Source organism: Rhinoraja longicauda, chromosome 19, assembly GCF_053455715.1.
Source record: "Rhinoraja longicauda isolate Sanriku21f chromosome 19, sRhiLon1.1, whole genome shotgun sequence".
NCBI lineage: Eukaryota > Metazoa > Chordata > Chondrichthyes > Rajiformes > Arhynchobatidae > Rhinoraja > Rhinoraja longicauda.
The window spans coordinates 2601498-2669397 of NC_135971.1; the positions used below are offsets into that span (position 1 = coordinate 2601498).

At 48.4% G+C, this 67900-nt stretch overlaps 2 pseudogenes; both read left to right on the top strand.

Moving 5' to 3' along the window:
* The first annotated feature begins 27117 nt into the window (after nucleotides 1-27117).
* Nucleotides 27118-39788, top strand: LOC144603006 (butyrophilin subfamily 1 member A1-like; annotated as a pseudogene).
* An 8253-nt stretch (nucleotides 39789-48041) lies between these two features.
* LOC144603007 (butyrophilin subfamily 1 member A1-like) lies at nucleotides 48042-60719 on the top strand (annotated as a pseudogene).
* Nucleotides 60720-67900: the final 7181 nt, after the last annotated feature.

The window sequence follows — 67900 nt, forward strand, 5'->3', positions numbered from 1 at the left end:
AATACTTTTGTTTGTCCCACATTCCTGGGCTGTGTGTGGGCAGCAGAAACACGAAACTTTACTCCGACTGTTGCAGCCATGACAGCGGCTGCCTCCTCATTAACCCACTCCCTCCCGTCCTACTTTACCCCACTCCCCCAAACCCGGCGCGATTTCTCTGTGGAACCCCGGCCCAAGAGTCGGGGAATCGAGGACCAGAGGACATAGGTTCAAGGTGAAGGGGGGAAAGATTTAATCGGAATCTGAGGGGTAACTTCAAGTTTTCCAGCACCTCACTGGTGTCTAATTTTGACATTTATCTCAGCCATGGCGTCTGCATGTCCTTGTTCATCAATCACTGAACGTAACCATGCGGGTACAGCAGAAAGTGAAAAAAGCTAATTGCACGTTGGCCTTTATGACAAGAGGATTTAAGTATAGGAGCAAAGAGGTCCCTCTGCGGGTGTACAGGGCCCTGGTAAGACGCACCTGGAGTACTGTGTGCAGTTTTTGTCTCCAAATTTGAGGGCATGTAGCGTAGGGTTACTAGGTTAATTCCCGGAATGGCGGGACTGACGTACGTTGAAAGACTGGAGCGACTGGGCTTGTATTCACTGGAATTTAGAAGGATGAGAGGGGATCTTATTGAAACATATAAGATTATTAAGTGATTGGACATGTTAAAGGCAGGAAACATGTTCCCGATGTTGGGGGAGTCCAGAACAAGGGGCCACAGTTTCAGAATAAGGGGTAGGCCATTTAGAACGGAGATGAGGAAAACCTTCTTCCGTCAGAAAGTTGCAAATCTGTGGAACTCTCTGCCTCAGAGGGCAGTGGAGGCCAATTCTCTGAATGCATTCAAGAGAGAGCTAGGTATAGCTCTTAAGGATAGCGGAGTCAGGGCATATCGGGAGAAGGCAGGAACGGGGTACTGATTGTGAATGAACAGCCATGATCACATTGAATTGCGGTGCCGGCTCGAGGGGCCGAATGGCCTCTTCCTGCACCTATTGTCTATTTTCCTCCTCTCGCTTCCCACACTGGCCTCGGATATAACCGACCAGTGCCAGAGTCGCCTCGACTGTGCGTTACAGAGACATAAAACATTAAAAAGCCTTTGAGATGGTAAATGTTGTAGTTGGTGCCCTATGAACAGAATAGTCAGACAACCGAATTCGTATAACCTCTTTATTCTACTCACCCAGGTGGGAGAGAGTCTAGAAACCGGAGCGTTTAGAAACACTCAGGAAGCTAGTGTAGTCTCTCTCCCCGAATGCTAACAATTACACATATTTATACCCAAAATACATTTCCTGTTGCTACCATATATGGCAAGTTTTACAATGTCCTATAAATCTTTATGTCCCCTTTAGGACCCCCCACGTCCTCCGTGTCCTGTGTGACCTACATGTCCTCGGTATTTCCAGGACCAAAGAACAGTCGATATGACCCAATGTTCCCCTTAACCATCAAAGGATGGTCAACCATCAAAGCCTTAAAGCCAGTTGCCCATATCAAAGGATGCACTTAGCCATAAACCGTGCCTCTGTGCTGTCAACAGGATGTCCTGGCAACATAATCGAGCTGGAGCTTTTACACCTTTTTTACACCCCTGCAATGAAACCCATATGGCAAAATGTCGAATGTTTAACCCCTTACATTCCCCTCTTTGATTATACTATAATCACCGTTTGTGTTGTTTTCTTTTTCTTTTTAAATTGACGGATTAACAAGTAGTTGGCGTATACATGGACCGAAACAATAACAAATTAACAGAATCACTACAATTAACAGAAAGATACTGCCATAATGGAAAATCGGCCCCCACAAATATCCTAAACCAAACCAATCCCATCTGGAAGCATTATTTTGATTTTGGGCTAAATCTGCCCCTATTTTCCTAGTCGAGCCAAGTCAATTTTATTTGTATAGCACATTTAAGAACAACCCACATTGTCCAAAGCGCTGTACATCAGTTCAGGTACTAAGAACATACATACAATGGCACACAAACATAACAGCATATACATAAACAGTTCACAGCGCCCCCTCAGAGGGCTCAAACACTAAATGCTCTTTCTATAACCTCCTTCACATGCCCTGCGATATTGGTGATATTAGAGGATACATCTGGTACAAATGTACAACATTCTTGCCCGATCATAGCACAAGTATCCCCTTTCTCGGCTAGCAGGAAATCTAGAGCCATATGATTCTGGAGAGCGACAAGACACAGGACCATCATTTCAGTTGTTAACTGGCCTATTTGTTCCTGAGTCTCGTACAGTCCATCAGCAGTATAATTTGCTAATTGTTCCAGGGCACTAGCTAAGTTTCTAATTTCAGTTCCCGCTCGGGCGGTTCCCCATCTTGGGAAAACTATCCACCAAAACCTCTCAAACTCTGATACAGCTCGTTTGGAGCGCCACTCTGGATGCTGTAGGGGATGATTTATAATTCGTAAATGTGGGATTACAAAAGCTAGATAACAGCATCCTGTCCAGGTCTCATAAGATCCTTGATCATACTGTGGCGAAAGTCCTGGTAACCAGACATATGCTCAGCTCCCACATATTAAGTAAGTCCCATTGAGAGGTCTTGGGGGAACTGTAGTACTGATATGGGTGCATGTGCTGAATCCCATTCTACAGAAACAGGTTGTATTTATTGGTGTTTCTGGAGAGTCATGAGGAGAATTAACTTGCATCCGGGGCCAATTCTCCTGTGTTTGATTAAGATAGGATCTCAAGAACCACCCATTAAAACATTGACATCCACAGTCATCTGATTGGTTGTCGTAATCCGTACACCAATTATTGGGGCCAGGGCTCTGTGAGTGATTAAAAAAGAACCGGGCAGACCTGACTTCACTCGGAGTGAAGGGGACCGGGTAAAGAGGCATCATGCTTTTTCCATGTGTTGAAACCTGGGGCGCACACCCAACAGGCAGACCGTTCCACCTGTGAAGCATATGTCTGACATAAACGATTGGTTCGCTTGGTTGGTTGGTCAAACGATTGGTTGAAGAAACGATTGGTTTGCCGGAGATCCGAGGTTCGTCCTTCTATCTGACTACCGAGGGTCAATATAATCCACAATCCCATCTCAGCCTCATGTTGTCCCGTGGTTTCTGGGCGTCTCGGACCTGAGAATGCTAGGCGATAAAGATTGGGTTAATAATTTCATTTATTCAATTAAACGCTCATCCAGGTGGTACAGTTCATGGAGGTTGATGCACCCCTCTCCCTCCATCCCCCAAGGGGTTCGGAGTGGTTTCCCGTATAATACCTCAGCTGGGGCTAATCCTGTAGTAGAGTGGGGTTATACGCATAGAGGTTTTCTAAATGTGGTCCTCAGGCATTGAATAAATGAAAAGCAAAATACTTCCTTTAAATATCTTATGTACCCACTGACCCAAGTAAATAGGCTTCAAAGGCTAATTTATCAACTAAGCTAGTACAAAAATGGGAAGGGTCCACAATTCCAGCACAATTGTAATCTTCAATTCATTCTCAAATATTCAATTCATCCAGTTAAAAAAACAAATGTTGAAATGTGAAGCCAAATATACAGATCCCTGTTCGTTTAGACCATCTACACTAGTCCAGCAGTCTTGTGCTCAAATTTCCTTCTTTGTTATATCCCTGTATGAAGGGGTACCCCAATGAGAAATGCTGAATTATTGCATGCACATCCTGAACACGTGGAACAGCCAGAATACTGGACGTGTGTAGAACAGCTGCTATCAACCGTTTTTGTTCCTGCAAAAACTGGCATTCATAATCCTTGGGTGACAACATCGGCTCTGTCACATGCTGACCTGGTGTTCTGAAACACCAGCTCACCCTCCGAGCAAATGGTTATCGCTCTCAATACTATTCAATAAATAAGTCAATAGTAAAGCGTGCACGGAATAGCAGTAAGGAAAGGTGTTATCCATAAAATAGTTCACCATGAAGTTGCTATGCCTGATTAAAAGCTTTGTCAACTTGTAACATGAATTTAAAAATACCTGGACTGAAAGACAAAAACTAAATTCATCTGTCAGGCATTGGAAATTAAACTGGCACAAAGCATGTCCACAGGGTACAACCCAATAGGCTTGGTCTCTCAATTGTTTAGCTCTGGTCTTATTAAATCATCCTGAGCAGGGTCCTATTCTTTCTGCCTTCCAGGGTATTGTGCCATTGCCTCCTCTGCATATCATCTGAATGTCTTTACATAAATGTCATGGAGTAAATACAGATTAACCACAATACCATTTAATTCTTGAGTGCACTTCCCCTAATAGCAGGAGTAACAATAGCAAAATAGCAACATCACTAGCAAAATCACTCAGTCAGCTAAACACATCAACAATAACTAAGCAATACTTATAACTATGTACACGTGGCAATTCAATAAAATCAATTTGTAAACCCCAATGTATTTTGGGGTGATACCATGTAGCATTTATTACATCCAACATTCCCCTCTTACCAGCATAGGTAAGAGAGTGCACATAATGCAACAAAACAGGTAAAAGCGCGTTAGGGACACAAACTTTGCCAGAGGCAGTAACCCAAAGCCTGGCTCCACTGGTGTCTCTCAGCCTCGGGGGCGTCCCCCTGAAGCTGGCAGAGTTCCGAAACACTGGGCATAGCGGTAGTTGCAGAAAACTGCTGTTGTTCACCTAAAGGAACTAAAATAGTAGGGGTCAGGGCCTCTGTGCGTGCCAATGTGTCAGCCAATGTATTCCCGAAAGAAATGGGATCCCTGACAGATGTATGCGAATTACATTTAATGACAGCCAAGGTTTTTCGGGAGTGTTAAAATCGCTAGTAGATTTCGGAAAAACAGGACATTTTTAATAGGAGTGCCTGCTGCAGCCAAAAAGCCCCTGTGCTGCCACAGGTTATCAAAATCATGTGCAACCCCAAAGGCATATCGTGAGTCGGTGTGAATATTAGCACGTTGGCCAGCGCAAAGGTGGCAGGCCTGCGTGAGGGCAAATAATTCAGCCTGCTGGGCAGCATGAGGTGTACTGAAAAAAGGCGAGGGTAGGCAGCATCCTCAATCTCTAGCGCCGATCGTGCAGATTCTTGCTCGTGGCACAACTTAACCCTTTGTCTGGGACCTATCCATATTCCCTGATGCTGTCTCATGATCGGGGGGTAGTCCCCAATATTCTGGCGGGGAGGGTAGAACCGGGACTGGCACCACCGCAGCCGGTGGCTCTGCCTGTGGGGCTGTGGGGATCGGACGTGTCCAGGGTTCCTCGTCACCCTCGGACTCCTGATTACCTAATAAAGCCGCTAAAGACTCCAGTGGTTCGGATTCTGACTTTTGTTGTTATTGGGCGAGATATATCCCTTTGGTACCGGTTTTAAATTCACCTCGAGCTCGGGTATCACGGTCAAATTTTAAATCATACACCTTACATTCCGCTTGCAGAATATCCCATGTTTTCGGTATTCCCCTCTTATCACACACTGATATCCCTCTACTACTTGCATTTTCCCTCCAACTTCGCTCCCTTGACTCCTGATAGTGCTTCTCCCTCTTTCCATTTTTTAAAATCCTCTTTTTCCATTTCTTCACTGCTTCTCGCTCCCACATTAATTGTTACCAAACGATCAATTTACCCAGACCAAGACAATGTCAACAAGAGTGACCGCCCTTTACGTTATAATAGCGGGGCACCGCCATCACCTTATCCAAAGTCCGTCTCACATGTCTGACATCCAATTACCAAACGATCAATTTCTCTTATATCCATAGCCTGTCCCATTCCTGGCCTGACAACCAATCACTATATCACGTTATGAAATTATTCTTAAATTTACCCAGACCACAGACTCATGCGATAAAGACTCTTACCTCAATATCATCCTTATCCTTGCCCTTTTCCTTATCGGTTCGTCTGTGAATCTCAGTTGAACACAAAATCAACCCCAAACGAGGGACTTCAGTGTCTGAAAAACGTCAACGTCTGGGGTCTCGAACAACGGTCGAGAAGTGCACTCTGTCCCCTTCGGACGTGTTTCAGTCACCGCTGCCTCTTAGTCGTTCGTGGTTGACAGTGCCAAAGAGATCCTGCCGACTACGCCAAATGTTGTAGTTCGTGCCCTATGAACAGAATAGTCAGACAACCGAATTCGTATAACCTCTTTATTCTACTCACCCAGGTGGGAGAGAGTCTAGAAACCGGAGCGTTTAGAAACACTCAGGAAGCTAGTGTAGTCTCTCTCCCCGAATGCTAACAATTACACATATTTATACCCAAAATACATTTCCTGTTGCTACCATATATGGCAAGTTTTACAATGTCCTATAAATCTTTATGTCCCCTTTAGGACCCCCCATGTCCTCCGTGTCCTGTGTGACCTACATGTCCTCGGTATTCCCAGGACCAAAGAACAGTCGATATGACCAAATGTTCCCCTTAACCATCAAAGGATGGTCAACCATCAAAGCCTTAAAGCCAGTTGCCCATATCAAAGGATGCACTTAGCCATAAACCGTGCCTCTGTGCTGTCAACAGGATGTCCTGGCAACATAATCGAGCTGGAGCTTTTACACCTTTTTTACACCCCTGCAATGAAACCCATATGGCAAAATGTCGAATGTTTAACCCCTTACAGTGAAGCAGGTAAAATATTCTGAGAGAGAAAGCAGACCAATGCAGTCTGGGGAATGACTACACAGGCAGTCTGCTTCCAATCAGCAAATGGTTGAAGGTGCTGGATATCCACCTCCTCTTTCAATACATCCAATGATCCACTGTCCAGGGACAGAGAGAATTCCACAAGCGTGGCTGCAGGCGGCGCCGACCTGGGAATAACAGATGTCCCAGTCAGTGACACCCAACTCCGTAAATGAATCGCAAATCTCATCTCACCCCCAATTATTTTTATAGTTCCGACATCTTTTGACTTCAGAATCAATTTCTGTCCTTTGACAGGTATGATGGCCGGGGTGACTGAAGAAATTCCCGGGAGAAGGATCGTCCCGGACCGGACCCCCGTGACAGGAGACTCAAGGAGCAGATTCTAAAGGGAGCCGGGGTCTCGGTGCGGGGACTGGAGTCCTTTGGCCACCGGTTGTCCTTGGCCACCCGGCTCAAGGTGTGACCTTTCAGCCCCCGGTCAGCAGTGAGTGGGGGTGGTGGACACCGGCGGCGGGGACGGAGGGGGAGCGGAGGGGGAGATCACAGCTTCCCGTCCATCACGGGTCTAACACTTCTCCCTCTCTCTCCCCCTCTCCCTCAGGCACTGACCCCTCTACTGGGATGGGAGTGTTTCACTGCGCTGTGTTGCTACTGCACGGGATCCTCACCTCAGTCCACGGTAATAACCACAACATCTTGTCTGATTGATATTTATTTATCTCATGGAGGGGGCTTCATGGAGTCAGAAGATTCATGTTTTAAAATCGCCCATTTTAATGCAGTTGTCCACATCACTTAATACGATCAGGTGCAAGGTCCTTGCTCCCTCTGTGGGCGACGATGGGGACTGCAGGAGCAGGAGGCAACCTCATTATCATGGATAATCAAGTCAAGTCAAGTCAACTTTATTTGTCACATACATGTAGTAGATGTGCAGTGAAATGAAAGTGGCAACGCCTGCGGATTGTGCTAAAACTACAAAACAGAATAGATTTTTTTTTTATCACAAAAAATTAATTACTATCGTAAATTAAATTAGTCCCTGGTGATATGAGAGTTAACAGTCCTGATGGCCTGTGGGAAGAAACTCCGACTCATCCTCTCTGATTTCACAGCGTGACACCGGAGACGTTTGCCTGACCGTAGCAGCTGGAACAGTCCGTTGCTGGGGTGGTAGGGGTCCCCTATAATGTTACTGGCTCTGGATCTGCACCTCCTGATGTATAGGCCATGTATAAGTCAGCAGGAAGCAGAGATTGTGGACAAATGTATTTTGTCTCCCTGGGTGGGAAGATGTAAGTAGTGGTGCCCCACGCGGATTGGTGTTGAGACGCCAACCAAGAATATCCTTCCTCAAATTCGGAGACCAAAACTGCACACAGTACTTCAGGTGCGGTCTCACTAGGGCCCTGTACATCTGCAGAAGTGCCTCTTTGCTCCTATACACAACTCCTCTTGTTATGAAGGCCAACAATCAATTGGCTTTCTTCACTGCCTAACATACAGTTAACAATTAAGAATAAATTATGATGCAGATTTAAAAGGCAGTAAAGCAGCAGGATCGGCGCATACAGTAAACATTCTTTAAAAATCAGTGATAATTTCCCCACAGAAGTGAGATGTGGCTGAACCGTCAGTGAGAAACACATGAATACCTCAGTGAACATTCTGGGCAGTCGGGGTTTCAATGGGATGAACAAACAGAAACGTTTACAAACCTGATATCTTAACAATTGCCTCATGTTGTATGTTTAACCGTCTATAATGAACAACACACTTGAACTTGTTGGTTGACTGCCTCATTACTGTCACCTGGCTTTCCACATTTATAAGACCTTCCGTCTCTTCATGGTATCTTGTTTCAGCTTGTGGTAAAACCTGTCCATCCTCGCCGATCCACACCATCCCTGGTCCAGGATACCATCCACCGGATTTACACACGAGCTGGATTCCATCTCCCTGGTATCCCAGCAACTGAATCCGGGGCTTACTCCCCAAACCTGCATCAGTGACAGATGTAGAAATAACAATAGTCAGGGATAATAGCAACTTGGACCAGACAGCATTTTGTTCAAGGTGCCAAACCCTCTTGCAACAATACTTATACAATTTACAATTATTTCTTGTTCCAATGCAAAGTCTTTGAGCTGAAACATCAACTCTGCTTCTCTCTCCCCAGTCGCTGCCTGACCTGCTGAGTGTTTTCAGCATTTTGGTAAATAAATCCAGGTGGGGGTTACATGGTAAATGGCTGGGCACTGGAGAGTGTGGTGGAAAGGAGATCCTGACTACGGGTGCTGTCTGTTCGGAGTTTGCACGTTCTCCCCGTGACCTGCGTGGGTTTTCTCCGAGTTGTTCGGTTTCCTCCTACACTCCAAAGACGTACAGGGTTGTAGATTATTTGGCTTGGTGTATGTGTAAATTGTCGATAGTGTGTATAGGATAGTGTTAATGTGCCAGCATCGCTGGTCGGTGTGGTGGGCCGAAGGGCCTGTTTCCGCGCTGTATCTCTAAACTAAACATTCCTTTAAAGTTAATAATATCAACGCATTTACTTACTCACCTTGAACTCGCAGTTGGGCTGGAGATGCTTCATACCCAGTTCTGTCTGTAACTGAACATGTATATTCCCCTTCATCAAGCCTCCTTACGTTCATTATTCTGAGGGAAATGTTCCCTTTGGCCAGTTAAGGGCTTGGACACGTTAGAGGCAGGAAACATGTTCCCAATGTTGGGGGAGTCCAGAACAAGGGGCCACAGTTTAAGAATAAGGGGTAAGCCATTAAGAACTGAGATGAGGAAACAATTTCAGTCAGAGAGTTGTAAATCTGTGGAATTCTCTGCCTCAGAAGGCAGTGGAGGACAATTCTCTGAATGCATTCAAGAGAGAGCTAGATAGAGCTCTTAAGGATAGCGGAGTCAGGGGGTATGAGGAGAAGGCAGGAACGGGGTACTGATTGAGAATGATCAGCCATGATCAAATTGAATGGCGGTGCTGGCTCGAAGGGCCGAATGGCCTCCTCCTGCACCTATTGTCTATTGTCTAATGTCTATTGTTTGTGTTGTCATTTGTGAGCGGACACCAAGGCACATTCCTTGTATGTGCACATACTTGGCCAATAAACGTATTCCTTCATTCATCTGCATGAAAGGCCAACTGAGTCCACAACTTGTCCAAACAAGTTGGACATCAACACAAACTCTTTTAAATCCATGACGCTCTCCTGATAGGTCTTAAATGGACAAACCATGAGGACTGCCAGAACATTGTCACGCACGGTCCTGTCACATTGACCACATGGGAACCATTGACACCGCTAGGGCTGGGATGAAGGTTCTACTGTTGGAGCCGTCAATGGTCTGATTACAAAGCAGAACCGTGAAGGGGACGGTTTCTGGATGACTATCCGACACATGTGGAAATTAGCACCGGGCGAATGGGGTCATGCAGTTACCACATGGGTCCACAATCATTGTGGGGGAAATGGGCTCCAAGTCGTCAGGCAGTGGTCCCAGTGCGGGGGAAAGAGGGATCAGTTCCATTGGGTTGGGTTCACTTGAATCACCCTGACACCAGTGTCTGAGTGAATCACAAGACTGTGAATGTAGATGAAGCTTTGATCTGAATAGTTGTGGGGACGCGGTATCAACAGAAGCGTCACCTCCAACGTTGTCTTTTCATGACTAGCCCGAATTGAAGGCTCTCTGTCCCAGTCTACAAGGGTAACCCATGAGTATCTAATTGCCCGTCACTGTAAACCTCCATCCAGTCGCTGCTCTGCCCACTGGGAGAGCAAGGTTCCACGTGTGCGTGTCGGGATGCACCACATTGCAAACCGCTGCTGCCACCCCATGGAAGGGAGGACCAACAATCTGTGGCATTGGCCGGCATGGACCATGTTGGGGCATCATCTAGACCAAGTAGTTGGCTCCTCCCACCCGTCCCAAAATTCATCCTTGGGAATTACATCAAAACTTAAATTTGTAGCCCAAGTGAGGATATATATTGTTACAGATATATACAGTATATATGCTGATACATAAACTGGTATATATATGTATATATGTGTATGTGTATATATGTATATGTAAAGGTATATGTATGTGTATTTGTATGTATATGTGCATGTGTGTATATGTGTGTGTATGTGTATATGTGTGTGTGTGTGTGTATGTGTGTATGAGTGTATGTGTGCATGTGTGTATGTTTGTGTGTGTGTGTATGTGTGTGTGTGTGTGTGTGTATCTGTGTGTGTGTGTATATCTGTGTGCGTGTTTCTGTGTGCGTGCATGTGTGTGTGCAGGTGTGTGTGCAGGTGTGTGTGTGTGTGCAGGTGTGTGTGTGTGTGTGTATGTGTGCGTGCGTGCAGGTGTGTGTGTGTGTGTGCGTGCGTGTGTGTGCGCGTGCGTGTGTGTGTGTGCGTGTGCGTGTGTGAGACACTGTCACTGTCTGATTCACTGTCTTCACTCTGCAGATGAAATGTTCCCTGGCGTTCCTGACTGGGTCCTGCCGCTAGTCCTCACCATTTGTCTTCTCATTGCCGCCAACGGTGCTGTGTTTTATTGGAACGTGAAACAAAACAGACGCATTAAAGGTACGTTAAACAACAGCGTGAGATGCGGGTCAGGAAATCCCTGATTCCCAGTGTAACTTCAGTGGGAAACCAGAGCACTCTCCGCAGGCTCTGACCATCCAGTGGTAATTGTTGCCCCTGGCCCTGGAGAGAGTATCAGTGGCCCGGGAGGTGGGGGAATGGGGTAAACGGGTAGATGTGACATCTGTGTGTGCACGTGGAACTTCCCTCATTGTGCTGCACTTATTTCCAGCCTTGTTTGGATTGCCTCCTGACTCTGATGTTCATTGTCTCTGATGCTCGTTGTTCCAATGTAACAGTGGTTTCTCCTTCCAGAGCTGGAACGGCGCAAATCCATCGTAGAACTTGGTAAGAATTTAGTATAGAAATATTCACAAAAGAGAAGGAATGGCGACACAGTCCGCTGCTGGTTGAATTGATATCTCACAGCGCCAGAGACATGGGTTCGATCCTGACCCCGGGTGCTGTCTGTGTGGAGTTTGCATGTTCTCCCTGTGACCGGTGTCCTCCGGGTGCTCCGGTTTCCTTCCACATCCCGAAGACGTGCGGGTTTGTGCGTTAGTTTCAGTAATGCCGATGGAGTACAGGCCCCAATCAGCATCACTGGTGCCGAAGTGCAAGTGGTTGTGAGCCTCATGTATCTCGGTGTTAATATTCCCACTGATCTGTTGTGGACCAGGGAGAGTGAAGCAACAACCAAGATGCCACTCAATGTCTACTTGCTTAGGAGACTGAGGAAATTCAGCATGTCCAGCCGAGATCACAAGAAATTGCTGAGAGATGTAGATGTAGCCCAGTAATTCACACACACCACACTCCCCACCATTGTAGATGTAGCCCAGTCCATCACACACACCACACTCCCCAACATTGTAGATGTAGCCCAGTCCATCACACAGATTAAACTCCCCACAATTGGCTCCATCTGCACATCACGCTGCCTCGGAAAAGCAGCCAACATAATCAAAGACTTGTCCCTGTCCCACTCCCAGTCGTTCATTCTTTTTCCTGCACCCGTCTGACAGAAGGTACAGAAGCTAGAAAGCGCGCACCACCAGACTCAGGTACAGCTTCTTGCGCCCTGTTATCAGCCTTCTGAACGGCCCTTCCATAAGCTGGGGCACAGTCCGATTCACCACGACCCCATTGCGGACATTGGACATTGTCTGTGGAACTGATGCGCTACAATGCTGGGAACTACATTCTGCACTCTGTATCTCCCTCTTTGCTCTACCTATTGGACTTGAACAATGCTGGGAACTACATTCTCCACTCTGTATATCCCCCATTGCTCTACCTATTGGACTTGAGTTGGACTTGAAAGTATTTATGCATCGTATTATCTGATCTGATTGGATGGCATGCGAAACAAAGCTGTTCACTGTACCTCATCACACGTGACAATAATACACCGAAATCCCTAAAGCTAATCCTGCCGTTGGTTTATTATTAGGAAAGAAGGGTCTCCAGTTACTCCAGCTTTCTGTGTCTATCGTTGGTTTATTATTAGGAAGAAGGGTCTCGACACGAAACTTTCTTCTCTCCAGAGATGCTGTCTGTCCCGCTGAGTTACTCCAGCTTTCTGTGTCTATCGTTGGTTTATTATTGCTCCTTGTACTCAGACAGAGTGAGAATATTTTGGCCGTGTTTTATCCCATTAAATCATCATATTATACATGAATGAGATCAAGCCTTATATGTCCAACAGGTAGAGCAATGGGAATAATACCAGATTACAGCCGTGGGACAAGCATACTTACAACCTCCTCCCCATTGACTTCCCTACTCGGCCATAGCTGTGTTAGTAGGTGTATTGGGGACCAGAGACACCCACGTGGTGGAGCAAGGTCATGGCGTGGCGTGTACCTACACTGTGACACAGCAGGGCAACACAGGCAGGGATTCACGCAGTGGGAGGTTAAACCCAGGCTAGTGCCTTTAATCTGTTGCCCCAATCCTTAACATAGAAACATAGAAAATAGGTGCAGGAGTAGGCCATTCGGCCCTTCGAGCCTGCACCGCCATTCAATATGATCATGGCTGATCATCCAACTCAGTACCCTGTACCTGCCTTCTCTCCATACCCCTTGACCACAAGGGCCGCATCTAACTCCCTCTTAAATATAGCCAATGAACTGGCCTCAACTACCTTCTGTGGCAGAGAATTCCACAGACTCACCACTCTGTGTGAAGAAATGTTTTCTCATCTCGGTCCTAAAAGACTTCCCCCTTATCCTTAAGCTGTGACCCCTGGTTCTGGGCTTCCCAAACATCGGGAACAATCTTCCTGCATCTAGCCTCTCCAACTCCTTAAGAATTTTATATGTTTCTATAAGATCCCCCCTCAGTCTTCTAAATTCCAGCGAGTATAAGCCCAGTCTATCCAGTCTTTCTTCATATGAAAGTCCTGCCATCCCAGGAATCAATCTGGTGAACCTTCTCTGTACGCCCTCTATGGCAAGAATGTCTTTCCTCAGATTAGAAGAACAAAACTGTACACAATACTCCAGGTGTGGTCTCACCAAGGCCCTGTACAACTGCAGCAGAACCACCCTGCTCCTATACTCAAATCCCCTCGCTATGAATGTGTCCTTAAAACAAACCTGGGCCTTTGTCCACTGATGCGTGTTCTGAAGGACTTTATTCATGCCTTACCTTTCCTGTTTCTTTTTAGGACAATGGACACCCCTTGTTCAGTCAGGTATGTTCCTCACCCCTCCCCACCAAACACACGCACACACACACGCGCACACACACTCACGCACACACACGCATTCACACGCACACGCATTCACACGCACACACATTCACACACACATTCACACACACACATTCACACATACACAGTCACACACACACACATTCACACACACAATCATACTCGCACACACACACGCTCACACACACTCACAAACACACTCACACAAACACACACACACAAACACACACACACGCACACACGCACACACGCACACACTCACACACACACAAACGCACTCACACACACACATTGCTGCATTGTAGTCTGGGTATCTCACAGGTTTTTCAGCGAAGCAAGTTAGGTGACCGGATTATTCTCCATCCTGATCCTGGGATGACCATAGAACTGTGTGCACACAAGTGCATGAGGTTGCACGTGTCTGCGCGCGTGTGCATCGGTGTGCTGTACATGTTTGCCATGTTTTTGCCTCTTTCTCTCTCTCTCCCCCCCCTTCTCTATCTCACGCCGCTACCCCTCCTCACCCTCCCCGTCCCCCTCCCCCTCCCCCTCCTGCCCCCACGCGTCTCGGGCAGATGAGGCTGGTCAGCCTGGGAAGGCAGTCCATGTAGGAGAGGGAAGACTCTGGTCTAAAACCTCCACTGCCTTGTGGTTGTATCCAGTCACGGAAAAGGCTCCAGGAGTAAACCTCAAGAAAATCCGGAGTCCCGAAGGCAGTTCGTCGTTGTCTACAACCTCGTGCTGGCAGCTCCTGCCACGGCACTGGTGCCAAACTGTAATGGCCCTGCTGTTCCTTTGGATCGATCAGCAACGTGGAGAGGGGGGACGTGCTGCATGGGCAAAAGCCTGTCCTTCATGTGACATCGCCCAGGCTTGCATCCGACCACACATCTCTCACCCATGGTCAGCCATGACCGAGGGGGGCTCAGAATTTCCGGACCAAACCTGTCAATTTGTTTCCATCAGCTGGTGCAACCTGGGGAATTCCTTAAAATCCGGTCAGCTGAACTCTGGCAAAAACAGCTTTTGCCATCAGCGGGTCTCAGTGTCCATATATCTGAGCTTTAGCTGTGGGATGGACTGGTGAGGAAATGTGGGCACGATATCCTACTAAACCGCAGAGATAGATATGGTGGAGAGTGACTGTAGGTAACAATGTGAAGCAAAATGATCACCATGGTCAGCTTGTAGTGAAACCGCAGGGGGTCCACGGGAAGCTTCTCTACACATTTAAAGCTCTTTGCTATGAAATTAATAGTAGATTAGATTCCAGCGAGTTTTCTTCAGTCTTGTTTGTTGTTTCTGTTTTCAGAGTGGAAGAGGATACGTGGTCACATAGGTAAGATCTTGGTTTACGTGAGTGTGGTGTGCGTGTCTGTGTGTGACTGTGTGTGTGTGAGTGTAGAGTGTGAGTGTGAGTGTGTGCCTGTGTGTGACTGTGTGTGTGTGAGTGCGCGTGAGAGTGTCTGTGTGACTGTGTGCCTGTGTGTGTGTGTGTGTGAGTGTGTAGTGTGTGAGTGCGTGTGTGTGGGACTGTGTGTGTGTACGTGAGTGAGTGTGCGTGTGTGTGAGTGTGTGTGTGTGTTGTAGTATGTGAGTGCTTGTCTGTGTCTGTGTGACTGTGCGTGTCTGTGTGTGTGTGTGTGTGTGTGTGTGTGTGTGCGCGCGCTTGTGAGTGTGTGGATGTGTAATGTGTGAGTGCTTGTGTGTGGGACTGTGAGCGTGTGTGTATGAGTGAGTGTGTGTGTACGTGTGTGTGTGTGTATGTGTGTGAGTGTGTAGTGTGTGAGTGTAGGTGTGCATGTGTGGGACTGTGTGTGTGTGAGAGTGAGTGTGTGTGTGAGTGTGTATCGTGTGTGTGTGTGAGTGCGTGTCTGTGTGAGTGTGTAGTGTGTGTGTGTGTATGTGTGTGTGTGTGTGTGTGTGTGTGTGAGTGTGTAGTGTGTGCGTGTGTGCGTGTGTGTGTGAGTGTGTAGTGTGTGCGTGTGTGCGTATGTGTATGTGCGTGTGCGGTGATGATATTGAGATTACCAGTCTGAGACCATAAACTAAAGTCGTCTTTCAGTCTTATCTGCTATAAGCACCTACAAGTGCTCTCGCTATAAGGGGGTTACACTGCATCAACCTATATCTCAAAGACTGACTTATTTCACTGCTGTGCCCACTGCTGAAGGGGTTAGGTGCCAATAATCACTATTCACAGCCGTGGGTCGTCCCTCCCAAACAAGACGAGGTTACTTCCAGCTAACGACGCAGAATAAACACAGTTATAGTTTTAAATGAAGCACGTTTAAATCTGAGGAGTAATTTTAACAGAGGTCATAGTTTACAAAGGATTTCCAAAACACAAGTATAATTCAAACAATTGAGGATAACATACCAATGAGCAGCCGAGGAACAAGCAGTTCATCAGTTGTCATGGGTGACTTTAATCTACATATATTTTGGGCCAACTAAATTGGTAACAACACAGAGGAGGAGGATTTCATAGAATGTATACGGGATGGTTTTCTAAGCCAATTGTAGAGGAACCAACTGGAGGGCAGGCCGTCATAGACTGGGTATTGTCATGAGGAAGGATTCCTAATTTGAGGAAGGACATTCTTGCTATTGACGGAGGGCAGCGTAGGTTCACCAGGTTATTTCCGGGATGGCGGGACTGACATATGATGGAAGAATGGGTCGACTAGGCTTGTATTCACTGGAATTTAAAAGGATAAGATGGGGATCTTATAGAAACATATACAATTCTCAAGGGATTGGACAGGCTAGATGCAGAAAAAATGTTTCGCATGTTGGGGAGTCCAGAACCAGGGGTTACATTGTAAGAATAAGGGGGTCGGCCATTTGGAACTGAGATAAGCAAAAACATTTTCACCCAGAGAGTTGTGAATCTATGGAATTCTCTGCCACAGAAGGCAGTGGAGGCCAATTCACTGGATGTTTTCAAGAGAGAGTTAGATAGAGCTCTGAGGGCTAACGGAATCAAGGGACATGGGGAGAAAGCAGGAACGGGGTACAGATTCTGGATGGTCAGCCATGATCATATTGAATGGCGGTGCTGGCTCGAAGGGCTGAATGAAATTTTCTGTTTCCATGATTAGATTCCTAACTCACTGAACAACAAACATCTTGAACCCCGGGCAGTTACTGTGCTAAAAATCTGAGTTGAGCAAAAAGCATTTGGACCTAAGGAGTGAACAAGCCTTTGGCTTGGAAAGTGAATATCCATCAGTGTGAGTGTGTATGTGTGCGTGTCTGTGCATATGTGTGTCTATGCATCTGTGTGTGTGTGTGTGCATAAGTGTGTGTGTGTATGTGTGCATACGTGTGTGAGTGTATGTATGTGTGTCTGTATGTGTGTTTGTGTGTATGTCTATGTATGTGTGTGTGTGTTTGTGTATGTGTGTATGTGTGTGTGTGAATGTGTTTATTTCACAAAATGCTGGAGTAACTCAGCAGGTCAGCCTGAAGAAGGGTCTCGACCCGAAACGTCACCCATTCCTTCTCTCCCGAAATGCTGCCTGACCTGCTGAGTTACTCCAGCATTTTGTGAAATAAATACCTTCGATTTGTACCAGCATCTGCAGTTATTTTCTTACACTACTGTGTGAATGTGTTTATGAGTGTGCGTGTGTGTATATGTTTGTATATGTGTGTGTGTGTCTATATGTGCGTGTTTGTGTGTGTGTTTGTGTGTGTGTCTATGTACGTGTGTGTGTGTCTATGTACGTGTGTGTGTCTGTGTGTGTGTGTGTGTGAGTCTATGAATGAGTGTGCGTGTGTATATGTTTGTGTCTGTGTATGTAGGTGTGTGAATGTGTTTATGATTGTGCGCGTGTGTATATGTTTGTGTATGTGTGACTGTGTGTGTGCATATGTACAAACGCACGCACGCACGCACACACACACACACACACACACACACACACACACACACACACACACACACACACACACACACACACACACACACACACACACACACACACACACGCACGCGCGCGCACATACATGTATGTTACGAGTATTGTCCTCTTTGTACCGGGGGAGCAGAGGGGAGCATGAGAATGAAGCAGCGTCCCGACCTGAACGTGTTCTGTCATTTCCTTACACATGTGCTGCCTGACCCGCGGACTTCCTCCAGCAGTTTGTTTTTATTTCTCACCGTTCACCCAGTTCCCCTCCACTTCCACCCCGATTCGGAAACGCCGGGAAACATGTTTTTGTCCGTGGGATGTTGGCGGGCGGGAAATCCCCGGGATATCGTCCAGTTGTCCGCCCGCCTGTGCCCGAGGCCGAGAGGCCTCTCCCCCGGTCCCGGGGCCGCGCTGCCCGAGTCTCCCCCCGACCCCCGGGGATTCTCTGATTCTCTGCTTCTCCCCCCAGTCTCCGTCACCCTGGATGTGGAAACAGCGCATCCGGAGCTCGAGGTGTCTGAGGATCGGAAGAGGGTGAGACAGACCGGGATAGAGAGGAGTCGCCCTGACACCGGGAAGTGGTTTACAGTCAGTACATGTGTGCTGGGATCGGAGGGATTCACATCGGGGAGACATTACTGGGAGGTGGAGGTGGTGGGGAGTGAGGTCTGGAGTCTGGGAGTCGCCACAGAGTCTGTGGAGAGGGAGGGAGAGGTCGCACTGACCCCGGAGACTGGAGTCTGGAGCATCCAGCGGTGGTATGACAAGTTTGATGCACTCACCTCCCCTCCATCCCCTCTCCCCGCCCGTCCCATCCCCGGGAGGGTGGGAGTTTATCTCAGTTACGAGTCCGGGGCAGTTTCATTTTACGACGCGGACACCAAGTCCCATCTCCACACCTTCACTGGGAACAAATTCACAGAGAAACTTTATCCTTTCTTCTGGACTCTGCGTGGAAAGTGGCTGAGAATCTGTTCGGGATCCGCTCCAGGTGTGTAAAAGTGTCGGGTCTCGGGACCGTCGTCAGGAGCGGTGCTCAGGGGCTGTGGGGCAGAAACCCGGTGGACAACAGGTCGGCGCTGAACGGCTCCCATTTTAATCCCCAAATTCCAATAGACAACAGGTGCAGGAGGAGGCCATTCGGCCCTTCCAGCCAGCACCGCCATTCACTGTGATGATGGCTGATCATCCACAATCAGTACCACTTTCCTGCCTTCTCCCCATACCCCCTGACTCAGCTATCATTAAGAGCTCTATCTAACGCTCTCTTGAAAGCATCCAGAGAATTGGCCTCCACTGCCTTCTGAGGCAGAGAATTCCACAGATTTACAACTCTTTGTGTGAAAACCGTTTTTCCGTTCTAAATAGTCTACCCCTTATTCTTAAACTGTGGCCCTTGGTTCTGGACTCGCCCAACATTGGGAACATGTTTCCTGCCTCTGGCGTGTCCAATCCTTAATAATCTTATATGTTTCAATAAGATCCCCTCTCATCCTTCTGGATTCAAGTGTATACAAGCACAATCGCTCGTCTTTCAACATACGACCGTCCCGCCATCCCGAGAATTAACCTGGTGAACCTACGCTGCACTCCCTCAATGGCAAGAATGTCCTTCCTCAAATTTGGAGACCAAAATTGCACACTGTACTCCAGGTGTGGTCTCACTAGGGCCATGAACAACTGCAGAAGGACCTCTTTGCTCCTATAGTCAAATCCTCTTGTTATGGAGTTATAACTGGCATCGTCCCGCCATCCCTCAAAATTGCTGCTGTCACCCCCATTCTGAAAAAACCTGGTCTCAACCCTGACACCCCAAACAACTTCAGACCAATCTCCAACCTACCCTTTCTGTCCAAAGTTTTGGAACGTGCTGTAGCTTCCCAACTCAAATACCACCTCTCTGCCAATAACCTGTAAGAAACTTTCCAATCCGGATTCCGCTCCAACCACAGTACTGAAACTGCGCTCCTCAAAATCACAAACGACCTTTTCCTCTCCTCCGACGCTGGCAACCTCAACATCCTCATCCTACTTGACCTCAGCGCCGCCTTTGACACCATAAATCACCCCATTCTCCTCACCCGACTTGAAACCTCCTTTAACAATCACCGGCACAGCCCTATCCTGGTTCAAATCTTACCTCTCTGACAGGCACCAGTTCATCTCCATTAACAACTGTAAATCCCCCACCGCTCCCCTCCCCCCCCCAAGGTGTCCCCCAAGGCTTAGTCCTTGGCCCCCTCCTCTTCATCCTCTACCTGTTCCCCCTTGGTCAATTAATCCGCCGTCATGGTCTCAACTTCCACTGCTTCGCCGATGATATCCAGCTCCTCATCTCCACCAAGTCAATCTCCACCACCACACACTCTACACTGACAAACTGCATCACTGAAATAAAATCTTGGCTTCAATCAAATTTCCTCAAACTCAACTGCAACAAATCTGAAATCATCATCATTGGTCCAAAAACGCTCACCAAATCCACCCAAAACTTCATCCTCAATATTGATGGTCTCCCAGTATCCACCTCCCCTCACATCCGGAATCTTGGAATCATCTTTGATCAAAGCCTCTCCTTCGACAAACACATCAAACACATCACAAAGACAGCCTTCTTCCACCTCAAAAACATTGCCCGTCTCCGTCCATCCCTCTCCTCCACAGCTGCAGAAACCCTCATCCACGCCTTCATCACCTCCCGTCTGGACTACTGCAACAGCCTCCTCTATGGCTCACCCTCAAAAATCATCAGTAAACTTCAATACATTCAAAACTCCGCTCCCCGATCCGTGACCATATCACCCCCGTCATTTACAAACTCCACTGGCTACCCATCCCCCAGAGAATCCAGTACAAAATTCTCCTCATGACCTACAAAGCCCTCCGTAACCTGGCCCCATCCTACCTGACTGACCTCTTCCACGGGCACACTCCCACCTGCACCCTCCGCTCTGCTGCTGCCAATCTCCTGTCCCCCCCCCCCCCCCATCCGGACCAAACTCAGATCCTGGGGGGACAGGGACTCCTCCTCACTCACCACATTCAAAACATCACTGAAGTCTCACCTGTTCAGCACTGCCTTCAACCACTGAAGTTCACCTCACCTTCTGTCTCCTTTCTCTGTTCGTTTACTTATTTATCTATTTATTCACTTCTCTATGTTCTAGAAATCCCTGTAAAGCGTCTTTGAGTGTTTGAAAAGCGCTATATAAATGAAATGCATTATTATTATTATTATTATTATTTCCGCATCGTTAAACCGCGGTGAGAGTGGAAATAAAACCAGGTGGGTGTAATTGTGGTCTTGCAGAGGCAGCACGAAGCGTAAATGTGTACAAAATCACGAGAGGAATAGATCAGGTCGATGCACAGAGTCTGTTGCCCAGAGTAGGGGAATTGAGGACCAGAGGACATAGGTTCAAGGTGAAGGGGGAAAGGTTTAACAGGAACGTGAGGGGTAAATTTTTCACACAAAGGGTGGTGGATGTATGGAATAAGCTGCCAGAGGAGGTAGTTGAGGCTGGGACTAACCCATCGTTTATGAAACAGTTAGACAGGTACATGATCTAGACCCGAAACGTCACGCATTCCTTCTCTCCGGAGATGCTGCCTGACCCACTGAGTTACTCCAGCATTTTGGGTCTACCTTCGATTTAAACTAGCATCTGCATTTCTTGTCTACACAGGTACATGGATAGGACAGGTTTGGATGGATATGGAACAAGCGCAGGCAGGTGGGACTCGTGTAGCTGGGGCATGTTGGGCGGTGTGGGTAAGTTGGGCCGAAGGGCCTGTCTCCATATTGTATCACTCTATGACTCCTTGAGTCAATGGAAGGGGAGGTTGGTTTGCGTGATGGTTTGGGCTGCGTCCACAACTCTCTGCAATTTCACGCTGTGGTCCATCCAGAATTTGAAGAAGGGTCTCGTCCCGAAACATCACCCATTCCTAATCTCCAGAGATGCTTCCTGTCCCGCTCAGTTACTCCAGCATTTTGGACGTAAACCCAACGTATCTTCGGTGTAAACCAGCATCTGCAGTTCCTTCCCACCGATTGAATGCTTTCTGCGGCGCATCTGTAGATTAGTAGACAATAGACAATAGACAATAGGTGCAGGAGTAGGACATTCGGCCCTTCGAGCCAGCACCACCATTCACTGTGATCATGGCTGATCATTCTCAATCAGTACCCCGTTCCTGCCCTCTCTTCCCATACCCCCTGACTCCGCTATCCTTAACAGCTCTATCCAGCTCTATCTTTAATGCATTTAGAGAACTGGCTTCCACTGCCTTCTGAGGCAGAGAATTCCACAGATTTAACACTCTCTGACTGAAAAAGTTTTTCCTCGTCTCCGTTCTAAATGGCCTACCCCTTAATCTTAAACTGTGGCCCCTCGTTCTGGACACCGCCAACATTGGGAACATGTTTCCTGCCTCTAACGTGTCCAACCCCTTAATAATCTTATATGTTTCGATAAGATCCCCCCTCATCCTTCTAAATTCCAGTGTATACAAGCCTAGTCGCTCCAGTCTTTCAACAAATGACAGTCCCGTCATCCCGGGAATTAACCTCGTGAACCTACGCTGCACGCCCTGAATAGCAAGAATATCCTTCCTCAAATTTGGAGACCAGGTGCGGTCTCACTAGGGCCCTGTACATCTGCAGAATGACCTCTTTGCTCCTATACTCAACTCCTCTTGTTATGAAGGCCAACATTCCATTGGCTTTCTTCGCTGCCTGCTGTACCTGCATGCTTCCTTTCAGTGACTGATGCACTAGGACACCCAGATCTCGTTGTACGTCCCCTTTTCCTAACTTGACACCATTCAGATAATACTCTGCCTTCCTATTCTTACCACCAAAGTGGGTAACCTCACACTTATCCATATTAAACTGCATCTGCCAATCATCCGCCCACTCACACAACCTGTCCAAGTCACCCTGTAACCTCATAGCATCTTCCTCACAGTTCACACTACCACCCAGCTTTGTATCATCTGAAAATTTGCTAATGGTAATTTTAATCCCTTCATCCAAACAGACTTAATGGGCCGAATTATCTCATTCTGTTCCTGTCTAATGACCTGAGATGGGTCTTTCAGGTCTCAGTCCGGGAGAGTTGTAATGCCGCTTGCAACAAGACGATGGCGATGGCGAGCTGTCCAGAGCGCGGTGCAGTTTGACGGCGCAGCACCCCCACCTGCTGCTGAGAGCCGGTACTGCGGGGTGAGCAGCGACACAAAACTCACCTGGTCGGACAGGGCAGGCAGCAGGGGAAATATAACAATATTTAAAAACATTTAGACAGGTGCATGGATAGGAAAGGTTCAGAGGGCTATGGGGCACATGCGGGCAGGTGGGACTAGTGTAGATGGGGCATCGTGGTCGGTATGGACGAGGTGGGCCGAAGGGCCTGTTTCCCTGCTGAGAGTGTGTGTATTGGGCACCTGGTACTGTGTCGCCCCGTTTCGAGAGACGATCCCAATGAAATCAGACTGCTGGAGTAACTCAGCGGGTCAGGCAGCATCTGTGGAGAACATGGATAGGTGACGTTTCACAGAGTGCTGGAGTAACTCAGCGGGTCAGGCAGCATCTGTGGAGAACATGGATAGGTGACGTTTCACAGAGTGCTGGAGTAACTCAGCGGGTCAGGCAGCATCTGTGGAGAACATGGATTGGTGACGTTTCACAGATTGCTGGAGTAACTCAGCGGGTCAGGCAGCATCTGTGGAGAACATGGATAGGTAACGTTTCACAGAGTGCTGGAGTAACTCAGCGGGTCAGGCATCATCTGTGGAGAACATGGATAGGTGTTATTTACACGTTCCAGTAAAACGTTTGGAGGAAGGGATTATTAGGTGGAGCGAATATATTTACAGGACTGTTGGAACGATGCCACCACATAACATCGACAAATGAACCGAATAACAAGGATTACATGATTTTTGGGGGTAATTTTCACCAATGAATCTCTGTGCTAACAATAAACGGGGCTATACAGAACTGAACACTGAGCCACTCGGTCAGAGTTGTGCAAGATTCCGGCCGGAACTGAATGATCGCAGGTTTTCCTGATTTCACAAATTCATCACCTAATTTAATTTAATTTTTAATTAACTTAATTTAATTAATTTTTAATTTTTTTGTTGTCATATGTAGGTTGGCACAGGGTCAACGGTAGAATGAAATGTATTTGACAAGACAACGGGTCACCTCAGCAGTAATATTCCAAGGATAAATAAGATAAAAAAGACATTAGTAAGATAAAAAGACAATAATAAAATAATCAACATATATGATGTGAAATGTGTTTCTGAGTTCAGAAGCCTGATGTCCTGATGGTAGAAGCTGTTCTTAACCTTGTTCCCCATTCCCCTCCCCGCCCATTTATCGCGTCCATTTCATGACAACTTGAGCCGATTTCTCTCCCCCGGCGGCCACCGTTTCCCTGTGTGATTCCACGCTGAGGAAAGCGGTCTCTCTGACGCCGGTTGCTCCGCGCTGTTGCTGGGCGCCGGTTACAGACTCGGCCCCCGGGGAGCGGGGACAGGGAGCGGGCACGGAGGATGGTCCCGGCCGGGGAGGGGAAGCGGAGGGTCCCGGCCGGGGATTGATCAGGTGAGCGGGGCTCCGGGACAACTGAGGGCGCCGGAGCCGCTGGGACACAGCGGTCACTCCCCTGTTTGCCAGCGGGATTGGGTGATAGTGAAACCCCGCTGCCCCGGCCCGGCCCATTGCCCCCGGGGCGCTGCTCAGGCCGAGACCTCGGTTGGTTGTCGGGGCCGGAGCGGCGAGTCTGGCCGGTCGGGAGAGCGGAGAGAGCGGGAGCCGGTGCGGTGCGGGTCAGGGAGGGAGGCGGCAATCGGTGAGTCCTCGCTCGGGAGAGCTGTTCGGTCACCGGGATTTGTTTATTTCCAGCGGCCACGTTCAGTCTGTGACGGGCGCGAAGTGGCCGCGATGGGCAAGAAGGGAACTCCTTGCTACACTCTCTGAAACTCTGTGGCGCCGGTGGCGTCCCGAGCAGCGAGCGCGGGAACAAACTGCGCTGAGACGGAGGTTAATGTGTTACTGCTGGGAACATATTAATTGAACTGAACCTGGAGTTCAGTGGCTCAGATAGTAGAGTCACTGCCGCACAGTTGCAGTGATCCAGCTTGGAGCCTAACCTCCACTGCTCCCTATGTGGAGTTTGCACGTTCTCCCCAGAACCGCATTGATTTGCCCGGGTGCTCCGGGTTCTTTCGCGTCCAAAAGACGAGCTGATGTCTCGGCAGATTGGCCGCTGTACATCGCCCTTGTATGAATCTGGGGGATGGGATCTGTGGGCAGTTGATGGCAACGTGGGAGCATTAATGAGTGCGGTCGGATTCGTGAACATACCCAGTGGGCCGAAGGGCGTGTTTCCATGGAGCTTCTCTCCGTGAAAGTAACAGGTTTTTTTATACACACAAGAGAAATATTTCAACACAGGAGAGCGAGTTACTAAATACTTTTGTTTGTCCCACATTCCTGCGCTGTGTGTGGGCAGCTAAAACACGAACCTTTACTCCGACTGTTGCAGACATTACAGCTGCTGCATCCTCACTAACCCCCTCCCTCCCGTCCTACTTTACCCCCACTTCCCGAAACCCGGCGCGGTTTCCCTGTGGAACCCCGGTCCCAGAGTCGGGGAATCGAGGACCAGAGGGCACAGGTTCAAGGTGAAGGGGAAAAGATTTAATCGGAATCTGAGGGGTAACCTAGTATTCCAGCACCTCACTCGTGTCTAATGTTGACATTTATCTCAGCCATGGCGTCTGCATGTCTTTGTTCATCAATCACTGAAAGTAACCATGCGGGTACAGCAGGAATGGCATGTTGGCCTTTATGACAAGAGGAGTTAAGTATCGGAGCAAATAGGTCCCTCTGCAGTTGTAGTGAGCCCTGGTGAGACCACGCCTGGAGTACTGTGCAGTTTTGGTCTCCAAATTTGAGGAAGGACATTCTTGCTATTGAGAGCATGCAGCGTAGGTTCACTAGGTTAATTTCCGGAATGGCGGGACTATCGTATGTTGAAAGACTGGAGCGACTGGGCTAGAATACACTGGAATTTAGAAGGATCAGGGGGGATCTTATTGAAACATCTAAGATTATTAAGTGATTGGACATGTTAAAGGCAGGAAACATGTTCCCGATGTTGGGGGAGTCCAGAACCAGGGGCCACAGTTTAAGAATAAGGGGTAGGCCATTTAGAACGGAGATGAGGAAACACTTCTTCCGTCAGAGAGTTGCAAATCTGTGGAATTCTCTATCTCAGAAGGCAGTGGAGGCCAATTCTCTGGATGCTTTCAAGAGAGAGCTAGATATAGCTCTTAAAGATAGCGCAGTCTGGGGGTATCGGGAGAAGGCAGGAACGGGGTACTGATTGAGAATGATCAGCCATGGTCACATGGAACGGCGGTGCTGGCTTGAGGGGCTGAATGGCCTCTTCCTGCACCTATTGTTTATTTTCCTTCTTTCGCTTCCCACACAGGCCTCGGATATAACTGTTCAGTTGCAGAGTTCACCTCGACTGTGCGTTACAGAGACAAAAAGCATTAAAAAGCCTTTGAGATGGTGAAGCAGGTAAAGTATTCTGAGAGAGAAAGCAGAACAATGCAGTCTGGGGAATGACTACACAGGCAGTCTGCTTCCAATCAGCAAATGGTTGAAGGTGCTTTATATCCACCTCCTCTTTCAATACATCCAATGATCCGCTGTCCACGGACAGAGAGAATTCCACAAGCGTGGCTGCAGGCGGCGCCGACCTGGGAATAACAGATGTCCCAGTCAGTGACACCCAACTCCGTAAATGAATCGCAAATCTCATCTCACCCCCGATTATTTTTATTGTTCCGACATCTTTTGACTTCAGAATCAATTTCTGTCCTTTGACAGGTTTGATGGCCGGGGTGACTGAAGAAATTCCAGGGAGAAGGATCGTCCCGGACACGACCCTCGTGACAGGAGACTCAAGGAGCAGATTCTAAAGGGAGCCGGGGTATCGGTGCGGGGACTGGAGTCCTTTAGCCACCGGTTGTCCTTGGCCACCCGGCACAAGGGGTGACCTTTCAGCCCCCGGTCAGCAGTGAGTGGGGGTGGTAGACACCGGCGGCGGGGACGGAGGGGGAGGGGAGGGGGGGGGGGGTGGGAGATCGCAGCTTCCCGCCCATCACGGGTCTAACACTTCTCCCTCTCTCTCCCCCTCTCCCTCAGGCACTGACCCCTCTACTGGGATGGGACTGTTTCACTGCGCTGTGTTGCTACTGCACGGGATCCTCACCTTAGTCCATGGTAATAACCACAACATCTTGTCTGATTGATATTTCTTTAATCTCATGGAGGGGTCTTCATGGAGTCAGAAGATTCATATTTTAAATCGCCCATTTTAATGCAGTTGTCCACTTCACTTAATACGATCAGGTGCAAGGTCCTTGCTCCCTCTGTGGGCGACGATGGGGACTGCAGGAGCAGGAGGCAACCTCATACTCATGGATAATCAAGTCAAGTCAAGTCAACTTTATTTGTCACATACATATAGCAGATGTGCAGTGAAATGAAAGCGGCAACGCCTGCGGATTGTGCTAAAACTACAAAACAGAATAGATTTTTTTTTAACACAAAATTACAGTAAATTAAATTAGTCCCTGGTGATATGAGAGTTAACAGTCCTGATGGCCTGTGGGACGAAACTCCGACTTATCCTCTATGATTTCACAGCGTGACACCGGAGACGTTTGCCTGACCGTAGCAGCTGGAACAGTCCGTTGCTGGGGTGGTAGGGGTCCCCCATAATGTTGCTGGCTCTGGATCTGCACCTCCTGATGTATGGGCCATGTATGGGCCAGGAAGCAGAGAGTGGGGACTAATGTATTTTTTCTCCCTGGGTGGGAAGATGTAAATAGTGGTGCCCCACGGGGATTGGTGTTGAGACGCCAACCTTAGATATAAAATAAATCGTGAACAGCCAGTGAAAATGATAATATCCTGGCTTCAGAAGGTCATCCAGTCATAAGTGATAGGAGCAGATTAGGGTCATTCCGCCCATCAAGTCTACTCTGCCATTCACTGAGCCCCCCCCCCCTTGATATTGAGGCAGTGCAGCGCAGGTTCATGCGGTTAATCCGTGGGATGACGAGACTGTCATATGAGGAAAGATTGGAAAGACTAGGTTTGTATTCACTAGTTTAGAAGGATGAGAGGGGATCTTATAAAGACGTATAGAATTATAAAAGGACTGGACAAGCTAGATGCAGGAAAATTTTTCCCAATGTTGGGGGAGCACGGAACCAGGGGTCACAATCTAATAATAAAGCGGAGGCCATTTAAAACTCTGGTGAGAGGGAACGTTTTCCCCCATAGGGTTTTGAATTTGTGGAATTCTCTGCCACAGAGGCCAGTGGAGGCCAAATCACTGGATGAATTTAAAAGAGAGTTAGATAGAGCTCTGGGGGCTAGTGGGATCAAAGGATATGGGGAGAAGGCAGGCACGGGTTACTGATTGTGGATGATCAGCCATGATCACAATGAATGGCGGCGCTGGCTCAAAGGGCCGAATGGCCTCCTCCTGCACCTATTTTCTATGTTTCTATGTTTTTACGTTTTCTTTCTAAACTTGTGCCGTCAAACGCTTGTTTCCTGGGATCATTCTGAGATACCACTTCTGGACTCTCTCCAGAGCCAGCTCGTCCTTCCGCTGTTCTGGTGCCCAAAATTGCTCACAATTCTCCAAATGCGACCTTACCAGTGCCCTCGAGAGCCTCAGCATTACATCCCTGTTTTTGTATTCAAGCCCTCATGAAATAAATGCTGTTGGTCTTTGTGCGCACAGAACGATGCAACTTTCCTGATGTTAATTTTGTTTTCTATTTTTACATTATTGATTCCTTAAATAATTGTGTTTTCAATTATTTGCATTGATCCCCAGGTGAATTTGCCGTAATTGTACCGGGTGATGGTGGTTTTGCAGCCACTGTAGGTGGAGATGTGCTGTTCGAGTGTCAGCTTGTGCCAGATATATTGACCAGCGACATGGAGGTGCAGTGGAGGAAGTCAGGTCTGGCCTCGCCAGTCCTCGTGTACAGACATGGAGAAAGTGACGCCCACGCTCAACACCAGGATTACAGAGCAAGGGCCCAACTGTTTAAAGATGAACTGGCCAAAGGGAACATTTCCCTCAGAATAATGAACGTAAGGAGGCTTGATGAAGGGGAATATACATGTTCAGTTACAGACAGAACTGAGAATGAAGCATCTCCAGCTCAACTGCGAGTTCAAGGTGAGTAAGTAAATGCATTGATATTATTAACTTTAAAGGAATGTTTACTTTAGAGATACAGCGCGGAAACAGGCCCTTCGGCCCACCACACCGACCAGCGATGCTGGCACATTAACACTATCCTACACACACTATCGATAATTTACACATACACCAAGCCAATTAATCTACAGACCCGTACGTCATTGGAGTGTGGGAGGAAACCGAAGAACTCGGAGGAAACCCACGCAGGTCACGGGGAGAACGTACCAACTCCGAACAGACAACACCCGTAGTTGGGATCTCCTTCCCACCACACTCTCCAGGGCCCAGTCATTTACCATGTAACCCCACCTTGGATTTATTTACTGAAATGCTGAAAACACTCAGCAGGACAGGCAGCGTCTGGGGAGAGAGAAGCAGAGTTGATGTTTCAGCTCAAAGACTTTTCATTGGAACAAGAAATCATTGTAAATTGTATAAGTATTGTTGCAAGAGGGTTTGGCACCTTGAACAAAATGCTGTCTGGTCGAAGTTGCTATTCTTCCTGACTATTGTTATTTCTACATCTGTCACTGATGCAGTTTTGGGGAGTAAGCCCCGGATTCAGTTGCTGGGATACCAGGGAGATGGAATCCAGCTCGTGTGTAAATCCGGTGGATGGTATCCTGGACCAGAGATGGTGTGGAACGGCGAGGATGGACAGGTTTTACCACAAGCTGAAACAAGATACCATGAAGATACAGAAGGTCTTAAAAATGTGGAGAGCCAGGTGACAGTAACGAGGCAGTCAACGAACAAGTTCAAGTGTGTTGTTGAGAACAAACGATTTAACTTAAAAAATGAGGCAATCGTTAAGATATCAGGTTGGTAAACATTTCTGTTTGATCATTGAAGTATGAAGAGATTTATATTCCATTGAAACCTCGACTGCCCAGAATGTTCACTGAGGTATTCACATGTTTCTCACTGACGGTTCAGCCACATCTCACTTCTGTCGGGAAATTATCACTGATTTTTTAAGAAAGTTTAATGTATGCGCCGATCCTGCTGCTTTACAGCCTTTTAAATCTGCATCATAATTAATTCTTAATTGTTAACTGCATGTTAGGCAGTGAAGAAACCAATTGAATGTTGGCCTTCATAACAAGAGGAGTTGAGTATAGGAGCAAAGAGGTACTTCTGCAGATGTACAGGGCCCTAGTGAGACCGCACCAGGAGGACTGTGTGCAGTTTTGGTCTCCAAATTTGAGGAAGGATATTCTTGCTATTGAGGGCGTGCAGCGTAGGTTTACTAGGTTAATTCCCGGAATGGCGGGACTGTCGTAAGTTGAAAGACTGGATCGACTAGGCTTGTATACACTGGAATTTAGAAGGATGAGAGGAGATCTTATCGAAATGTATAAGATTATTAAGGGTTTGGACACGTTAGAGGCAGGAAACATGTTCCCAATGTTGGGGGAGTCAAGAACAAGGGGCCACAGTTTAAGAATAAGGGGTAAGCCATTTAGAACTGAGATGAGGAAAAACTTTTTCAGTCAGAGAGTTGTAAATCTGTGGAATTCACAGAAGGCAGTGGAGGCCAATTCTCTGAATGCATTCAAGAGAGAGCTAGATAGAGCTCTTAAGGATAGCGGAGTCAGTGGGTATGGGGAGAAGGCAGGAACGGGGTACTGATTGAGAATGATCAGCCATGATCAAATTGATTGGCGGTACTGGCTCGAAGGGCCGAATGACCTCCTCCTGCACCTATTGTCTATTGTCTAATGTCTATTGTTTGTGTTGTCATTTGTGAGCGGAGCACCAAGGCACATTCCTTGTATGTGCACATACTTGGCCAATAAACGTATTCCTTCATTCATCTGCATGAAAGGCCAACTGAGTGCACAACTTGTCCAAACAGGTTTGACATCGACACAAACTCTTTTAAATCCATGACGCTCTCCTGAAAGGTCTTAAATGGACAAACCATGAGGACTGACAGAACATTGTCACGCACGGTCCTGTCACATTGACCACATGGGAACCATTGACGCCGCTAGGACTGGGATGAACGTTCTCCTGATGGAGCCGTCATGGTCCGATTACAAAGCAGAACCGTGAAGGGAACGGTGTCTGGATGACTACCCGAGACATGTGGAAATTGGCACCGGGCGAATGGGGTCATGCAGTTGCCATAGGGGTCCATAATCATTGTGGGGGAAATGGGCTCCAAGTCGTCAGGCAGTGGCCCCAGTGCGGGGGAAAGAGGAATCAGTTCCATTGGGTTGGGTTCACTTGAATCACCCTGACACCAGTGTCTGAGTGAATCACAAGACTGTGAATGTAGATGAAGCTTTGATCTGAATAGTTGTGGGGACGCGGTATAAACAGAAGCGTCACCTCCAACGTTGTATTTTCATGACTACCCCGAATTGAAGGCTCTCTGTCCAAGTCTACAAGGGTAATAATAATAATAATAATAATAATAATAATAATACATTACATTTATATAGCGCTTTTCATATACTCAAAGACGCTTTACAGGGATTTAGACAGAAGGTGGGGTGACCTTCAGTGGTTGAAGGCAGTACTGAACAGGTGAGACTTCAGTGATGTTTTGAATGTGGTGAGTGTGGTGAGTGTGTAACCCATGAGTATCTAATTGCCCGCCACTGTAAACTTCCATCCAGTCGCTGCTCTGCCCGCTGGGAGAGCGAGGTTCCACGTGTGCCTGTCGGGATGCACCACATTGCAAACCGCTGCTGCCACCCCATGGAAGGGAGGACCAACAATCTGTGGCGTTGTCCGGCATGGACCATGTTGGGGCATCATCTAGACCAAGTGGCTGGCTCCTCCCACACGCACCAAAATTCATCCTGGGAATTACATTAAAAGCCCAAGTGAAGATATATATTGTTACAGATATATACAGTATATATGCTCGTACATAAACTGGTATATATATGTATATATGTGTATATATGTATATGTAATGTATATGTATGTGTATTTGTATGTATATGTGCATGTGTGTATATGTGTGTGTGTGTATGTGTATATGTGTGTGTGTGTGTCTATGTGTGTGTGTGTATGTGTGTGTGCTTATGTGTGTATGAGTGTATGTGTGCATGTGTGTATGTTTGTGTGTGTGCGTGTATGTGTGTGTGTATGTGTGTATCTGTGTGTGTGTGTATGTGTGTGTGTATCTGTGTGCGTGTATCTGTGTGCGTGTTCGTGCGTGTGTGTGTGTGTGCAGGTGTGTGTGTGTGCAGGTGTGTGTGTGTGTGCAGGTGTGTGTGCGTGTGCAGGTGTGTGTGTATGTGTGCGTGCGTGCGTGCGTGTGTATGTGTGCAGGTGTGTGTGTGTGCAGGTGTGTGTGTGCGTGTGTGTGTGTGTGCGTGTGTGTGTGTGCAAATGTGTGTGCGTGCGTGTGCGTGCGTGCGTGTGCGTGCGTGCGTGTGCGTGTGTGTGAGACACTGTCACTGTCTGATTCACTGTCTTCACTCTGCAGATGAAATGTTCCCTGGCGTTCCTGACTGGGGTCCTGCCGCTCGTCCTCACCATTTGTCTTCTCATTGCCGCCAACGGTGCTGTGTTTTATTGGAACGTGAAACAAAACAGACGCATTAAAGGTGCGTTAAACAACAGCGTGAGATGCGGGTCAGGAAATCCCTGATTCCCAGTGTAACTTCAGTGGGAAACCAGAGCACTCTCCGCGGGAAACCAGAGCACTCTCCGCGGGCTCTGACCTTCCAGTGGTAATTGTTGCCCCTGGGCCTGGAGAGAGTATCAGTGGTCCGGGAGGCGGGGGAATGGGGTAAACGGGCAGATGTGACATCTGTGTGCGCACGTGGAACTTCCCTCATTGTGCTGCACTTATTTCCAGTGCCTCCTGACTCTGATGTTCATTGTCCCTGATGCTCGTTGTTTCAATGTAACACTGGTTTCCCCTTCCAGAGCTGGAACGGCGCAAATCCATCGTAGAACTTGGTAAGAATTTAGTATAGAAATATTCACAAAAGAGAAGGAATAGCGACACGGTGGCGCTGCTGGTAGAATTGATATCTCACAGCGCCAGAGAAATAGGTTCGATCCTGACCTCGGGTGCTGTCTGTGTGGAGTTTGCATGTTCTCCCTGTGACCGGTGTCCTCCGGGTGCTCCCACATCCCGAAGACGTGCGGGTTTGTGCGTTAATTTCAGTAATGCCGATGGAGTACAGGCCCCAATCAGCATCACTGGTGCCGAAGTGCAAGTGGTTGTGAGCCTCATGTATCTCGGTGTTAATATTCCCACTGATCTGTTGTGGACCAGGCAGAGTGAAGCAACAACCAAGATGCCACCCAATGTCCACTTGCTTATGAGACTGAGGAAATTCAGCATGTCCAGCCGGGATCACAAGAAATTGCTGATAGATGTGGATGCAGCCCAGTCCTTCACACACACCACACTCCCCACCATTGTAGATGTAGCCCAGTCCCGCACACACACCCCGCTCCCCACCATTGTATATGTAGCCCAGTCCATCACACACACCACACTCCCCACCATTGTAGATGTAGCGCAGTCCATCACACAGATTAAACTCCCCACAATTGGCTCCATCTACACTTCACGCTGCCTCGGAAACGCAGCCAACATTATCAAAGACTTGTCCCTGTCCCACCCCCAGTCGTTCATTCTTTTTCTTGCACCCGTCCGACAGGAGGTACAGAAGCTAGAAAGCGCGCACCACCAGACTCAGGTACAGCTTATTCCGCCCTGTTATCAGGCATCTAAATGGCCCTTCCATAAGCTGGGGCACAGTCCGATTCACCTCGACCCCATTGCGGACATTGGACATTGTCTGTGGAACTGATGCGCTACAATGCTGAGAACTACATTCTGCACTATGTATCTCCCCCTTTGCTCTACCTATTGGACTTGAGTTGGACTTGAAAGTATTTATGCATCGTATTATCTGATCCGATTGGATGGCATGCGAAACAAAGCTGTTCACTGTACCTCATCACACGTGACAATAATACACCGAAAACCCTAAACCGAATCCTGCCGTTGGTTTATTATTAGGAAGAAGGGTCTCGACACGAAACTTTCTTCTCTCCAGAGATGCTGTCTGTCCCGCTGAGTTACTCCAGCTTTCTGTGTCTATCGTTGGTTTATTATTGCTCCTTGTACTCAGACACAGTGAGAATATTTTGGCTATGTTTTATCCCATTAAATCATCATATTATACATGAATGAGATCAAGCCATATACGTCCAACAGGTAGAGCAATGGGAATGATACCAGAGTACAGCCGTGGGACAAGCATACTTACATCCTGCTCCCCAGTGACTTCCCTACTCGGCCATAGCTGTGTTAGTAGGTGTATTGGGGACCAGAGACACCCACGTGGTGGAGCAAGGTCATGGCGTGGCGTGTACCTACACCGTGACACAGCAGGGCAACACAGGCAGGGATTCACGCAGTGGGAGGTTAAACCCAGGCTAGCACCTTTAATCTGTTGCTCGAATCCTTAACATAGAAACATAGAAAATAGGTGCAGGAGTAGGCCATTCGGCCCTTCGAGCCTGCACCGCCATTCAATATGATCATGGCTGATCATCCAACTCAGTATCCTGTACCTGCCTTCTCTCCATACCCCTTGACCACAAGGGCCGCATCTAACTCCCTCTTAAATATAGCCAATGAACTGGCCTCAACTACCTTCTGTGGCAGAGAATTCCACAGACTCACCACTCTCTGTGTGAAGAAATGTTTTCTCATCTCGGTCCTAAAAGACTGCCCCCTTATCCTTAAGCTGTGACCCCTGGTTCTGGGCTTCCCAAACATCGGGAACAATCTTCCTGCATCTAGCCTCTCCAACCCCTTAAGAATTTTATATGTTTCTATAAGATCCCAATAGACAATAGACAATAGACAATAGACAATAGACAATAGGTGCAGGAGTAGGCCATTCAGCCCTTCGAGCCAGCACCGCCATTCAATGCGATCATGGCTGATCACTCTCAATCAGTACCTCAGTCTTCTAAATTCCAGCGAGTATAAGCCTAGTCTATCCAGTCTTTCTTCATATGAAAGTCCTGCCATCCCTGGAATCAATCTGGTGAACCTTCTCTGTACTCCCTCTATGGCAAGAATGTCTTTCCTCAAATTAGAAGACCAAAACTGTACACAATACTCCAGGTGTGGTCTCACCAAGGCCCTGTACAACTGCAGCAGAACCACCCTGCTCCTATACTCAAATCCCCTCGCTATGAATGTGTCCTTAAAACAAACCTGGGCCTTTGTCCACTGATGCGTGTTCTGATGGACTTTATTCATGCCTTACCTTTCCTCTTTCTTTTTAGGACAATGGACACCCCTTGTTCAGTCAGGTATGTTCCTCACCCCTCCCCACCAAACACACGCACACACACACGCGCACACACACTCACGCACACACACGCATTCACACGCACACGCATTCACACGCACACACATTCACATACACATTCACACACACACATTCACACACACACACAGTCACACACACACACACATTCACACACACAATCATACTCGCACACACACACGCTCACACACACTCACAAACACACTCACACAAACACACACACACAAACACACACACACGCACACACGCACACACTCACACACACACAAACGCACTCACACACACACACTGCTGCATTGTAGTCTGGGTATCTCACAGGTTTTTCAACGAAACAAGTTAGGTGACCGGATTATTCTCCATCCTGATCCTGGGATGACCATAGAACTGTATGCACACAAGTGCATGAGGTTGCACGAGTCTGCGCGCGTGTGCATCGGTGTGCTGTACATGTTTGCCATGTTTTTGCCTCTTTCTCTCTTTCTCCCCCTCCCTTCTATATCTCATCCCGAAGGCAGTTCGTCGTTGTCTACAACCTCGTCCTGGCAGCTCCTGCCACGGCGCTGGTGCCAAACTGTAATGGCCCTGCTGTTCCTTTGGATCGATCAGCAACGTGGAGAGGGGGGACGTGCTGCATGGGCAACAGCCTGTCCTTCATGTGACATCGCCCAGGCTTGCATCCGACCACACATCTCTCACCCATGGTCAGCCATGACCGAGGGGGGCTCAGAATTTCCGGACCAAACCTGTCAATTTGTTTCCATCAGCTGGTGCAACCTGGGGAATCCCTTAAAATCCGGTCAGCTGAACTCTGGCAAAAACAGCATTTGCCATCAGCGGGTCTCAGTGTCCACATATCTGAGCTTTAGCTGTGGGATGGACTGGTGAGGAAATGTGGGCACGATATCCTACTAAACCGCAGAGATATATATGGTGGAGAGTGACTGTAGGTAACAATGTGAAGCAAAATGATCACCATGGTCAGCTTGTAGTGAAACCGCAGGGGGTCCACGGGAAGCATCTCTACACATTTAAAGCTCTTTGCTATGAAATTAATAGTAGATGAGATTCCAGCGAGTTTTCTTCAGTCTTGTTTGTTGTTTCTGTTTTCAGAGTGGAAGAGGATACTTGGCCACCAAGGTAAGATCTTGGTTTACGTGAGTGTGGTGTGCGTGTCTGTGTGTGACCGTGTGTGTGTGAGTGTAGAGTGTGTGTGTGTGACTGTGTGCATGTGTGTGCCTGTGTGTGTGTGAGTGCGCGTGAGAGTGTCTGTGTGTGTGTGTGACTGTGTGCCTGTGTGCCTGTGTGTGTGTGTGTGTGTGTGTGTGTGTGTGTGTGTGTGTGTGTGTGTGAGTGTGTAGTGTGTGAGTGCGTGTGTGTGGGACTGTGTGTGTGTGTACGTGATTGAGTGTGGGTGTGTGTGAGTGAGTGTGTGTGTGTTGTAGTATGTGAATGCTTGTCTGTGTCTGTGTGACTGCGTGTCAGTGTTATCTGCCAAAAGCACCTACAAGTGCTCTCGCTATAAGGGGGTTACACTGCATCAACTTATATCTCAAAGACTGACTTATTTCACTGCTGTGCTCACTGCTGAAGGGGTTAGGTGTCAATAATCACTATTCACAGCCGTGGGTCCTCCCTCCCACCCAAGACGCGGTCACTTCCAGCTAACGACGCAGAATAAACACAGTTATAGTTTTAAATGAAGCACGTTTAATTCTGAGGAGTAATTTTAACGGAGGTCATAGTTTACAAAGGATTTCCAAAACACAAGTATAATTCTAACAATTGAGGATAACATACCAATGAGTTGCGGAGGAACAAGCAGTTCATCAGTTATCATGGGTGACTTTAATCTACATATATTTTGGGCCTACTAAATTGGTAACAACACAGAGGAGGAGGATTTCATAGAATGTATACGGGATGGTTTTCTAAGCCAATATGCAGAGGAACCAACTGGAGGGCAGACGTCATAGACTGGGTATTGTCATGAGGAAGGATTCCTAATTTGAGGAAGGACATTCTTGCTATTGAGCGAGTGCAGCGTAGGTTCACCAGGTTATTTCCGGGATGGCGGGACTGACATATGATGGAAGAATGGGTCGACTAGGCTTGTATTCACTGGAATTTAAAAGGATAAGATGGGGATCTTGTAGAAACATATACAATTCTCAAGGGATTGGACAGGCTAGATGCAGAAAAAATGTTCCGCATGTTGGGGAAGTCCAGAACCAGGGGTTACATTTTAAGAATAAGGGGGTCGGCCATTTAGAACTGAGATAAGCAAAAACATTTTCACCCAGAGAGTTGTGAATCTGTGGAATTCTCTGCCACAGAAGGCAGTGGAGGCCAATTCACTGGATGTTTTCAAGAGAGAGTTAGATAGAGCTCTGAGGGCTAACGGAATCAAGGGACATGGGGAGAAAGCAGGAACGGGGTACAGATTCTGGATGATCAGCCATGATCATATTGAATGGCGGTGCTGGCTCGAAGGTCTGAATGAAATTTTCTGTTTCCATGATTAGATTCCTAACTCACTGAACAACAAACATCTTGAACCCCGGGCAGTTACTGTGCTAAAAATCTGAGTTGAGCAAAAAGCATTTGGACCTAAGGAGTGAACAAGCCTTTGGCTTGGAAAGTGAATATCCATCAGTGTGAGTGTGTATGTGTGCGTGTCTGTGCATATGTGTGTCTATGCATCTGTGTGTGTGTGTGCATAAGTGTGTGTGTGTATGTGTGCATACGTGTGTGAGTGTATGTATGTGTGTCTGTATGTGTGTTTGTGTGTATGTCTATGTATGTGTGTGTGTGTTTGTGTATGTGTGTGTGTGAATGTGTTTATTTCACAAAATGCTGGAGTAACTCAGCAGGTCAGCCTGAAGAAGGGTCTCGACCCGAAACGTCACCCATTCCTTCTCTCCCGAAATGCTGCCTGACCTGCTGAGTTACTCCAGCATTTTGTGAAATAAATACCTTCGATTTGTACCAACATCTGCAGTTATTTTCTTACACTACTGTGTGAATGTGTTTATGAGTGTGCGTGTGTGTATATGTTTGTATATGTGTGTGTGTGTCTATGTACGTGTGTGTGTCTGTGTGTGTGTGTGTGTGTGAGTCTATGAATGAGTGTGCGTGTGTATATGTTTGTGTCTGTGTATGTAGGTGTGTGAATGTGTTTATGATTGTGCGCGTGTGTATATGTTTGTGTATGTGTGACTGTGTGTGTGCATATGTACAAACGCACGCACGCACGCACACACACACACACACACACACACACACACACACACACACACACACACACACACACACACACACACACACACACACACACACACACACACACACACGCACGCGCGCGCACATACATGTATGTTACGAGTATTGTCCTCTTTGTACCGGGGGAGCAGAGGGGAGCATGAGAATGAAGCAGCGTCCCGACCTGAACGTGTTCTGTCATTTCCTTACACATGTGCTGCCTGACCCGCGGACTTCCTCCAGCAGTTTGTTTTTATTTCTCACCGTTCACCCAGTTCCCCTCCACTTCCACCCCGATTCGGAAACGCCGGGAAACATGTTTTTGTCCGTGGGATGTTGGCGGGCGGGAAATCCCCGGGATATCGTCCAGTTGTCCGCCCGCCTGTGCCCGAGGCCGAGAGGCCTCTCCCCCGGTCCCGGGGCCGCGCTGCCCGAGTCTCCCCCCGACCCCCGGGGATTCTCTGATTCTCTGCTTCTCCCCCCAGTCTCCGTCACCCTGGATGTGGAAACAGCGCATCCGGAGCTCGAGGTGTCTGAGGATCGGAAGAGGGTGAGACAGACCGGGATAGAGAGGAGTCTCCCTGACACCGGGAAGTGGTTTACAGTCAGTACATGTGTGCTGGGATCGTAGGGATTCACATCGGGGAGACATTACTGGGAGGTGGAGGTGGTGGGGAGTGAGGTCTGGAGTCTGGGAGTCGCCACAGAGTCTGTGGAGAGGGAGGGAGAGGTCGCACTGACCCCGGAGACTGGAGTCTGGAGCATCCAGCGGTGGTATGACAAGTTTGATGCACTCACCTCCCCTCCATCCCCTCTCCCCGCCCGTCCCATCCCCGGGAGGGTGGGAGTTTATCTCAGTTACGAGTCCGGGGCAGTTTCATTTTACGACGCGGACACCAAGTCCCATCTCCACACCTTCACTGGGAACAAATTCACAGAGAAACTTTATCCTTTCTTCTGGACTCTGCGTGGAAAGTGGCTGAGAATCTGTTCGGGATCCGCTCCAGGTGTGTAAAAGTGTCGGGTCTCGGGACCGTCGTCAGGGGCGGTGCTCAGGGGCTGTGGGGCAGAAACCCGGTGGACAACAGGTCGGCGCTGAACGGCTCCCATTTTAATCCCCAAATTCCAATAGACAACAGGTGCAGGAGGAGGCCATTCGGCCCTTCCAGCCAGCACCGCCATTCACTGTGATGATGGCTGATCATCCACAATCAGTACCACTTTCCTGCCTTCTCCCCATACCCCCTGACTCAGCTATCATTAAGAGCTCTATCTAACGCTCTCTTGAAAGCATCCAGAGAATTGGCCTCCACTGCCTTCTGAGGCAGAGAATTCCACAGATTTACAACTCTTTGTGTGAAAACCGTTTTTCCGTTCTAAATAGTCTACCCCTTATTCTTAAACTGTGGCCCTTGGTTCTGGACTCGCCCAACATTGGGAACATGTTTCCTGCCTCTGGCGTGTCCAATCCTTAATAATCTTATATGTTTCAATAAGATCCCCTCTCATCCTTCTGGATTCAAGTGTATACAAGCACAATCGCTCGTCTTTCAACATACGACCGTCCCGCCATCCCGAGAATTAACCTGGTGAACCTACGCTGCACTCCCTCAATGGCAAGAATGTCCTTCCTCAAATTTGGAGACCAAAATTGCACACTGTACTCCAGGTGTGGTCTCACTAGGGCCATGAACAACTGCAGAAGGACCTCTTTGCTCCTATAGTCAAATCCTCTTGTTATGGAGTTATAACTGGCATCGTCCCGCCATCCCTCAAAATTGCTGCTGTCACCCCCATTCTGAAAAAACCTGGTCTCAACCCTGACACCCCAAACAACTTCAGACCAATCTCCAACCTACCCTTTCTGTCCAAAGTTTTGGAACGTGCTGTAGCTTCCCAACTCAAATACCACCTCTCTGCCAATAACCTGTAAGAAACTTTCCAATCCGGATTCCGCTCCAACCACAGTACTGAAACTGCGCTCCTCAAAATCACAAACGACCTTTTCCTCTCCTCCGACGCTGGCAACCTCAACATCCTCATCCTACTTGACCTCAGCGCCGCCTTTGACACCATAAATCACCCCATTCTCCTCACCCGACTTGAAACCTCCTTTAACAATCACCGGCACAGCCCTATCCTGGTTCAAATCTTACCTCTCTGACAGGCACCAGTTCATCTCCATTAACAACTGTAAATCCCCCACCGCTCCCCTCCCCCCCCCCAAGGTGTCCCCCAAGGCTTAGTCCTTGGCCCCCTCCTCTTCATCCTCTACCTGTTCCCCCTTGGTCAATTAATCCGCCGTCATGGTCTCAACTTCCACTGCTTCGCCGATGATATCCAGCTCCTCATCTCCACCAAGTCAATCTCCACCACCACACACTCTACACTGACAAACTGCATCACTGAAATAAAATCTTGGCTTCAATCAAATTTCCTCAAACTCAACTGCAACAAATCTGAAATCATCATCATTGGTCCAAAAACGCTCACCAAATCCACCCAAAACTTCATCCTCAATATTGATGGTCTCCCAGTATCCACCTCCCCTCACATCCGGAATCTTGGAATCATCTTTGATCAAAGCCTCTCCTTCGACAAACACATCAAACACATCACAAAGACAGCCTTCTTCCACCTCAAAAACATTGCCCGTCTCCGTCCATCCCTCTCCTCCACAGCTGCAGAAACCCTCATCCACGCCTTCATCACCTCCCGTCTGGACTACTGCAACAGCCTCCTCTATGGCTCACCCTCAAAAATCATCAGTAAACTTCAATACATTCAAAACTCCGCTCCCCGATCCGTGACCATATCACCCCCGTCATTTACAAACTCCACTGGCTACCCATCCCCCAGAGAATCCAGTACAAAATTCTCCTCATGACCTACAAAGCCCTCCGTAACCTGGCCCCATCCTACCTGACTGACCTCTTCCACGGGCACACTCCCACCTGCACCCTCCGCTCTGCTGCTGCCAATCTCCTGTCCCCCCCCCCCATCCGGACCAAACTCAGATCCTGGGGGGACAGGGACTCCTCCTCACTCACCACATTCAAAACATCACTGAAGTCTCACCTGTTCAGCACTGCCTTCAACCACTGAAGTTCACCTCACCTTCTGTCTCCTTTCTCTGTTCGTTTACTTATTTATCTATTTATTCACTTCTCTATGTTCTAGAAATCCCTGTAAAGCGTCTTTGAGTGTTTGAAAAGCGCTATATAAATGAAATGCATTATTATTATTATTATTATTATTTCCGCATCGTTAAACCGCGGTGAGAGTGGAAATAAAACCAGGTGGGTGTAATTGTGGTCTTGCAGAGGCAGCACGAAGCGTAAATGTGTACAAAATCACGAGAGGAATAGATCAGGTCGATGCACAGAGTCTGTTGCCCAGAGTAGGGGAATTGAGGACCAGAGGACATAGGTTCAAGGTGAAGGGGGAAAGGTTTAACAGGAACGTGAGGGGTAAATTTTTCACACAAAGGGTGGTGGATGTATGGAATAAGCTGCCAGAGGAGGTAGTTGAGGCTGGGACTAACCCATCGTTTATGAAACAGTTAGACAGGTACATGATCTAGACCCGAAACGTCACGCATTCCTTCTCTCCGGAGATGCTGCCTGACCCACTGAGTTACTCCAGCATTTTGGGTCTACCTTCGATTTAAACTAGCATCTGCATTTCTTGTCTACACAGGTACATGGATAGGACAGGTTTGGATGGATATGGAACAAGCGCAGGCAGGTGGGACTCGTGTAGCTGGGGCATGTTGGGCGGTGTGGGTAAGTTGGGCCGAAGGGCCTGTCTCCATATTGTATCACTCTATGACTCCTTGAGTCAATGGAAGGGGAGGTTGGTTTGCGTGATGGTTTGGGCTGCGTCCACAACTCTCTGCAATTTCACGCTGTGGTCCATCCAGAATTTGAAGAAGGGTCTCGTCCCGAAACATCACCCATTCCTAATCTCCAGAGATGCTTCCTGTCCCGCTCAGTTACTCCAGCATTTTGGACGTAAACCCAACGTATCTTCGGTGTAAACCAGCATCTGCAGTTCCTTCCCACCGATTGAATGCTTTCTGCGGCGCATCTGTAGATTAGTAGACAATAGACAATAGACAATAGGTGCAGGAGTAGGACATTCGGCCCTTCGAGCCAGCACCACCATTCACTGTGATCATGGCTGATCATTCTCAATCAGTACCCCGTTCCTGCCCTCTCTTCCCATACCCCCTGACTCCGCTATCCTTAACAGCTCTATCCAGCTCTATCTTTAATGCATTTAGAGAACTGGCTTCCACTGCCTTCTGAGGCAGAGAATTCCACAGATTTAACACTCTCTGACTGAAAAAGTTTTTCCTCGTCTCCGTTCTAAATGGCCTACCCCTTAATCTTAAACTGTGGCCCCTCGTTCTGGACACCGCCAACATTGGGAACATGTTTCCTGCCTCTAACGTGTCCAACCCCTTAATAATCTTATATGTTTCGATAAGATCCCCCCTCATCCTTCTAAATTCCAGTGTATACAAGCCTAGTCGCTCCAGTCTTTCAACAAATGACAGTCCCGTCATCCCGGGAATTAACCTCGTGAACCTACGCTGCACGCCCTGAATAGCAAGAATATCCTTCCTCAAATTTGGAGACCAGATGCGGTCTCACTAGGGCCCTGTACATCTGCAGAATGACCTCTTTGCTCCTATACTCAACTCCTCTTGTTATGAAGGCCAACATTCCATTGGCTTTCTTCGCTGCCTGCTGTACCTGCATGCTTCCTTTCAGTGACTGATGCACTAGGACACCCAGATCTCGTTGTACGTCCCCTTTTCCTAACTTGACACCATTCAGATAATACTCTGCCTTCCTATTCTTACCACCAAAGTGGGTAACCTCACACTTATCCATATTAAACTGCATCTGCCAATCATCCGCCCACTCACACAACCTGTCCAAGTCACCCTGTAACCTCATAGCATCTTCCTCACAGTTCACACTACCACCCAGCTTTGTATCATCTGAAAATTTGCTAATGGTAATTTTAATCCCTTCATCCAAACAGACTTAATGGGCCGAATTATCTCATTCTGTTCCTGTCTAATGACCTGAGATGGGTCTTTCAGGTCTCAGTCCGGGAGAGTTGTAATGCCGCTTGCAACAAGACGATGGCGATGGCGAGCTGTCCAGAGCGCGGTGCAGTTTGACGGCGCAGCACCCCCACCTGCTGCTGAGAGCCGGTACTGCGGGGTGAGCAGCGACACAAAACTCACCTGGTCGGACAGGGCAGGCAGCAGGGGAAATATAACAATATTTAAAAACATTTAGACAGGTGCATGGATAGGAAAGGTTCAGAGGGCTATGGGGCACATGCGGGCAGGTGGGACTAGTGTAGATGGGGCATCGTGGTCGGTATGGACGAGGTGGGCCGAAGGGCCTGTTTCCCTGCTGAGAGTGTGTGTATTGGGCACCTGGTACTGTGTCGCCCCGTTTCGAGAGACGATCCCAATGAAATCAGACTGCTGGAGTAACTCAGCGGGTCAGGCAGCATCTGTGGAGAACATGGATAGGTGACGTTTCACAGAGTGCTGGAGTAACTCAGCGGGTCAGGCAGCATCTGTGGAGAACATGGATAGGTGACGTTTCACAGAGTGCTGGAGTAACTCAGCGGGTCAGGCAGCATCTGTGGAGAACATGGATTGGTGACGTTTCACAGATTGCTGGAGTAACTCAGCGGGTCAGGCAGCATCTGTGGAGAACATGGATAGGTGACGTTTCACAGAGTGCTGGAGTAACTCAGCGGGTCAGGCATCATCTGTGGAGAACATGGATAGGTGTTATTTACACGTTCCAGTAAAACGTTTGGAGGAAGGGATTATTAGGTGGAGCGAATATATTTACAGGACTGTTGGAACGATGCCACCACATAACATCGACAAATGAACCGAATAACAAGGATTACATGATTTTTTGGGGTAATTTTCACCAATGAATCTCTGTGCTAACAATAAACGGGGCTATACAGATCATGTGCCTTACGCTTGGCTTTATAAACACACAGACACTTGTGGTTAGACGAGTTTGCGCATGAAATGTGCTGGTCACAAATTCATCACCTAATTTAATTTAATTTTTAATTAACTTAATTTAATTAATTTTTAATTTTGTTGTTGTCATATGTAGGTTGGCACAGGGTCAACGGTAGAATGAAATGTATTTGACAAGACAACGGGTCACCTCAGCAGTAATATTCCAAGGATAAATAAGATAAAAAAGACATTAGTAAGATAAAAAGACAATAATAAAATAATCAACATATATGATGTGAAATGTGTTTCTGAGTTCAGAAGCCTGATGTCCTGATGGTAGAAGCTGTTCTTAACCTTGTTCCCCATTCCCCTCCCCGCCCATTTATCGCGTCCATTTCATGACAACTTGAGCCGATTTCTCTCCCCCGGCGGCCACCGTTTCCCTGTGTGATTCCACGCTGAGGAAAGCGGTCTCTCTGACGCCGGTTGCTCCGCGCTGTTGCTGGGCGCCGGTTACAGACTCGGCCCCCGGGGAGCGGGGACAGGGAGCGGGCACGGAGGATGGTCCCGGCCGGGGAGGGGAAGCGGAGGGTCCCGGCCGGGGATTGATCAGGTGAGCGGGGCTCCGGGACAACTGAGGGCGCCGGAGCCGCTGGGACACAGCGGTCACTCCCCTGTTTGCCAGCGGGATTGGGTGATAGTGAAACCCCGCTGCCCCGGCCCGGCCCATTGCCCCCGGGGCGCTGCTCAGGCCGAGACCTCGGTTGGTTGTCGGGGCCGGAGCGGCGAGTCTGGCCGGTCGGGAGAGCGGAGAGAGCGGGAGCCGGTGCGGTGCGGGTCAGGGAGGGAGGCGGCAATCGGTGAGTCCTCGCTCGGGAGAGCTGTTCGGTCACCGGGATTTGTTTATTTCCAGCGGCCACGTTCAGTCTGTGACGGGCGCGAAGTGGCCGCGATGGGCAAGAAGGGAACTCCTTGCTACACTCTCTGAAACTCTGTGGCGCCGGTGGCGTCCCGAGCAGCGAGCGCGGGAACAAACTGCGCTGAGACGGAGGTTAATGTGTTACTGCTGGGAACATATTAATTGAACTGAACCTGGAGTTCAGTGGCTCAGATAGTAGAGTCACTGCCGCACAGTTGCAGTGATCCAGCTTGGAGCCTAACCTCCACTGCTCCCTATGTGGAGTTTGCACGTTCTCCCCAGAACCGCATGGATTTGCCCGGGTGCTCCGGGTTCTTTCGCGTCCAAAAGACGAGCTGATGTCTCGGCAGATTGGCCGCTGTACATCGCCCTTGTATGAATCTGGGGGATGGGATCTGTGGGCAGTTGATGGCAACGTGGGAGCATTAATGAGTGCGGTCGGATTCGTGAACATACCCAGTGGGCCGAAGGGCGTGTTTCCATGGAGCTTCTCTCCGTGAAAGTAACAGGTTTTTTTATACACACAAGAGAAATATTTCAACACAGGAGAGCGAGTTAATAAATACTTTTGTTTGTCCCACATTCCTGCGCTGTGTGTGGGCAGCTAAAACACGAACCTTTACTCCGACTGTTGCAGACATTACAGCTGCTGCATCCTCACTAACCCCCTCCCTCCCGTCCTACTTTACCCCCACTTCCCGAAACCCGGCGCGGTTTCCCTGTGGAACCCCGGTCCCAGAGTCGGGGAATCGAGGACCAGAGGGCACAGGTTCAAGGTGAAGGGGAAAAGATTTAATCGGAATCTGAGGGGTAACCTAGTATTCCAGCACCTCACTCGTGTCTAATGTTGACATTTATCTCAGCCATGGCGTCTGCATGTCTTTGTTCATCAATCACTGAAAGTAACCATGCGGGTACAGCAGGAATGGCATGTTGGCCTTTATGACAAGAGGAGTTAAGTATCGGAGCAAATAGGTCCCTCTGCAGTTGTAGTGAGCCCTGGTGAGACCACGCCTGGAGTACTGTGCAGTTTTGGTCTCCAAATTTGAGGAAGGACATTCTTGCTATTGAGAGCATGCAGCGTAGGTTCACTAGGTTAATTTCCGGAATGGCGGGACTATCGTATGTTGAAAGACTGGAGCGACTGGGCTAGAATACACTGGAATTTAGAAGGATCAGGGGGGATCTTATTGAAACATCTAAGATTATTAAGTGATTGGACATGTTAAAGGCAGGAAACATGTTCCCGATGTTGGGGGAGTCCAGAACCAGGGGCCACAGTTTAAGAATAAGGGGTAGGCCATTTAGAACGGAGATGAGGAAACACTTCTTCCGTCAGAGAGTTGCAAATCTGTGGAATTCTCTATCTCAGAAGGCAGTGGAGGCCAATTCTCTGGATGCTTTCAAGAGAGAGCTAGATATAGCTCTTAAAGATAGCGCAGTCTGGGGGTATCGGGAGAAGGCAGGAACGGGGTACTGATTGAGAATGATCAGCCATGGTCACATGGAACGGCGGTGCTGGCTTGAGGGGCTGAATGGCCTCTTCCTGCACCTATTGTTTATTTTCCTTCTTTCGCTTCCCACACAGGCCTCGGATATAACTGTTCAGTTGCAGAGTTCACCTCGACTGTGCGTTACAGAGACAAAAAGCATTAAAAAGCCTTTGAGATGGTGAAGCAGGTAAAGTATTCTGAGAGAGAAAGCAGAACAATGCAGTCTGGGGAATGACTACACAGGCAGTCTGCTTCCAATCAGCAAATGGTTGAAGGTGCTTTATATCCACCTCCTCTTTCAATACATCCAATGATCCGCTGTCCACGGACAGAGAGAATTCCACAAGCGTGGCTGCAGGCGGCGCCGACCTGGGAATAACAGATGTCCCAGTCAGTGACACCCAACTCCGTAAATGAATCGCAAATCTCATCTCACCCCCGATTATTTTTATTGTTCCGACATCTTTTGACTTCAGAATCAATTTCTGTCCTTTGACAGGTTTGATGGCCGGGGTGACTGAAGAAATTCCAGGGAGAAGGATCGTCCCGGACACGACCCTCGTGACAGGAGACTCAAGGAGCAGATTCTAAAGGGAGCCGGGGTATCGGTGCGGGGACTGGAGTCCTTTAGCCACCGGTTGTCCTTGGCCACCCGGCACAAGGGGTGACCTTTCAGCCCCCGGTCAGCAGTGAGTGGGGGTGGTAGACACCGGCGGCGGGGACGGAGGGGGAGGGGAGGGGGGGGGGGGTGGGAGATCGCAGCTTCCCGCCCATCACGGGTCTAACACTTCTCCCTCTCTCTCCCCCTCTCCCTCAGGCACTGACCCCTCTACTGGGATGGGACTGTTTCACTGCGCTGTGTTGCTACTGCACGGGATCCTCACCTTAGTCCATGGTAATAACCACAACATCTTGTCTGATTGATATTTCTTTAATCTCATGGAGGGGTCTTCATGGAGTCAGAAGATTCATATTTTAAATCGCCCATTTTAATGCAGTTGTCCACTTCACTTAATACGATCAGGTGCAAGGTCCTTGCTCCCTCTGTGGGCGACGATGGGGACTGCAGGAGCAGGAGGCAACCTCATACTCATGGATAATCAAGTCAAGTCAAGTCAACTTTATTTGTCACATACATATAGCAGATGTGCAGTGAAATGAAAGCGGCAACGCCTGCGGATTGTGCTAAAACTACAAAACAGAATAGATTTTTTTTTAACACAAAATTACAGTAAATTAAATTAGTCCCTGGTGATATGAGAGTTAACAGTCCTGATGGCCTGTGGGACGAAACTCCGACTTATCCTCTATGATTTCACAGCGTGACACCGGAGACGTTTGCCTGACCGTAGCAGCTGGAACAGTCCGTTGCTGGGGTGGTAGGGGTCCCCCATAATGTTGCTGGCTCTGGATCTGCACCTCCTGATGTATGGGCCATGTATGGGCCAGGAAGCAGAGAGTGGGGACTAATGTATTTTTTCTCCCTGGGTGGGAAGATGTAAATAGTGGTGCCCCACGGGGATTGGTGTTGAGACGCCAACCTTAGATATAAAATAAATCGTGAACAGCCAGTGAAAATGATAATATCCTGGCTTCAGAAGGTCATCCAGTCATAAGTGATAGGAGCAGATTAGGGTCATTCCGCCCATCAAGTCTACTCTGCCATTCACTGAGCCCCCCCCCCTTGATATTGAGGCAGTGCAGCGCAGGTTCATGCGGTTAATCCGTGGGATGACGAGACTGTCATATGAGGAAAGATTGGAAAGACTAGGTTTGTATTCACTAGTTTAGAAGGATGAGAGGGGATCTTATAAAGACGTATAGAATTATAAAAGGACTGGACAAGCTAGATGCAGGAAAAATGTTCCCAATGTTGGGGGAGCACGGAACCAGGGGTCACAATCTAATAATAAAGCGGAGGCCATTTAAAACTCTGGTGAGAGGGAACGTTTTCCCCCATAGGGTTTTGAATTTGTGGAATTCTCTGCCACAGAGGCCAGTGGAGGCCAAATCACTGGATGAATTTAAAAGAGAGTTAGATAGAGCTCTGGGGGCTAGTGGGATCAAAGGATATGGGGAGAAGGCAGGCACGGGTTACTGATTGTGGATGATCAGCCATGATCACAATGAATGGCGGCGCTGGCTCAAAGGGCCGAATGGCCTCCTCCTGCACCTATTTTCTATGTTTCTATGTTTTTACGTTTTCTTTCTAAACTTGTGCCGTCAAACGCTTGTTTCCTGGGATCATTCTGAGATACCACTTCTGGACTCTCTCCAGAGCCAGCTCGTCATTCCGCTGTTCTGGTGCCCAAAATTGCTCACAATTCTCCAAATGCGACCTTACCAGTGCCCTCGAGAGCCTCAGCATTACATCCCTGTTTTTGTATTCAAGCCCTCATGAAATAAATGCTGTTGGTCTTTGTGCGCACAGAACGATGCAACTTTCCTGATGTTAATTTTGTTTTCTATTTTTACATTATTGATTCCTTAAATAATTGTGTTTTCAATTATTTGCATTGATCCCCAGGTGAATTTGCCGTAATTGTACCGGGTGATGGTGGTTTTGCAGCCACTGTAGGTGGAGATGTGCTGTTCGAGTGTCAGCTTGTGCCAGATATATTGACCAGCGACATGGAGGTGCAGTGGAGGAAGTCAGGTCTGGCCTCGCCAGTCCTCGTGTACAGACATGGAGAAAGTGACGCCCACGCTCAACACCAGGATTACAGAGCAAGGGCCCAACTGTTTAAAGATGAACTGGCCAAAGGGAACATTTCCCTCAGAATAATGAACGTAAGGAGGCTTGATGAAGGGGAATATACATGTTCAGTTACAGACAGAACTGAGAATGAAGCATCTCCAGCTCAACTGCGAGTTCAAGGTGAGTAAGTAAATGCATTGATATTATTAACTTTAAAGGAATGTTTACTTTAGAGATACAGCGCGGAAACAGGCCCTTCGGCCCACCACACCGACCAGCGATGCTGGCACATTAACACTATCCTACACACACTATCGATAATTTACACATACACCAAGCCAATTAATCTACAGACCCGTACGTCATTGGAGTGTGGGAGGAAACCGAAGAACTCGGAGGAAACCCACGCAGGTCACGGGGAGAACGTACCAACTCCGAACAGACAACACCCGTAGTTGGGATCTCCTTCCCACCACACTCTCCAGGGCCCAGTCATTTACCATGTAACCCCACCTTGGATTTATTTACTGAAATGCTGAAAACACTCAGCAGGACAGGCAGCGTCTGGGGAGAGAGAAGCAGAGTTGATGTTTCAGCTCAAAGACTTTTCATTGGAACAAGAAATCATTGTAAATTGTATAAGTATTGTTGCAAGAGGGTTTGGCACCTTGAACAAAATGCTGTCTGGTCGAAGTTGCTATTCTTCCTGACTATTGTTATTTCTACATCTGTCACTGATGCAGTTTTGGGGAGTAAGCCCCGGATTCAGTTGCTGGGATACCAGGGAGATGGAATCCAGCTCGTGTGTAAATCCGGTGGATGGTATCCTGGACCAGAGATGGTGTGGAACGGCGAGGATGGACAGGTTTTACCACAAGCTGAAACAAGATACCATGAAGATACAGAAGGTCTTAAAAATGTGGAGAGCCAGGTGACAGTAACGAGGCAGTCAACGAACAAGTTCAAGTGTGTTGTTGAGAACAAACGATTTAACTTAAAAAATGAGGCAATCGTTAAGATATCAGGTTGGTAAACATTTCTGTTTGATCATTGAAGTATGAAGAGATTTATATTCCATTGAAACCTCGACTGCCCAGAATGTTCACTGAGGTATTCACATGTTTCTCACTGACGGTTCAGCCACATCTCACTTCTGTCGGGAAATTATCACTGATTTTTTAAGAAAGTTTAATGTATGCGCCGATCCTGCTGCTTTACAGCCTTTTAAATCTGCATCATAATTAATTCTTAATTGTTAACTGCATGTTAGGCAGTGAAGAAACCAATTGAATGTTGGCCTTCATAACAAGAGGAGTTGAGTATAGGAGCAAAGAGGTACTTCTGCAGATGTACAGGGCCCTAGTGAGACCGCACCAGGAGGACTGTGTGCAGTTTTGGTCTCCAAATTTGAGGAAGGATATTCTTGCTATTGAGGGCGTGCAGCGTAGGTTTACTAGGTTAATTCCCGGAATGGCGGGACTGTCGTAAGTTGAAAGACTGGATCGACTAGGCTTGTATACACTGGAATTTAGAAGGATGAGAGGAGATCTTATCGAAATGTATAAGATTATTAAGGGTTTGGACACGTTAGAGGCAGGAAACATGTTCCCAATGTTGGGGGAGTCAAGAACAAGGGGCCACAGTTTAAGAATAAGGGGTAAGCCATTTAGAACTGAGATGAGGAAAAACTTTTTCAGTCAGAGAGTTGTAAATCTGTGGAATTCACAGAAGGCAGTGGAGGCCAATTCTCTGAATGCATTCAAGAGAGAGCTAGATAGAGCTCTTAAGGATAGCGGAGTCAGTGGGTATGGGGAGAAGGCAGGAACGGGGTACTGATTGAGAATGATCAGCCATGATCAAATTGATTGGCGGTACTGGCTCGAAGGGCCGAATGACCTCCTCCTGCACCTATTGTCTATTGTCTAATGTCTATTGTTTGTGTTGTCATTTGTGAGCGGAGCACCAAGGCACATTCCTTGTATGTGCACATACTTGGCCAATAAACGTATTCCTTCATTCATCTGCATGAAAGGCCAACTGAGTGCACAACTTGTCCAAACAGGTTTGACATCGACACAAACTCTTTTAAATCCATGACGCTCTCCTGAAAGGTCTTAAATGGACAAACCATGAGGACTGACAGAACATTGTCACGCACGGTCCTGTCACATTGACCACATGGGAACCATTGACGCCGCTAGGACTGGGATGAACGTTCTCCTGATGGAGCCGTCATGGTCCGATTACAAAGCAGAACCGTGAAGGGAACGGTGTCTGGATGACTACCCGAGACATGTGGAAATTGGCACCGGGCGAATGGGGTCATGCAGTTGCCATAGGGGTCCATAATCATTGTGGGGGAAATGGGCTCCAAGTCGTCAGGCAGTGGCCCCAGTGCGGGGGAAAGAGGAATCAGTTCCATTGGGTTGGGTTCACTTGAATCACCCTGACACCAGTGTCTGAGTGAATCACAAGACTGTGAATGTAGATGAAGCTTTGATCTGAATAGTTGTGGGGACGCGGTATAAACAGAAGCGTCACCTCCAACGTTGTATTTTCATGACTACCCCGAATTGAAGGCTCTCTGTCCAAGTCTACAAGGGTAATAATAATAATAATAATAATAATAATAATAATACATTACATTTATATAGCGCTTTTCATATACTCAAAGACGCTTTACAGGGATTTAGACAGAAGGTGGGGTGACCTTCAGTGGTTGAAGGCAGTACTGAACAGGTGAGACTTCAGTGATGTTTTGAATGTGGTGAGTGTGGTGAGTGTGTAACCCATGAGTATCTAATTGCCCGCCACTGTAAACTTCCATCCAGTCGCTGCTCTGCCCGCTGGGAGAGCGAGGTTCCACGTGTGCCTGTCGGGATGCACCACATTGCAAACCGCTGCTGCCACCCCATGGAAGGGAGGACCAACAATCTGTGGCGTTGTCCGGCATGGACCATGTTGGGGCATCATCTAGACCAAGTGGCTGGCTCCTCCCACACGCACCAAAATTCATCCTGGGAATTACATTAAAAGCCCAAGTGAAGATATATATTGTTACAGATATATACAGTATATATGCTCGTACATAAACTGGTATATATATGTATATATGTGTATATATGTATATGTAATGTATATGTATGTGTATTTGTATGTATATGTGCATGTGTGTATATGTGTGTGTGTGTATGTGTATATGTGTGTGTGTGTCTATGTGTGTGTGTGTATGTGTGTGTGCTTATGTGTGTATGAGTGTATGTGTGCATGTGTGTATGTTTGTGTGTGTGCGTGTATGTGTGTGTGTATGTGTGTATCTGTGTGTGTGTGTATGTGTGTGTGTATCTGTGTGCGTGTATCTGTGTGCGTGTTCGTGCGTGTGTGTGTGTGTGCAGGTGTGTGTGTGTGCAGGTGTGTGTGTGTGTGCAGGTGTGTGTGCGTGTGCAGGTGTGTGTGTATGTGTGCGTGCGTGCGTGCGTGTGTATGTGTGCAGGTGTGTGTGTGTGCAGGTGTGTGTGTGCGTGTGTGTGTGTGTGCGTGTGTGTGTGTGCAAATGTGTGTGCGTGCGTGTGCGTGCGTGCGTGTGCGTGCGTGCGTGTGCGTGTGTGTGAGACACTGTCACTGTCTGATTCACTGTCTTCACTCTGCAGATGAAATGTTCCCTGGCGTTCCTGACTGGGGTCCTGCCGCTCGTCCTCACCATTTGTCTTCTCATTGCCGCCAACGGTGCTGTGTTTTATTGGAACGTGAAACAAAACAGACGCATTAAAGGTGCGTTAAACAACAGCGTGAGATGCGGGTCAGGAAATCCCTGATTCCCAGTGTAACTTCAGTGGGAAACCAGAGCACTCTCCGCGGGAAACCAGAGCACTCTCCGCGGGCTCTGACCTTCCAGTGGTAATTGTTGCCCCTGGGCCTGGAGAGAGTATCAGTGGTCCGGGAGGCGGGGGAATGGGGTAAACGGGCAGATGTGACATCTGTGTGCGCACGTGGAACTTCCCTCATTGTGCTGCACTTATTTCCAGTGCCTCCTGACTCTGATGTTCATTGTCCCTGATGCTCGTTGTTTCAATGTAACACTGGTTTCCCCTTCCAGAGCTGGAACGGCGCAAATCCATCGTAGAACTTGGTAAGAATTTAGTATAGAAATATTCACAAAAGAGAAGGAATAGCGACACGGTGGCGCTGCTGGTAGAATTGATATCTCACAGCGCCAGAGAAATAGGTTCGATCCTGACCTCGGGTGCTGTCTGTGTGGAGTTTGCATGTTCTCCCTGTGACCGGTGTCCTCCGGGTGCTCCCACATCCCGAAGACGTGCGGGTTTGTGCGTTAATTTCAGTAATGCCGATGGAGTACAGGCCCCAATCAGCATCACTGGTGCCGAAGTGCAAGTGGTTGTGAGCCTCATGTATCTCGGTGTTAATATTCCCACTGATCTGTTGTGGACCAGGCAGAGTGAAGCAACAACCAAGATGCCACCCAATGTCCACTTGCTTATGAGACTGAGGAAATTCAGCATGTCCAGCCGGGATCACAAGAAATTGCTGATAGATGTGGATGCAGCCCAGTCCTTCACACACACCACACTCCCCACCATTGTAGATGTAGCCCAGTCCCGCACACACACCCCGCTCCCCACCATTGTATATGTAGCCCAGTCCATCACACACACCACACTCCCCACCATTGTAGATGTAGCGCAGTCCATCACACAGATTAAACTCCCCACAATTGGCTCCATCTACACTTCACGCTGCCTCGGAAACGCAGCCAACATTATCAAAGACTTGTCCCTGTCCCACCCCCAGTCGTTCATTCTTTTTCTTGCACCCGTCCGACAGGAGGTACAGAAGCTAGAAAGCGCGCACCACCAGACTCAGGTACAGCTTATTCCGCCCTGTTATCAGGCATCTAAATGGCCCTTCCATAAGCTGGGGCACAGTCCGATTCACCTCGACCCCATTGCGGACATTGGACATTGTCTGTGGAACTGATGCGCTACAATGCTGAGAACTACATTCTGCACTATGTATCTCCCCCTTTGCTCTACCTATTGGACTTGAGTTGGACTTGAAAGTATTTATGCATCGTATTATCTGATCCGATTGGATGGCATGCGAAACAAAGCTGTTCACTGTACCTCATCACACGTGACAATAATACACCGAAAACCCTAAACCGAATCCTGCCGTTGGTTTATTATTAGGAAGAAGGGTCTCGACACGAAACTTTCTTCTCTCCAGAGATGCTGTCTGTCCCGCTGAGTTACTCCAGCTTTCTGTGTCTATCGTTGGTTTATTATTGCTCCTTGTACTCAGACACAGTGAGAATATTTTGGCTATGTTTTATCCCATTAAATCATCATATTATACATGAATGAGATCAAGCCATATACGTCCAACAGGTAGAGCAATGGGAATGATACCAGAGTACAGCCGTGGGACAAGCATACTTACATCCTGCTCCCCAGTGACTTCCCTACTCGGCCATAGCTGTGTTAGTAGGTGTATTGGGGACCAGAGACACCCACGTGGTGGAGCAAGGTCATGGCGTGGCGTGTACCTACACCGTGACACAGCAGTGCAACACAGGCAGGGATTCACGCAGTGGGAGGTTAAACCCAGGCTAGCACCTTTAATCTGTTGCTCGAATCCTTAACATAGAAACATAGAAAATAGGTGCAGGAGTAGGCCATTCGGCCCTTCGAGCCTGCACCGCCATTCAATATGATCATGGCTGATCATCCAACTCAGTATCCTGTACCTGCCTTCTCTCCATACCCCTTGACCACAAGGGCCGCATCTAACTCCCTCTTAAATATAGCCAATGAACTGGCCTCAACTACCTTCTGTGGCAGAGAATTCCACAGACTCACCACTCTCTGTGTGAAGAAATGTTTTCTCATCTCGGTCCTAAAAGACTGCCCCCTTATCCTTAAGCTGTGACCCCTGGTTCTGGGCTTCCCAAACATCGGGAACAATCTTCCTACATCTAGCCTCTCCAACCCCTTAAGAATTTTATATGTTTCTATAAGATCCCAATAGACAATAGACAATAGACAATAGACAATAGACAATAGGTGCAGGAGTAGGCCATTCAGCCCTTCGAGCCAGCACCGCCATTCAATGCGATCATGGCTGATCACTCTCAATCAGTACCTCAGTCTTCTAAATTCCAGCGAGTATAAGCCTAGTCTATCCAGTCTTTCTTCATATGAAAGTCCTGCCATCCCTGGAATCAATCTGGTGAACCTTCTCTGTACTCCCTCTATGGCAAGAATGTCTTTCCTCAGATTAGAAGACCAAAACTGTACACAATACTCCAGGTGTGGTCTCACCAAGGCCCTGTACAACTGCAGCAGAACCACCCTGCTCCTATACTCAAATCCCCTCGCTATGAATGTGTCCTTAAAACAAACCTGGGCCTTTGTCCACTGATGCGTGTTCTGATGGACTTTATTCATGCCTTACCTTTCCTCTTTCTTTTTAGGACAATGGACACCCCTTGTTCAGTCAGGTATGTTCCTCACCCCTCCCCACCAAACACACGCACACACACACGCGCACACACACTCACGCACACACACGCATTCACACGCACACGCATTCACACGCACACACATTCACATACACATTCACACACACACATTCACACACACACACAGTCACACACACACACACATTCACACACACAATCATACTCGCACACACACACGCTCACACACACTCACAAACACACTCACACAAACACACACACACAAACACACACACACGCACACACGCACACACTCACACACACACAAACGCACTCACACACACACACTGCTGCATTGTAGTCTGGGTATCTCACAGGTTTTTCAACGAAACAAGTTAGGTGACCGGATTATTCTCCATCCTGATCCTGGGATGACCATAGAACTGTATGCACACAAGTGCATGAGGTTGCACGAGTCTGCGCGCGTGTGCATCGGTGTGCTGTACATGTTTGCCATGTTTTTGCCTCTTTCTCTCTTTCTCCCCCTCCCTTCTATATCTCATCCCGAAGGCAGTTCGTCGTTGTCTACAACCTCGTCCTGGCAGCTCCTGCCACGGCGCTGGTGCCAAACTGTAATGGCCCTGCTGTTCCTTTGGATCGATCAGCAACGTGGAGAGGGGGGACGTGCTGCATGGGCAACAGCCTGTCCTTCATGTGACATCGCCCAGGCTTGCATCCGACCACACATCTCTCACCCATGGTCAGCCATGACCGAGGGGGGCTCAGAATTTCCGGACCAAACCTGTCAATTTGTTTCCATCAGCTGGTGCAACCTGGGGAATCCCTTAAAATCCGGTCAGCTGAACTCTGGCAAAAACAGCATTTGCCATCAGCGGGTCTCAGTGTCCACATATCTGAGCTTTAGCTGTGGGATGGACTGGTGAGGAAATGTGGGCACGATATCCTACTAAACCGCAGAGATATATATGGTGGAGAGTGACTGTAGGTAACAATGTGAAGCAAAATGATCACCATGGTCAGCTTGTAGTGAAACCGCAGGGGGTCCACGGGAAGCATCTCTACACATTTAAAGCTCTTTGCTATGAAATTAATAGTAGATGAGATTCCAGCGAGTTTTCTTCAGTCTTGTTTGTTGTTTCTGTTTTCAGAGTGGAAGAGGATACTTGGCCACCAAGGTAAGATCTTGGTTTACGTGAGTGTGGTGTGCGTGTCTGTGTGTGACCGTGTGTGTGTGAGTGTAGAGTGTGTGTGTGTGACTGTGTGCATGTGTGTGCCTGTGTGTGTGTGAGTGCGCGTGAGAGTGTCTGTGTGTGTGTGTGACTGTGTGCCTGTGTGCCTGTGTGTGTGTGTGTGTGTGTGTGTGTGTGTGTGTGTGTGTGTGTGTGTGTGTGTGTGTGTGTGTGTGTGTGAGTGTGTAGTGTGTGAGTGCGTGTGTGTGGGACTGTGTGTGTGTGTACGTGATTGAGTGTGGGTGTGTGTGAGTGAGTGTGTGTGTGTTGTAGTATGTGAATGCTTGTCTGTGTCTGTGTGACTGCGTGTCAGTGTTATCTGCCAAAAGCACCTACAAGTGCTCTCGCTATAAGGGGGTTACACTGCATCAACTTATATCTCAAAGACTGACTTATTTCACTGCTGTGCTCACTGCTGAAGGGGTTAGGTGTCAATAATCACTATTCACAGCCGTGGGTCCTCCCTCCCACCCAAGACGCGGTCACTTCCAGCTAACGACGCAGAATAAACACAGTTATAGTTTTAAATGAAGCACGTTTAATTCTGAGGAGTAATTTTAACGGAGGTCATAGTTTACAAAGGATTTCCAAAACACAAGTATAATTCTAACAATTGAGGATAACATACCAATGAGTTGCGGAGGAACAAGCAGTTCATCAGTTATCATGGGTGACTTTAATCTACATATATTTTGGGCCAACTAAATTGGTAACAACACAGAGGAGGAGGATTTCATAGAATGTATACGGGATGGTTTTCTAAGCCAATATGCAGAGGAACCAACTGGAGGGCAGACGTCATAGACTGGGTATTGTCATGAGGAAGGATTCCTAATTTGAGGAAGGACATTCTTGCTATTGAGCGAGTGCAGCGTAGGTTCACCAGGTTATTTCCGGGATGGCGGGACTGACATATGATGGAAGAATGGGTCGACTAGGCTTGTATTCACTGGAATTTAAAAGGATAAGATGGGGATCTTGTAGAAACATATACAATTCTCAAGGGATTGGACAGGCTAGATGCAGAAAAAATGTTCCGCATGTTGGGGAAGTCCAGAACCAGGGGTTACATTTTAAGAATAAGGGGGTCGGCCATTTAGAACTGAGATAAGCAAAAACATTTTCACCCAGAGAGTTGTGAATCTGTGGAATTCTCTGCCACAGAAGGCAGTGGAGGCCAATTCACTGGATGTTTTCAAGAGAGAGTTAGATAGAGCTCTGAGGGCTAACGGAATCAAGGGACATGGGGAGAAAGCAGGAACGGGGTACAGATTCTGGATGATCAGCCATGATCATATTGAATGGCGGTGCTGGCTCGAAGGTCTGAATGAAATTTTCTGTTTCCATGATTAGATTCCTAACTCACTGAACAACAAACATCTTGAACCCCGGGCAGTTACTGTGCTAAAAATCTGAGTTGAGCAAAAAGCATTTGGACCTAAGGAGTGAACAAGCCTTTGGCTTGGAAAGTGAATATCCATCAGTGTGAGTGTGTATGTGTGCGTGTCTGTGCATATGTGTGTCTATGCATCTGTGTGTGTGTGTGCATAAGTGTGTGTGTGTATGTGTGCATACGTGTGTGAGTGTATGTATGTGTGTCTGTATGTGTGTTTGTGTGTATGTCTATGTATGTGTGTGTGTGTTTGTGTATGTGTGTGTGTGTGAATGTGTTTATTTCACAAAATGCTGGAGTAACTCAGCAGGTCAGCCTGAAGAAGGGTCTCGACCCGAAACGTCACCCATTCCTTCTCTCCCGAAATGCTGCCTGACCTGCTGAGTTACTCCAGCATTTTGTGAAATAAATACCTTCGATTTGTACCAACATCTGCAGTTATTTTCTTACACTACTGTGTGAATGTGTTTATGAGTGTGCGTGTGTGTATATGTTTGTATATGTGTGTGTGTGTCTATGTACGTGTGTGTGTCTGTGTGTGTGTGTGTGTGTGAGTCTATGAATGAGTGTGCGTGTGTATATGTTTGTGTCTGTGTATGTAGGTGTGTGAATGTGTTTATGATTGTGCGCGTGTGTATATGTTTGTGTATGTGTGACTGTGTGTGTGCATATGTACAAACGCACGCACGCACGCACACACACACACACACACACACACACACACACACACACACACACACACACACACACACACACACACACACACACACACACACGCACGCGCGCGCACATACATGTATGTTACGAGTATTGTCCTCTTTGTACCGGGGGAGCAGAGGGGAGCATGAGAATGAAGCAGCGTCCCGACCTGAACGTGTTCTGTCATTTCCTTACACATGTGCTGCCTGACCCGCGGACTTCCTCCAGCAGTTTGTTTTTATTTCTCACCGTTCACCCAGTTCCCCTCCACTTCCACCCCGATTCGGAAACGCCGGGAAACATGTTTTTGTCCGTGGGATGTTGGCGGGCGGGAAATCCCCGGGATATCGTCCAGTTGTCCGCCCGCCTGTGCCCGAGGCCGAGAGGCCTCTCCCCCGGTCCCGGGGCCGCGCTGCCCGAGTCTCCCCCCGACCCCCGGGGATTCTCTGATTCTCTGCTTCTCCCCCCAGTCTCCGTCACCCTGGATGTGGAAACAGCGCATCCGGAGCTCGAGGTGTCTGAGGATCGGAAGAGGGTGAGACAGACCGGGATAGAGAGGAGTCTCCCTGACACCGGGAAGTGGTTTACAGTCAGTACATGTGTGCTGGGATCGGAGGGATTCACATCGGGGAGACATTACTGGGAGGTGGAGGTGGTGGGGAGTGAGGTCTGGAGTCTGGGAGTCGCCACAGAGTCTGTGGAGAGGGAGGGAGAGGTCGCACTGACCCCGGAGACTGGAGTCTGGAGCATCCAGCGGTGGTATGACAAGTTTGATGCACTCACCTCCCCTCCATCCCCTCTCCCCGCCCGTCCCATCCCCGGGAGGGTGGGAGTTTATCTCAGTTACGAGTCCGGGGCAGTTTCATTTTACGACGCGGACACCAAGTCCCATCTCCACACCTTCACTGGGAACAAATTCACAGAGAAACTTTATCCTTTCTTCTGGACTCTGCGTGGAAAGTGGCTGAGAATCTGTTCGGGATCCGCTCCAGGTGTGTAAAAGTGTCGGGTCTCGGGACCGTCGTCAGGGGCGGTGCTCAGGGGCTGTGGGGCAGAAACCCGGTGGACAACAGGTCGGCGCTGAACGGCTCCCATTTTAATCCCCAAATTCCAATAGACAACAGGTGCAGGAGGAGGCCATTCGGCCCTTCCAGCCAGCACCGCCATTCACTGTGATGATGGCTGATCATCCACAATCAGTACCACTTTCCTGCCTTCTCCCCATACCCCCTGACTCAGCTATCATTAAGAGCTCTATCTAACGCTCTCTTGAAAGCATCCAGAGAATTGGCCTCCACTGCCTTCTGAGGCAGAGAATTCCACAGATTTACAACTCTTTGTGTGAAAACCGTTTTTCCGTTCTAAATAGTCTACCCCTTATTCTTAAACTGTGGCCCTTGGTTCTGGACTCGCCCAACATTGGGAACATGTTTCCTGCCTCTGGCGTGTCCAATCCTTAATAATCTTATATGTTTCAATAAGATCCCCTCTCATCCTTCTGGATTCAAGTGTATACAAGCACAATCGCTCGTCTTTCAACATACGACCGTCCCGCCATCCCGAGAATTAACCTGGTGAACCTACGCTGCACTCCCTCAATGGCAAGAATGTCCTTCCTCAAATTTGGAGACCAAAATTGCACACTGTACTCCAGGTGTGGTCTCACTAGGGCCATGAACAACTGCAGAAGGACCTCTTTGCTCCTATAGTCAAATCCTCTTGTTATGGAGTTATAACTGGCATCGTCCCGCCATCCCTCAAAATTGCTGCTGTCACCCCCATTCTGAAAAAACCTGGTCTCAACCCTGACACCCCAAACAACTTCAGACCAATCTCCAACCTACCCTTTCTGTCCAAAGTTTTGGAACGTGCTGTAGCTTCCCAACTCAAATACCACCTCTCTGCCAATAACCTGTAAGAAACTTTCCAATCCGGATTCCGCTCCAACCACAGTACTGAAACTGCGCTCCTCAAAATCACAAACGACCTTTTCCTCTCCTCCGACGCTGGCAACCTCAACATCCTCATCCTACTTGACCTCAGCGCCGCCTTTGACACCATAAATCACCTCATTCTCCTCACCCGACTTGAAACCTCCTTTAACAATCACCGGCACAGCCCTATCCTGGTTCAAATCTTACCTCTCTGACAGGCACCAGTTCATCTCCATTAACAACTGTAAATCCCCCACCGCTCCCCTCCCCCCCCAAGGTGTCCCCCAAGGCTTAGTCCTTGGCCCCCTCCTCTTCATCCTCTACCTGTTCCCCCTTGGTCAATTAATCCGCCGTCATGGTCTCAACTTCCACTGCTTCGCCGATGATATCCAGCTCCTCATCTCCACCAAGTCAATCTCCACCACCACACACTCTACACTGACAAACTGCATCACTGAAATAAAATCTTGGCTTCAATCAAATTTCCTCAAACTCAACTGCAACAAATCTGAAATCATCATCATTGGTCCAAAAACGCTCACCAAATCCACCCAAAACTTCATCCTCAATATTGATGGTCTCCCAGTATCCACCTCCCCTCACATCCGGAATCTTGGAATCATCTTTGATCAAAGCCTCTCCTTCGACAAACACATCAAACACATCACAAAGACAGCCTTCTTCCACCTCAAAAACATTGCCCGTCTCCGTCCATCCCTCTCCTCCACAGCTGCAGAAACCCTCATCCACGCCTTCATCACCTCCCGTCTGGACTACTGCAACAGCCTCCTCTATGGCTCACCCTCAAAAATCATCAGTAAACTTCAATACATTCAAAACTCCGCTCCCCGATCCGTGACCATATCACCCCCGTCATTTACAAACTCCACTGGCTACCCATCCCCCAGAGAATCCAGTACAAAATTCTCCTCATGACCTACAAAGCCCTCCGTAACCTGGCCCCATCCTACCTGACTGACCTCTTCCACGGGCACACTCCCACCTGCACCCTCCGCTCTGCTGCTGCCAATCTCCTGTCCCCCCCCCCCCCATCCGGACCAAACTCAGATCCTGGGGGGACAGGGACTCCTCCTCACTCACCACATTCAAAACATCACTGAAGTCTCACCTGTTCAGCACTGCCTTCAACCACTGAAGTTCACCTCACCTTCTGTCTCCTTTCTCTGTTCGTTTACTTATTTATCTATTTATTCACTTCTCTATGTTCTAGAAATCCCTGTAAAGCGTCTTTGAGTGTTTGAAAAGCGCTATATAAATGAAATGCATTATTATTATTATTATTATTATTTCCGCATCGTTAAACCGCGGTGAGAGTGGAAATAAAACCAGGTGGGTGTAATTGTGGTCTTGCAGAGGCAGCACGAAGCGTAAATGTGTACAAAATCACGAGAGGAATAGATCAGGTCGATGCACAGAGTCTGTTGCCCAGAGTAGGGGAATTGAGGACCAGAGGACATAGGTTCAAGGTGAAGGGGGAAAGGTTTAACAGGAACGTGAGGGGTAAATTTTTCACACAAAGGGTGGTGGATGTATGGAATAAGCTGCCAGAGGAGGTAGTTGAGGCTGGGACTAACCCATCGTTTATGAAACAGTTAGACAGGTACATGATCTAGACCCGAAACGTCACGCATTCCTTCTCTCCGGAGATGCTGCCTGACCCACTGAGTTACTCCAGCATTTTGGGTCTACCTTCGATTTAAACTAGCATCTGCATTTCTTGTCTACACAGGTACATGGATAGGACAGGTTTGGATGGATATGGAACAAGCGCAGGCAGGTGGGACTCGTGTAGCTGGGGCATGTTGGGCGGTGTGGGTAAGTTGGGCCGAAGGGCCTGTCTCCATATTGTATCACTCTATGACTCCTTGAGTCAATGGAAGGGGAGGTTGGTTTGCGTGATGGTTTGGGCTGCGTCCACAACTCTCTGCAATTTCACGCTGTGGTCCATCCAGAATTTGAAGAAGGGTCTCGTCCCGAAACATCACCCATTCCTAATCTCCAGAGATGCTTCCTGTCCCGCTCAGTTACTCCAGCATTTTGGACGTAAACCCAACGTATCTTCGGTGTAAACCAGCATCTGCAGTTCCTTCCCACCGATTGAATGCTTTCTGCGGCGCATCTGTAGATTAGTAGACAATAGACAATAGACAATAGGTGCAGGAGTAGGACATTCGGCCCTTCGAGCCAGCACCACCATTCACTGTGATCATGGCTGATCATTCTCAATCAGTACCCCGTTCCTGCCCTCTCTTCCCATACCCCCTGACTCCGCTATCCTTAACAGCTCTATCCAGCTCTATCTTTAATGCATTTAGAGAACTGGCTTCCACTGCCTTCTGAGGCAGAGAATTCCACAGATTTAACACTCTCTGACTGAAAAAGTTTTTCCTCGTCTCCGTTCTAAATGGCCTACCCCTTAATCTTAAACTGTGGCCCCTCGTTCTGGACACCGCCAACATTGGGAACATGTTTCCTGCCTCTAACGTGTCCAACCCCTTAATAATCTTATATGTTTCGATAAGATCCCCCCTCATCCTTCTAAATTCCAGTGTATACAAGCCTAGTCGCTCCAGTCTTTCAACAAATGACAGTCCCGTCATCCCGGGAATTAACCTCGTGAACCTACGCTGCACGCCCTGAATAGCAAGAATATCCTTCCTCAAATTTGGAGACCAGGTGCGGTCTCACTAGGGCCCTGTACATCTGCAGAATGACCTCTTTGCTCCTATACTCAACTCCTCTTGTTATGAAGGCCAACATTCCATTGGCTTTCTTCGCTGCCTACTGTACCTGCATGCTTCCTTTCAGTGACTGATGCACTAGGACACCCAGATCTCGTTGTACGTCCCCTTTTCCTAACTTGACACCATTCAGATAATACTCTGCCTTCCTATTCTTACCACCAAAGTGGGTAACCTCACACTTATCCATATTAAACTGCATCTGCCAATCATCCGCCCACTCACACAACCTGTCCAAGTCACCCTGTAACCTCATAGCATCTTCCTCACAGTTCACACTACCACCCAGCTTTGTATCATCTGAAAATTTGCTAATGGTAATTTTAATCCCTTCATCCAAACAGACTTAATGGGCCGAATTATCTCATTCTGTTCCTGTCTAATGACCTGAGATGGGTCTTTCAGGTCTCAGTCCGGGAGAGTTGTAATGCCGCTTGCAACAAGACGATGGCGATGGCGAGCTGTCCAGAGCGCGGTGCAGTTTGACGGCGCAGCACCCCCACCTGCTGCTGAGAGCCGGTACTGCGGGGTGAGCAGCGACACAAAACTCACCTGGTCGGACAGGGCAGGCAGCAGGGGAAATATAACAATATTTAAAAACATTTAGACAGGTGCATGGATAGGAAAGGTTCAGAGGGCTATGGGGCACATGCGGGCAGGTGGGACTAGTGTAGATGGGGCATCGTGGTCGGTATGGACGAGGTGGGCCGAAGGGCCTGTTTCCCTGCTGAGAGTGTGTGTATTGGGCACCTGGTACTGTGTCGCCCCGTTTCGAGAGACGATCCCAATGAAATCAGACTGCTGGAGTAACTCAGCGGGTCAGGCAGCATCTGTGGAGAACATGGATAGGTGACGTTTCACAGAGTGCTGGAGTAACTCAGCGGGTCAGGCAGCATCTGTGGAGAACATGGATAGGTGACGTTTCACAGAGTGCTGGAGTAACTCAGCGGGTCAGGCAGCATCTGTGGAGAACATGGATTGGTGACGTTTCACAGATTGCTGGAGTAACTCAGCGGGTCAGGCAGCATCTGTGGAGAACATGGATAGGTGACGTTTCACAGAGTGCTGGAGTAACTCAGCGGGTCAGGCATCATCTGTGGAGAACATGGATAGGTGTTATTTACACGTTCCAGTAAAACGTTTGGAGGAAGGGATTATTAGGTGGAGCGAATATATTTACAGGACTGTTGGAACGATGCCACCACATAACATCGACAAATGAACCGAATAACAAGGATTACATGATTTTTTGGGGTAATTTTCACCAATGAATCTCTGTGCTAACAATAAACGGGGCTATACAGATCATGTGCCTTACGCTTGGCTTTATAAACACACAGACACTTGTGGTTAGACGAGTTTGCGCATGAAATGTGCTGGTTCCACCGGTTGCTCCGGTTTCCTCCCCCACACTCCAGAGATACAAGTTTGTAGGTTAATCGGCCCCTCTGTAAATTGCCCCTCGTGTGTCGGGAGTGGATGAGAAAATGCAATGACATTGTACATGTGTGAACGGGCGATCGATGGGCATCGTGTACTCGGTGGGCCGGAAGGCCTGTTTCCGTGCTGTATCTCTTAACTAAAGAAAGGTAAACATTACCAAAGTTGGGACAATCTTCTCAACGCTCGGTTGACAGGGCTCCAGTGAATATATGTGTGTATGTGTGCGTGCGTGCATATATATATATGTGTGTGTGTGTGTATATATATCCACACACGTACACATACACGTACGATTAACCTACAAACTTGTATCTCTGGAGTGTGGGGGAGGAAACCGGAGCAACCGGTGGAACCAGCACATTTCATGCGCAAACTCGTCTAACCACAAGTGTCTGTGTGTTTATAAAGCCACTTTTACCCCCCCAGTATGGCCTACTACCCTCACTAGAACTTTTTATTTCAAACTGCCGTCGTGACATCGGCCGCCTCAAATTTTCCACTCCCCTGACTAACTCTAACCTCTCCCCTCATGAACGTGCAGCCCTCCACTCACTCCGCAACAACCCGGACTTAATAATTAAACCCGCTGACAAGGGAGGGGCTGTGGTAGTCTGGCGTGCTGACCTCTACCGCACCGAGGCCAGACGACAACTATCAGACACCTCTTCCTACCTATCCCTGGACCATGACCCCACCGATAAACACCAGACCTTCATCAGCAGCACCATCACCGACCTCACCAACTCCGGCGATCTACCCCCCAGTGCCTCCAATCTCATAGTTCCCCAGCCCCGCACGGCCCGATTCTACCTCCTACCCAAAATCCACAAACACAACTGTCCCGGCAGACCCATTGTCTCTGCCTGCTCATGCCCCACCGAACTTATCTCTACCTACCTCGACTCCATCCTATCCCCCCTGGTTAAATCCCTCCCCACCTACGTCCAAGACACCTCACACGCTCTCCATCTCCTGGATAACTTCCGGTTCCCAGGCCCCCACTCCCTCATTTTCACCATGGATGTCCAGTCACTCTACACTTCCATCCCCCACAAGGATGGTCTCGAAGCCCTCCGTTTCTTCCTCGACCGTAGAACCAGCCAATCCCCATCGACCAACACTCTCCTCCGCCTAGCAGAGCTGGTTCTTACCCTCAACAACTTCTCCTTTGACTCCTCCCACTTCCTCCAAACCAGAGGCGTAGCTATGGGCACTCGCATGGGCCCTAGCTACGCCTGCCTCTTTGTCGGGTACGTCGAACAATCCCTGTTCCAGACGTACACTGGCCCCATCCGCGAACTCTACCTCCGCTACATCGACGACTGCATTGGTGCTACCTCTTGCACCCATGCAGAACTCACTGACTTCATACACTTCACCTCCAATTTCCATCCTGCCCTTAAATATACCTGGACTATCTCTAACATCTCCCTCCCGTTTCTGGACCTCACCATCTCCATCACAGGAGAAAAACTAGTGACGGACATTTACTACAAGCCCACCGACTCGCACAGCTATCTGGACTACACTTCTTCCCACCCGGTCCCCTGCAAAAAGTCTATCCCCTACTCCCAATTCCTCCGTCTACGCCGCATCTGCGCCCGGGATGAGTTGTTTCAGACTAGGGCTTCCGAGATGTCCTCGTTTTTCAGAAAACGGGGCTTCCCCTCCTCCATTATAGATGAGGCTCTCACTAGGGTCTCTTCTACATCCCGCAGCTCCGCTCTTGCTCACCCTCCCCCCACTCGCAACAAGGACAGGATCCCCCTCGTTCTCACCTTCCACCCCACCAGCCAGCGGATCCAACATATCATCCACCAACATTTCCGTCACCTACAACAGGGCCCCACCACTGGCCATATCTTCCCATCCCCTCCCCTCTCTGCGTTCCGCAGAGACCGTTCCGTCCGCAACTCCCTGGTCCACTCGTCCCTTCCTACCCAAACCACCCTAACCCCGGGCACTTTCCCTTGCAACCGCACGAGATGCAACACCTGTCCCTTTACCTCCCCCGTCAACTCCACCCAAGGACCCAAACAATC